The sequence below is a fragment of the Scyliorhinus canicula genome, chromosome 6 (assembly GCF_902713615.1).
Source record: "Scyliorhinus canicula chromosome 6, sScyCan1.1, whole genome shotgun sequence".
Taxonomy (NCBI): domain Eukaryota; kingdom Metazoa; phylum Chordata; class Chondrichthyes; order Carcharhiniformes; family Scyliorhinidae; genus Scyliorhinus; species Scyliorhinus canicula.
The window spans coordinates 90231014-90303102 of NC_052151.1; positions in this window are offsets into that span (position 1 = coordinate 90231014).

Sequence of the window (72089 nt, forward strand, 5' to 3'; positions counted from 1 at the left end):
ACCACCGATTCAGCCCTAGCATCAGCACTTCATCTCTGAAACTGAGAATCCGGCCCAATGTTCTTGAAGAAGGTAATTCTCCTCAAAAGAGACCGCAAAGACTTCACACATTGGAAGGAGGGTCAAAGCATATAATAAGGTTCAGGATTTCTTCTTCCAAAAGATCAGCTGCCTCTGTGGTGGCTTCATTCTCTTGAGCTCTTTCCTGTAGAGCAAATTCAAGTCTAGCATATAATCTTTTGGTGGTCACCATCACATGTTCTGCCTCCTCCAGCCTGTCCCAATGAGAAGTGAAAGATCTGCAATATCCTCCTGTGGTCCTTTGGAGTTGAAGAGAGGACAGTTGCTGTGTCACTTTGTTCAGCCATGAAACTCTGTCAGATAACATCAAGACACCAACCCGTGACTAGCTTGAATTTAGTCAGTTGCCCATTTACATCAATGTTGGCCCCTCTAATACGGGATTTTGATTTTCCTTTATTTCTCCTTCGAAAATGATTTCCTGGTTGTCAAATATTTGAATTTCTTAAACGGAGGTTCCTTTCGCAGATTTCTCCATTTGTCTTGTAACCATAGATTTCTGAGAATGACAGACTCTTTTAAAGTAGCCTAATGTTCCACAGCCACTACACTGCACAATTCAGGCAGGGAATTCCTCCCACATGTAGACTTTCTTCCTGTCGCACCAGGGACATTGGAAAATGACAGGTGATGCCTTTTCAGGCTGTTTCCCTAGTTGCTGCATTGCTATATTTGTGGTTTTGCAACCCACAAATTGACAACGTCATTGGGCTGTTCTGGCAAAATTTCCCTTTTCACATCTCTGACAAAAGCTTTATTCTGCTTCCGCTTTTTGGCCTGTCTGGTCAGTGACACAGCTTTGCTTAAATTTAAATCTTCCTGAGATTGCAAGAAGTCAGAGAAATTCTTACCTAATACACCAATGACTATTCTATCCCTGATCAGATCTATTTGAGTGTTCCATACTCACAATTTTCAGCTTGGTGGTACAATTCATTGATGAATGAGTCTATTCCTTCACCCTGTTTTGGGCCATGCCGATTAAATTTCAAACTCGCAATGACAATAGTTTTACGAAGTCTGAACGATGAGTCAAAGACTCCGATGACACCTTCGTAAGAGGCTGTCTCTTTGTTCACCCACTGTGCAACCAGCACAATGTATCCTATGCTGCAAACAGCGTGCAATAGAATGCTAACTTGATCAAACACGGAGGAAATATGTAAATTCTACATGGACAGTGACCCAGAGCTGGGATCAAATCTGGAACCTTGGCGCCATGAGGCAACAGTGATGCTAACTTGGTCTTTGTTCTTTACTCGCAAGACCCGAGTTATTGCAATATCGAGAAAAACACCTTCACCAATTTTGTCATTGTTCGGCCTGTTTGGGGCCCTCTAGATTTTGAAATGATCCCAGTAGGGCAAATCAGTAGCCAGTTCTCACACTGATGTTAGGTTGTCTTTTCCTGGGCTGCTTGTCTTGGCTTGTCCTTGTTATTTGTCGCCTCCACTGTGGTTGTTGGGTTGGCCTCAAATCCTTCATCTGCTGGGCTGTACTGTTGCTACGCTTCACTTGAAAAAATGAATGAAAATGAAAATCGCTTCTTGTCACAAGTAGGCTTCAATGAACTTATTGTGAAAAGCCCCTAGTCGTCTCATTCCGGCGCCTGTTCGGGGAGGCTGGTACGGGTATTGAACCGTGCTGCTGGCCTGCCTTAGTCTACTTTAAAAGCCAGCGATTTAGCCCAGTGTGCTAAACCAGCCCCTTGAGACTTGAGACTTTTCCGTCCATTTCTTCTGTGGGAGTAGTCACTGCTGCCACTATCTGTTATCATAGTTTTATCTTGGGATTCTTTTGTTTCTTACATTAGAAGAGATCTTGCTGGTGGCAATGGTCTTTAGTTGAAAATACATTTATTTTCAGGCAAACTATTTACCCAAGGTGAGACCAAGGTGGCAGCACGGTGGCATAGTGGTTAGCATTGCTGCTTCACGGCACCGAGGTCCCAGGTTCGATCCCGGCTCTGGGTCACTCTGGGGAGAGTTTGCGCATTCTCCCCATGTTTGTGTGGGTTTCGCCGCCACAACCCAAAGATGTGCAGGTTAGGTGGATTGGCCACGCTAGATTGTCCCTTGATTGGAAAAAATGAATTGGGCACTCTAAATTTATTTTTTAAAAAGTATAGTTGGAGTTACTCTCCAAGATGCCTTTCAATCATCAACATCATAGAATCATGCAATTCCTAAAGTGCAGAAGGAGGTTATTCAGCCCATCAAGTCTGCACCGGCATTCTGGTCCTAGATCCAATCACCCTATCCTCGTAACCCCACCTACGGTCAATTTAGCATAGCCGATGCACCTAAACTGCACAGCTTTGGACTGTGGGAAAAAAACAGAGAATCTGGAGGAAATGCAGGCAGACACGGGAAGAATATGCAAACTCTACACTGTCATCTAAGGTCAGAGGCTGGATTCGCCACTGGCGGGATTCTCTGTTTTGCCAGCAGCCTGGGGATTTCCTGATGGCGTGGGGCTGCCCCACAATGGGAAACCCCATTGGCCATGCAGCGTATTGGGGCATCCCGCCAGCGTGCTGAAACAGAAATGTGCGGGACGCTAGCACTGTGGTTAGCACTGTCACTTCACAGCTCCAGGGTCCCAGGTTTGATTCCCGACTTGGACCACTGTGAGGAGTCTGCACGTTCTCCCCGTGTCTGCGTGGGTTTCCTCCGGGTGCTCCGGTTTCCTCCCACTCTCCAAAGATGAGCAGGTTAGGTGGATTGGCCACGCTAAATTGACCTTAGTGTCCAAAGAGGTTGCGTGGGGTTGCTGGGTTATGGGTATGGAGTGGAGGTGTGAGCTTAAGTGGGGTTCTCTTTCCAAGGACTGGTGCAGACTTGATGGGCCTCATGGCCTTATTCTACACTATAAATTCTATGTCTTTTCTATGTCTCTCCAGCCGCAGAATTGAACCTGGGTCTCTGGTGCTGTGAGGCAGCAGTGCTAACCACTGTGACGCTGTAACATAGCTCCCTACACGCATTCTCAATAGATATCATTAGAGTCAACCCTTTACTCTACACTTCAAAGGATCAATTTGGTTCAGGAACTTTATATTCAAAAATAAATAAATTAACCCAAACTCCCTTTTGGCTTATTAGGTGCAATATATTCAAGTGATTTTGTATTCTGTAAATTACCAACCCTGTCATATAGTCTCTTTATATGACTGAGATATTCACAGTGGATGAAAATCATCAAATACCATGTTATTTGGAAGCTGTTTTCTTCCATGGTCTGTATATAATAAACACACTGATTCACACTGACGCTTCCCAGAAACTGTTTTGAATTGTACTGTAAAAGTGAAGCAGATGGCTTCTTTTCATGATACTACAGATTATAAATGGTTTTCATCCTAGCTCTCAAACCCAAATGTCCATAACATTCACAGTTTGGAATTGCTGGTTTAACATGTGCTTTTATTCAGTATGCAATTAGGCATGGCGTTGACCATAGTACTTCAAGTAGCGCTGGAAATATTCCGCGTATTCATTTGCGATGTATGTATGGCCAGGAGCAAAGTAAAAGTGCTGGTTTTATTTCTCTGCTGGTTCCAGCCGCACTGATGTGGAAGACTAAAAAACAGCTGAGATGCGAGTATTGTTGACCGTCTTTAAATTCCGATCCTTCCACCTGACCCCGCCTGTTTACAGTCATTCCTTCAGCTGCTAGAGATGCCAATCAGTCCAGCCCAGCCTGAGCTATGCCAAAGGCAGTGCACAGTAGGGACCATTGACATATTACTGTAAATCTCTTAAAATTAATGCATTTATCAGCACCAGATGATTCAAATAACTGTGAATACACATGTCAGTGTGTGGTTAGCTGGATTACCAACTTGATTTTATAGCTGTAAATATCCTGGCTGATTCAACACCAGCTATCCAGCAACAAAATACTAACACACATTTTCAAAAGGAACTGTTGCAAATTTAATTTTGTGTTAAAGACTGCAGTTAAGGGCTGCACGGTGGCACAGTGGTTAGCATTGTTTGTTTTTTAATAAATTTACAGTACCCAATTCATTTTTTCCAATTAAAGGGCAATTTAGTGTGTCCAATCTACCTAGCCTGCACATCTTTGGGTTGTGGGGGCGAAACCCACGTAAAAACTCCACACGGACAGTGACCCAGAGCCGGGATCGAACCTGAGACCTCGGCGATGTGAGGCAACAGGGCTAACCCACTGCGCCACTGTGCTGCCTGTAGCCACCTGGGTTGGCCACTTCCCAATTCCAAAATGGATGTCCGCTAAGAATGCAGGGAAATTCAGCCAGGCACAGGGAAACCAGCTGGTGCAAGGTTTCCTGTGTATTAAGACTTGAAAAAACCCAGACAGAACCGAAACCAGCGACCATCTTCATATTAATGAGCGATCCCCAGGAACAATTGGATACATTAAAGTAATCAAGACCAAACCAGACTCCTCGGCGCCAGCAGGAGCCAAGACAAAGGAAGGTCAACATAGAACATAGAACATAGAACATAGAACATAGAACAGTACAGCACAGAACAGGCCCTTCGGCCCTCAATGTTGTGCCGAGCCATGATCACCCTACTCAAACCCACGTATCCACCCTATACCTGTAACCCAACAACCCCCCCTTAACCTTACTTTTTTTTAAATTAGGACACTACGGGCAATTTAGCATGGCCAATCCACCTAACCCGCACATCTTTGGACTGTGGGAGGAAACCGGAGCACCCGGAGGAAACCCACGCACACAGGGGGAGGACGTGCAGACTCCACACAGACAGTGACCCAGCCTGGAATCGAACCTGGGACCCTGGAGCTGTGAAGCATTTATGCTAACCACCATGCTACCATGCTGCCCCTAACGGACACATAGGAACCACCCAGCGATCAGGGAGCAGCTCCAGTATTGGAGAAATCGATCAGAACGATCGGGACTTAGTCCAATCAATCGGTACCAGGTAGGGTCCGCCCAAAAGGGCGCAAAACCCCTGGGGACTATAAAGTAGAGTCCCCAAGTTCAGTTCGATCTTCTTGGCAGGTCTTCTTGGCAGGGTCTCTCAGCAGCTCGAAACAACTCTTGACCGTGACCTGCCTAGCAGCTGCACCAACCACATAAGTCCCCAGTCAACACACGCTACGAGATAGACACTCCTAGCTACTAGTCCATACCAGCTTAAAGTCAGCAGCCTCAGAATCGAACGAAAGGCCATTGTTCCCCTGACCTGGTGGGCCATTTCCAAAGCTAAGTATAGGCATTTTAGTGTTAGAGCTAGTCTAGTAAGTAGAGTTTTATGCATGAGTAGTGATTGACTGTGTATAATAAATGTGTTTTGATTTGAAACTTACTAACTGGTGTATTGAGTTATTGATCAGCACTTGGCTTTGAACATCGTGGTGGTATCAGAAAGATACCTGGTGACTCTAGAGCAAAGGTTATAAAACAGAGCAATTAAGCAAAAGCACAATTAGCAACATGCCCGAGTGGTTAGCATTGCTGCCTCATGGCGCCAAGGTCCTAGGTTCGATCCTGGCTCTGGGTCACTGTCTGTGTGGGGTTTGCACATTCTCCCCGTGCTTGCGTGGGTTTTGCCCCACAACCCAAAGATGTGCAGGGTAGGTGAATTGGCCATGCTAAATTGCCCCTTAATTGGAAAAAATGAATTGGGTACTCTAAATTTATGTACAAAAAGATTGCAATTAAGAGCAACGTGATAAATTGGTAATTTTTTCATCCAATGCCCAAAGTTGCACAAGATTACAATGCCACTCTCTTCCATTGCTGAGCAAAATGCTGATCTTGTCTGTGGGTTACTTAAGCTAAAAAGGTGCAATGTTCAATAAACCTGGCTGTGCGAGATCATCAGATTCATTTTTGGGACGGGAAGAGTGCTAATTATTATTGTTTTTATTTTAAAAGGTGCTCTCTCACTATCTAGAAATTCATAATGTGGAGATGCCGGCATTGGACTGGGGTGAGCACAGTACAAAGTCTTACAACACCAGGTTAAAGTCCAACAGGTTTGCTTCAAACACTAGCTTTCGGAGCACTGCTCCTTCCTCAGATGAATGAAGAGGTTTGTTCCAGAAACATATATATAGACAAAGTCAAAGATGCCAGACAATGTTTAGAATGCTTCCAAGCATTGTCTGACATCTTTGAATTTGTCGATATATATGTTTCTGGAATATACCTCTTCATTCACCTGAGGAAGGAGCAGTGCTCCGAAAGCTAGTGTTTGAAGCAAACCTGTTGGACTTTAACCTGGTGTTGTAAGACTTCGTACTGAATCTAGAAATCCAAACATGACTCCATTTCCTCTCCTCTCCCCTGTAAATGCGCACACTGCCATTGGGTTTCTGCTCCATGGGTGCCTCTTCCAACCAGCCATTTGTCTTGTGGGAGCATTAACACTGAATGCTGGAGAGTGATTTGAAGATGGAGACATCAGAAAGAAGTTGTGATTTTCACCTGATAACCACACATAAACAATTTTCAGGAAAGAGTGGGGGGTTGGTTACTGGATATTAATCATTTTTTTTGTTATAAATTGAGAGTACCCAGTTCTTTTTTTTCCCAATTAAGGGACAATTTAGCATGACCAATCCACCTAACCCGCACATCTTTGGGTTGTGGGGGTGAAACCCACACAAACACAGGGACAATGTGCAAACTCCACATAGACAGTGAGCCAGGGCTAGGATCGATCCCGGATCCTCAACGCCTTGAGGCAGCAGTGCTAACCACTGTGCCACCATGCTGTCCTACCGTGTTGGATATTAATCATGAATGGGAACCCTGATTAATGTTTAAACTTTATGCCAGGAGAGCTGAAGTCCCAACACTACCCTTCTCACCCCCCACCCCTCCCCGCCACCGTTGGCCCATACCCCGTGCCACCTTCCTGCTTAGGATCAGTTAATTTAGCACAGATTTGGAACTGAAGTTAGGATGTTATAAGACAGGAGAGAGCAGTTGTTTTAACTGATCCGATGATAATTGATTTCCCACTGATGAAAAACACAACATTTAGTTATCCACACGACTCAATGCTGCAGATAGTAAACCAGCCTTCTCGCAATTAGGACATTCTGGATAAATTGTAATGAATCTTACTGATCAACAGCAATGTGTTCATGAAGGTCCTCAGTCCCCATATCTGTGTGGGTTCTCCACCCCCCCCCCCCCCCCCCACAACCCAAAGATGTGCTGGTTAGGTGATTGGCCATGCTAAATTGGCCCTTTATTGGAAAAGAAAAATAATTGGCCACTCTAAATTTTAAAAAATGAAGGTCCTCAGGACAAACACAGGATATTCAGGCCCTGACACTGGCAGGCAATCCTGGCCCCGGGTCACTGTCCGTATGGAGTTTGCATATTCTCCCCATGTCTGCTTGGGTCTCAACCCTACAAATCCAAAGATGTGCAGCGTGCAAAGATGGCCATGCTAAATTGCCTCTTAATTGGAAAAAAAGATATTTAAAAAAAAGACACTGGCGGGCATCGATGCAGGTAGGATCGCTGTTAAAAGTCAACAGCTCTCTAAATTTTCCTGTGCCACCCATAATGATGCCCGCTGGTGTCGGGACTGAAAAATGCCACCCAAAGTGCCAAATCGTCAATGTGCAAAATTGTCAATGTGCCTCCCACTTTATTGGGAAATCTTCACGCTGCATATGTTAGTGCAACAAAGTAATATGCATAATGCAAACAGCAAAGCAAAGTCCTATATTTCCGAATTAGGATGACCAAAAACATTCAAACCCAGGAGTGTGAAATAGTAAGATTCACTTATTAACCACCGGCAGAAATAACTCAGTATGTAGTATCATAGTTGAGAATATTGATCAAGCTTATCACAAAACCAGTGCTGATGCAATGTATTCCCACTTTGCACCCTTTGCTATGATTTACAACCACTGAACCCCTACTACATGAGTAGGCTGATATATCAGGATCAATACCTTCAGATGGCATGTTGGTACAGGTTAGCACTCCTATGTTATGGTGCGGAGGACCTGGGTTCGATTCTGGCTGTGGGTCACTGACTGTGTGGAGTTTGAACACACGTGTCGGCATGGGTCTCACCTCCATAACGCAAAGATGTGCAGGATAGGTGGATTGGACACGCTAAATTGCCCCTTAATTGGAATTTCTTTTAAAAAAAAATCAATATCTTCAATGATGCTTATGGATGTCTCCAAAGCATTCAATTATATCGATCACATGATTACCATCTTAAAAGTCCTACAAATGGGTATTGATTCATCTCTTGTTTCTTGGCTAACAATTTATTTAAAATCGCAAACAATAAACAAAATTCAGTGTAGGGTACATGGGCTTTGTATTCCTGGTAGGAGAACTGGTGGGGTACTTGTGCCACTTTTCCAAGGGCGTCCAACGCTACTTAAGTGCAATCAAGCACTTAAGTGGACAGTGTCAAATCTCCCACAGTATTAAGACCTATTTGGTGAAAATACCTCCTTTGAGAGATGCTGGTCAATCAAGGTATGGCAGCTCTATTCTACAGACATCACCATCAGACGTGGTTGCTGATAATTCTCTGAGGTCTTCACCTAGGAACATTGTTGGATCCCTGGAGAGAGGTGAGTATGGGTGGTATGCGGGGAGGGAGTTGCTGAAATAGAGGGGTGAGGTGGGGTGGAAGGGAAGGCGTGTGGTTCTCAGTGACACCCTTCTTCATAATGCTGAGTCATTCAATTGGACCAGAGTGTCTTTGTAAGAGGGACCCTCTGGGAGCCGCTGGCAGACCTAGCAGGGATTTACAGGAAATCTGTTTGAGTTTGGGAGAATACCGATGTCACCATTAAATCTTGGCTCAGGCATAAAGACCTTTAAACGACTCATTAATTAGCCAGCGGGGAGGTTCCCTGGTCAGATCTTCCAAGCTGCTGACTAAGTGGAAGTCAGCCTCCCCATGAGGTTTGCAAGCTCCCCTGCCACCTAGTCCACTCCAGCGGATTCTATTAGTCCCAGCTAATGTGTCAAACACATTGGCAAAGTGGCCGAATGGATGTATGTGCATGTTGTTGTCCCCCAGGCAATGAAGGTGGGACCCATTATATCCTGTGCCATGATCAACAATGCTGGCTGCATAGCACTGCTGTCTCATGGCACCGAGGACCCGGATTCGATCCCGGCTCCGGGTCACTATCCGTGTGGAGTTTGCACATTCTCCCCGTGTTTGCATGGGTCTAACCCCACAACCCAAAGATGTGCAGGGTAGGTAGATTGGCTACGCTAAACTGCCCCTTAATTGGAAAAAAGTAATTGGGTACCCTAGATTTATTAAAAAAGGAAAAAGAAAATGCTGGCTGCAGAGAAGCTGACACTACCATTCATGGTTTTAAATATGTCGACAACCTGACTGTCATCGTAAAGCATAGCATCCACACTGAATCTCATGTGCAAGCTGTACTTGAGCAACTTCATAACTGGTCTGTAAACAACGAAAGGTGTCTTAAGCCCAAAAGGTAGCCATGATTGATGACATCTGCTCGCTCAAAACAAACCAGTTCCTCCAAATATTTCACCAAATCATGTCACAATCCAACATCAGAGCACAGTCAAATTGTTGGGTATATGTTATGTGGGTTTTGTATCCTAGTATTTCTCCCAGGGCGCCCGATGCTACTTAAGTGTAATCAGGCACTTAAGTGGACAATATCAAATCTCCTACAATATTAAGACCCCATTTCTCATTCAAAACAAACCAATTCCTCCCAAATTTTCACCAAATAATGTCACAATCCAACATCAGAGCATGATCAAAGTGCTGGGTATATTTATCCAGGCAGATCTAAACTGGGATGTAGATATGAGTTCTATTGTTACAAGCTGTATAACAATACCACTGTACAGCTGTCTGTACATGCTGGAATCTTAAGTATCATTCCCTCTCAAGTAATGATCACATTGTCCTAATGCTTAGAGTCGGCGGGTATCAAACGATACCACCACAAGTTTCAACCGGCTATCGATAATTTTCACATCTTTTATCGACTCCTTATTGGAATATGTGGCACTTGGTGTGGTCGAGCGGAATCACAAAACAGAAATGTTAAGCCATTGAGAATGGGCCCTAATGACCAGTTACTTAGATTCCTTACACGGCTGCAGTCTGGAGACATTCAAGAGTAGACGCAATCAACTCTGTCATACTTGTGTACGAGATCACTGCCAATCTCCAAACTTCACTGCTTGTTACCTGCAGAAAGATCTTTTAGTAGCTATCAGTCACAGAATTCAAAACAACTAATTGGATTAAGATAGAGAACAGGATTTCAGAATAGTTCAATGCCATATCTCAACTGTACAATAAACAAACTCTAATGACTGCTCAACTTGGAACTCAAGATAACTTAAAGACCTTAATCTGATAATCAGTACATTATTCCCCTCTGTTCTTTCCATCATTTTTTATATTTTATACTTCAAATGGAATGATTGATCATTCAACTTATCTTGGCCATGACGCAGTTGATTTTTAAATAAATAAATCTTTGATAGATTAATGAATCGGCCTTAATTTGAAAATTATGAAATAATGTTAGGAGTAAAATGAACAGAAGGTCAAAACAAACACATTTTAATAAGATTACACCATGCAACCTGCAGTGTATTTTTAAAACAGTAAGATTTCTGTAATTCTGTTAATTCCAATCACCCTGGGAAAATATTTCATAAAAGACAGAACCCCATGGTGTGTCTTATAGGTCTTGTTGCCTTTACTTCTTTTACTCTTTTACTCTGTCCTTTCTGTGGCTCTGTTCCAATTATGGCAATCAGTGAATTTGCCTTCTTTCTATATTGTCTATATCCTAATGCTTAGAATCGGCAGGTATCAAACGATACCACCACAAGTTTCAACCGGCTATCGATCAAAGAGCCAACACACCAGTTAGTTAGTTCAAGGTCAAGGGTACTTTATTTACACACAATTAGTCATGCAACATAAACACTAACTACACCTATCGACTAAGACAACCTGTACTTAACTTCGGGCACCCGGCTTAGATCAGAGAAACAATGGCCGCTGTTCGATTCTGGACCTCCCGAGTCTGAAGGAGTAACTGTTGCTCAGCTAGGCTCATCGGTCTGGTAGCGAGTGTTGAACTTGTACTTGCTGCAATTGGAGATGGACGTGACCGAGGTACCAGGTCCAAGAGAGGATGAACATGTGGCGAACTCTTCTTCTTATACTTGGGGGTTTTCGCGCTCTTTTGGGCAGTCCTTCAGTTTGGGCCCTACTAATTAGGTGATCCCTGATCACTCCATTTGATTCCTAACCAATAAGTGGGCGGGGATCTGGATGGCTGGGCATGTCCCAAGCGCTCACTGACCCCGCTGTTTGCGTTTCCCTTGAACAGGGAGTGGCACCGAAACGTCTGGGACTGTACCTGTTGCTCGAGTACCAGTCCTTTGTTTTGGTGAAGATGGGCCATCAAATGCTAATCGTCCCCATTAAAATGCTAATTGGTCGGAGTTTCGATACCGTCTGGACTTCTTGCTTGCAAATATGCATTTCAGGCTCTGAGCATGCCTGAGTCTTGGCTTGTCCATTTTATGCACTAGGCTTTGCGAGTTTCTGTGTACCTAGTTGAGAGTGGCCATCCCAGATGGCTACAGTCCCACCTATAATAGCACAGCTAGGCAAGAAAACACTCACTAGTTTAGATTACTTGCCTTTAAATTCACCTCTACCCTTTGATATTCAAGCTGTAGCAAACAAAGGTCAACAGATACAGTTAGGCAAAATTATCAAAGTAGGGGTCAGACACAGTGATTACCTGAGAAGTTTTCTATTCAATTTTTAATAACTGTATAACACAATAACACTACAAACATGAATAAAAGTATACTCCCCAGTCAATACATAGTCAATATTAAGATCTAGTCAATATTAAGAACGCTTCTCATTAATAGCACTTGACATCGCTTTTCGACCTTTGGCTAAGGTCAAGCGCGGATCAAATCCAAGATGAGATGCAATGCGTTTTCTTCTCAGCTTGGATCTTGTACGTCTCTCTTGTGGAGACCATGAATTGGCTTCAATTTGAATTGACTTTTGGAGCAAGGAATGAGATGGATTAAGGCTTTGCCCTGATCACTCTGTGTAATGGCTTTGTAACTTTAAAGATGGGGAAAAAAGCTAATGGCACTTGTTAAACAATCTGCTTAAATGGAGTTGATAGGGTGGCATGATAGCACAGTGGTTAGCACTGCTGTCTCACGGCACCAAGGACCCCACTTCGATCCCAGCCCCGGGTCACTGTTCATGTGTAGTTGGCACATTCTCCCTGTGTCTACGTGGGTCTCATCCAACAATCCAAAGATGTGCAGGGTAGGTGGATTGGCCATGCAAATTGCCCCTTTTAATAAAATGGAGTTGATAATTGGAAGTCTAAACTAGTCAGGGATGTGATTTTTACACACATCTGAAAGTCAAAAATAGATTGTGTGGTAAAAGGAGTTTACCATTAATTACTTGCATTGGTATGTGATGTGCACAGGTAAAACAATTTTCAAAAATCAACCTTTTGTTATGTGAAATGCAAGCATCTGCTCATGTGAATGTGAATTGCATTGCAATGAGCAAATCACCAATGGCTTGATTGCAGAAAGGCAAATTCTCCTTCTGAATGATTGTCCTGTGACCACGGCTAAAAAAAATGGACACCATTGATGTTGGTTTAGGACAGAACCTGGTTTAGAAGCAATACCCTTTCTGCCAAATAATCTGTCAACACTTACTTTCTGAGTTGATACAGAGAATAGCCTGAGGGCTACAGGCCCCGTGTAGTGTTCTCAGCATTTACCCGAGAAGGGAGAGAAAGTTTGCAAAATAAATTCAAAGAATATCAGTCACATGTGTAATCTCAATGTACAATTCCCATGAATTCCCTTTGCACAAAGTGTAAAAAGGTACAATATGCACGCCAACATGCCAGGCACCTGTTCCATGTGTTTTATCTTGCACCTTATCCAGGATGATATTTAAAATTGCAACCAATAAATATGCTGATTATGCTTCAGTGTGAGAAGGTACTTACAACAGCTGTTGTCATCAGCATACATGTTTCATGCATCTTTATGCATACTTAATACTGACAGAAAACACAACATAGCTTTGCAGTTGCTATGTTGTCATAACATTTTATTGCACTGACTTTTTAAAAAGCATTGAATTAGGAACTTCGATAAATTGTCATGGTGCCAAAAATCAAGCATTGGACAAGCATTATGATTGAAAGAAACTGCTAACTCTTTGAACAATTACTTCCTCAAATCGAAATGTGCTTAAAGTTAATTTTTAAAAATAAATTTAGAGTACCCAATAATTCTTTTTCCAATTAAGGGGCAATTTAGCATGGCCAATCCACCTAACCTGCACATCTTTCGGTTGTGGGGGGTGAGACCTACGCAGACAAAGGGAGAATGTTCAAACTCCACACGGACAGTGACCTGGGGCCGGGATTGAACCCGGGTCCTCAGCACCGTGAGGCAGCAGTGCTAACCACTGCGTCACCGTGCTGCCCTTTAAAACTCATTGTCGCTTTATAGTCCTTCATCCACGAAACCATTGCTGAATCACACCTCTCTGTGTTAATTTCCATAAAACCTGCATTGATTACAATATTAAAATGGATGGCAAATGAATGTTGCATACTTCGCCTAGTTAAGTCCTAAATTGCAAACAGGATTCTGCGTACGTCGATGACCCTGATTTGTATTTCAATTGGGCCTCCAAATGGCCAACAATCAGATTGGGGAGTGGTTGGGGCAGCCACAGGAATAACAACCATCAAGCGATATGTCATTCTCCAGCATATTAAGGGTGCTACCACCTTGCTTTCACCAGGCAAGAGACCTCAACATCTACCCCATAGTTTTTATTTATAACCTTTTTTTTGGTGGTACCTCAGAAATTACATCACCACGACCTTTAGACCAAGTTACATCAATTTGAAATGTTTGGCAGTGATCAGCTCTCCCCAGCCTCTTCAATGGGACCAGCAGCAGTTGCTTGGCAATGATTTGGTCACTATGCTTCCTCTCTTAACCTGTTAACTGTTTGATGATTACTACTTATTTCTGTTAGTTCTACTGTATAATTCTGAGATGCATTATTTTAGTCAATATTTGCATCAGTAATTAGTAGTTTAATAATATTAGTAATAACAGAGGCATCCTTTGGTATAGTTTTTAGTTCTGCTTGGGAGGCTTTTCTTGGGTATATTGGTGCATCTGTTTCTCAGAGGTAAAAGGCTCAAAGCCTGTGACCATTTGTGAAAGGGGAGGTCCCACTTTAAATTCTTTGGACCTCTTAATGGTATTTTAGGCAAACCAATTGAACTAAATTAACAAATTAAGGGATGGGGCAGCACGGTGGCGCAGTGGGTTAGCCCTGCAGCCTCACGGCGCCGAGGTCCCCAGTTCAATCCCAGCTCTGGGTCACTGTCTGTGTGGAGTTTGCACATTCTACCCGTGTTTGTGTGGGTTTCGCCACCACAATCCAAAGATGTGCAGAGTAGGTGGGTTGGACACGCTAAATTGCCACTTAATTGGAAAAAATTAATTGGGCACACTAAATTTATTGAAAAACAATTAAGGGACAAATAAAAAGGTGACCCCCTTAAAAGGGATATTGCAACAAAAAAAAACAGAATTGCAAAGAAAACTTAAACATCAAATCATAGGGCAGCACGGTGGCGCAGTGGGTTAGCCCTGCAGCCTCACGGTGCTGAGGTCCCAGGTTCGATCCCAGCTCTGGGTCACTGTCCGTGTGGAGTTTGCACATTCTCCCCGTGTCTGCGTGGGTTTCGCCCCCACAACCCAAAGATGTGCAGGGTAGGTGGATTGGCCAGGCTAAATTGCCCCTTAATTGGAAAAAATGAATTGGGTACTCAATTTTATAAAAAAAAACATCAAATCATGTGGTTGAAGCCTCCTGTCTCTGCTGTGCCCGCTGCACACAGAGGCGGGGTATTTTTTTGGTACAAACATTGACAGGCCCTTTAAAAATGTAAATTAGGATTCTATCACCAATTGAGCACCTAATCCTAAAGGAACAGGCACCAGACCTATTTTACACAGCTCCCCTGGCTGCCAAGAAAATGCAAGATTTAGACAAAATGTTCCTGTGGAACCAGGGAAGTACAGAATTTACCCGAAGTCTGCCTGGGTGATGCTTGAAGATGTACTCATACACTGCCAGCAACAGGGCCCAGCGCTGAATCCGGGCGGGCACTATCGATGTGATCACCTTGTCCTCTTTAAAAAGCCCTAGCAATGGCTTGTGGTCTGTCACGATTGGCATCATACACGTACTGATGAAATTTCTTCATTGCGAATACGACGGCTAGTCATTCTTTTTCTAACTGGGGGTAATTACGTTCCGCAGCAGCCAATGTCTTTGACATAAATGCTAATGGCCTCTCTCTCTTGGCAGCCATGCAGTGGGACAATACAGCTGCAACTCCATAAGGCGAGGCACCGCACGTCACCAACAGAGGCTTGGAGGGGTTGTAATGTGTCAATAATCTGAACAATTGGGCAGCACGGTGGCGCAGAGGTTAGCACTGCTGCCTCACGGCAGGAGTGGTCCTAGGTTCGTTCCCAGCTCTGGGTCACTGTCCGTGTGGAATTTGCACATTCTTCCCGTGTCTGCGTGGGTTTTGCCCCCACAACCCAAGGATGTTCAGGGTAGGTGGATTGGCCACGCTAAATTGCCCCTTAATTGGAAAAATGAATTGGGTACCTTAAATTTATTTTAAAAATAATAATCCAAACAACTTTAGCTGCTGCTTCACCTTTGGAAAAGCTTCCTCCTGAGGTGCTCTCCATGCTCATCCTTGATTCTCCTTCTGCAAGGCATGTAATGGGATGAGGATGGTCGCTAGTCCAGGAATAAAATTCCCGTAATAGTTTACAAAACCTAAAAATGACCGTAACTCGGGCAGCACGGTGGCCTAGTGGTTAGCACAACCGCCTCACGGCGCTGAGGTCCCAGGTTCGATCCTGGCTCCGGGTCACTGTCCGTGTGGAGTTTGCACATTCTCCCCGTGTTTGCGTGGGTTTCACCCCCACAACCCAAAAATGTGCAGGGTAGGTGGATTGGCCACGCTAAATTGCCCCTTAATTGGAAAAAATAATTGGATAATCTAAATTTATAAAAAGAAAAAAAAAAGAAAAAAAAAAAATGACCGTAACTCTGTTGCGCTTTCCGGAGTAGGAGCTTGCCTAATCTCTTGCACCTTTTCAACTGGGTGCAGTCCGTCCGATCCACACGATACCCCAAGTATGTAACTTCCTTGGCTAGCTTTGCTGCCTCAAGGCGCCGAGGACCCGGGTTCGATCCGGGCCCCCGGTCACTGTGTGGAGTTTGCACATTCTCCTTGTGTCCATGTGGGTCTCACCTCCACAACCCAAAAATGGGATTTGTGCCGGTCCCGACCCAACAGACTTGGTCCAGAGCCCTTCACTATTATTAACAGCAGCCTGTAAGTTACCGGGTTGTCATTGTGCTCGCTATGTCTAGATCGCACTAGACCATATAGATCGCTAGCTTTGCCTCTGTGTCCGGCAAACTCAGCTGTGCTGAACTGCAGTACTGATTCTGTCGAAGTTCTGCCTCCCGATTACTGAAACTGCAGCCCCCATTTCTTTTTTTTGTTTTTTTTTATAAATTTAGATTACCCAATTATTTTTTCCAATTAAGGGGCAATTTAGCGTGGCCAATCCACCTACTCTGCACATTTTTGGGTTTTGGGGGCGAAACCCAAGCAGACACGGGGAGAATGTGCAAACTCCACACGGACAGTGACCCAGAGCCGGGATCGAACCTGGGGCCTCAGCGCCGTGAGGCGGTTGTGCTAACCACTAGGCCACAACCCCATTTCTAATCCATCTCTACGGGTATCCGTTCACCTGGATGGTAATCCTAATGGGGATAACTCGATTCCTGGCTTGGGTCACTGTCTGTGCGGAGTCTGCATGTTCTCCCCGTGTCTGCGTGGGTTTCCTCGGGTGCTCTAATTTCCTCCCACAAGTCTCGAAAGATGTGCTTGTTAGGTGAATTGGACATTCTGAATTCTCCCTCCGTGTACCCGAACAGGCACCGGAATGTGGCGACTAGGTGATTTTCACAGTAACCTCATTGCAGTGTTAATGTAAGCCTACTTGTGAAGAGTATGCTGGCTGGCCTGCAGTTTCCTGTACCTGGGGTTTTGCCAGCCATAAGTGCCGGACCTCCTGGGATCATCCTCCATTGATTCCAGGTAGGTGTGCTGCTGGCTGTAGTGGCATTTTACCAACGGGCCTGATCCTGACGGTGTTCAGGCCAGGCCGAGATTCTGCTGATCCCATCATAAGGGGTGCAGCGTGCTGGAATGGAGAGGGCATCCTGCGCTGTTCACCTTCATCCCTGTCACCCCCTGGAGTTCCTGGACTGCTTTCTCTGTACTCTCACAGAAGAGGGAGATCTCAACGGCCTTTCTTAGATCCAACAACGGCTCAGCCAGCAATTTCCGCTGGGTAGTCGTATTATTTATTCCACATACATGCCGGTCCCGTAGCATCTTGGGTAGGGATGGTCCATAGGATCAAAACTGTACCAATTTGCGGAATTGCGCCAAAAATCATGTAACGGACTCCCCTGGGGTCCTCCTGTTCGTATAAATTAGTGCCTCTGTGCGATAAATGCCGGCTTGGGGTCGTAATGGTTTGAAAAGAGTGCCACTAACACTTTGAACATCTTGAAGTCTGGGCCGTGGGGTATGTAAGGCTCTTTATGATGCTGTTAGTGAGAGGCCCCACAAACAGTCAGAAGAATTACCATCTGGCGATCATCCCCAACGATAGAGTTTGCCTTAAAAAAGTAGCGCTTACGCTCCGTGTACTGTGCCCAGTCCTCTACACCAGCATTGAATACATTGGGCGTGACTTCATAGAATCATAGAATTTACAGTACCGAAGGAGGCCATTCGGCCCATCGAGTCTGCACCGGCCCTTGAAAAGGGCACCCTACTTAAGTCCACACCTCCACCCTATCGCCGTAACCCAGTAACCCTACCTGACCTTATGAACACTCAGAGGCAATTTAGCATGGCTAATCCACCTAACTTGCACATCTGTGGACTGTAGGAGGAATCTGGAACACCCAGAGGAAACCCACGCAGACAGGGGTAGAAAGTGTAAACTCCACACAGTCACCCAAGGCAGGAATTGAACCTGCGACCCTGGAGTTGTGAGGCAGCAGTGCTAACCACTGTGTCACAATGAAATTAAACAGGGTCCTTTGTTGGGCCTGTTTAGCTGGGTATTTCCCAGTGCTGGCAGTGCCAAGAATTACTCTGCTTAATTTTGGGGCCTCGGCGAGGAATGCCCCACCAAGGGCGCAATTAGTCCCATTTCCTACAATAAAGAGCTCTGCTCACCAATGCAGGAAGTGATTGGGGTGCCATTTCTAAATAGCACCCTGGGCCGGGATTCTCCGAGCTTCCATGCCAAAATCGTGCTCGGCATGGGGGCGGAGAACTGGAAGTGCAGGACCCCGCGATTCACTTACATGAAGGGGGCCAGCAGGGCGCCAGAGTGCCCCGCGCAGCTCCGGCTGCCGATACGGAGCCCTGCACCACCGGCCGCAGGTCTGCACATGCGCATGGCGGCCACCTGGGGCGGGCCCGCGCAACATGGCGGACCCACACAGCAATCCATCCACAGAAAATAGGCCCTCCCCCAGATCGGGCGCATCCGCCGACCGGTGGCCACCGATCGGAACCCTGGCCATCCTGGAGGATCCCCCCGGTGATGGAGCCCCCCGCCCCCACACCAGGGCAGCCGTGGCAGCCGCCACTCTAAGTGCCCGCCGGGTGGAACCATGTTAGAACCATGCCGGTGGGAACTTGGCCAGCTACCGGCAGAGAATTGCCACAGGGATTGCTTCAATAGCCCACGACCTTCGCCACGTCGACCGCATTCGCACGACTGGTGGCGATTCTCCGCTCCGCGGAGAATCGCGAAAAGGCGGCAGACCCGTGATTAGACCTGTGATTAGACATTACGTTTTGGTCCACAAATGGGGTCAGCCAAAAATCTACTCATCTAACTCTGAACCGCTTTAAAGTTGGTTCTGCAGAGTGATGGAAGTGCATTCGAATACTGAACTGGCATGCTTTTATAAGCCCATATATTCCAGAAGAAATGGGTGCCTGCAGGCAGAATTAAAGGCCCCACCAAAAGCCAATGTGCTGTGTTGAATTTGCAACATACTACACACTTGTGCTGAAATTATCCTGTTGTTGATGCCAGATAAACTCTGTGCTGCTTAGGCTGGGTGTTTATTTTAAAAACTTCACTCTGAATTCAGCTCCTTTACAATTTTCCTTTTCCCTGAAAAATCACTTCATACATGACATTCTCTTGCTCTGACTTGCAATAATCTGGACTGCGAACTGATCATGACCCCTGTCAGTGTTGCTGCAACACCAAGATAATGCAATGCACCTCGTGGGGAACAAATCCATTCTTGTACTGAGGTAAAAAGCATTAAAGGTTTGAAATTACACAAGGATGTTATCGTATGAACAGAATGATTTGGCCTTAATTCTTCTTTGCTATTTTAATGGACATATTAACCCATTGCATAGATGGCACTGGCTGCATTTATACAAGTAAATCTAGTACATACTGTTTCAAATCTTAATGAAATGAACAAAGGTGATGCAAAGTATGGGAAACTTACACCACCTCACTGGTATCTCTTATGTGGAGATATGAGGCTGAGATCAGAAATTTCCTCAGGCACCAATTTGCACTGCACTAAGGTTTCATTGCTGTGTGATTTGTATGCTATGGTGAACCAGGGATACATTTTCACGGGGCAACGAAAGGATCATTTTTGCACTGCAGCTGTCTTCTATAGCTGCCACCCTTCTCATTTTGTTGGAATGGGTTCAGTGTTTTTACAGAGGTTGTGTCAATAACAAGGCACAATGGATCAAACTTACGCTCTGTTGGTAGAGCTCCTGACTCAGAGTCGGAAAGTTGTTGGTTTAAGTCCCACTTAAGCACCCAATCTTGGTTGACAGCTCAGTCCAGTATTGAGCGAGTTCTTGACTTTAAAGAGTCTGATTTTTAGATTAGGTCGCGAACAGAAGCCAGATCTGTTTTTTCAAGTGGATGTAAAAGAACCCGCAGTTTTTGTTTAATTTTTCCAATTAAGGGGAAATTTAGCATGGCCAATTCACCTACCTTGCACATCTTTTGGGTTGTGGGGGTGAGACCCATGGGGAGAATGTGCAAACTACACATGGACAGTGACCCGGGGGCGGGATTGAATCTGGGTCCTTGGAGATGTGAGGCAGCAGTGCTAACCATGCCGCCAAGGCCCAGCAGTTTTAATGTTAAGCCAGCTGTCGAAAATATTTAGTTTACACTGATGCCTCATGGCACCGAGTTCGTTCCCAGCTCCGGATCACTGTCCGTGTGGAGTTTGCATATTCTCCCTGTGTCAGCGTGGGTCTCACCCCCACAACCCAAAGATGTGCAGGGTTGGTGGATTGGCCACGCTAAATTGCCCCTTAATTACAAAAAAATATTTTGTTCGTATTTTTTGCATGTGACTTGCTCATCAAGGTGAAGTATAAGGGAGACACACAAGTAATTGTTCTTCTGTATCCTGTGTAAATATTTGGTATTCTTAAGATCAGTTGCATACAGGGTCACATTGTAAGATTCCACCTCCACACCAGTCTACATAATGTAACATTTCCATCCTGCATACCAACCATGCAGGCTTTCCATCCACAAAGAGTAAAAAGGTACTGAACGTGAACTTGCTGAAAATTAAGATGAGTTGCAAATGAATCCAAATCAAAAAACTTTACATCTCCAGTTTGTTCACCGGGGAAGAACAGAAATATCTTTCCATTAGGGTGAACCAGATTTCTTTCAGTCCATGTGCCAGAAAATTAATAGAATCATAACTGGTTTGTGTGTAATTTCTATACAGTATAATTTTACTATCCTGTGCAATTGTAAAAACTCTTACACTGATAGAAACACTGGGGGTGATTTTCCAGCAGTGCTGCACCAGTGCAAGTCCAACTCTGCCTGAAAAATTACAGTGAGCCCTAAAACAGGATTTGCACCCTACGCCAAAGAGTACTCAATGTTCCCCGACTGCCCCAGCAGATGTAATGTGGTTCACACCCTCACTAGCGTGAAACAGATTAACATACTAAAATTCACACTTAAATATTCACAGGGCGGCACGGTGGCACAGTGGTTAGCACTGCTGCCTCAATGTACCAGGGACCCAGGTTCAATTTCGACCTCGGGTGACTGTGTGGAGTTTGCACGTTCTCCCTCCGTGTGTTTCCTTCAGGTGCTCCTGTTTCCTTCAACATCCAAAGATGTGCAAGTTAGGTGGATTGGCCATGCAAAATTGCCCCTCAGTGTCCAAAGATGTGAAGGTTAGGTGGTGTTACCAGGGCGATGATGAGGCGGGGAATGGGCCTAGGCGGGGTGCTCTTTAGGAGGGTCCATGCAGAATTGAAGGGCCGGATGGCCTCCTTCTGCCCTGTTGGAATTTTATGATTCAGAATTAGTTTTAAACTGAATTCTCCCAGTTCCTACCTCATGGAGCAATGAGAAGCCAGCAGGAATCACTACTCCACAGAGATCTGTGATGACCATGCCGGGCTTGAAGGCCTTTTTAGTTCCGGGTGGTCGGGAACATAGCAGCCTGTTACCTTGGCAGTGCCAATCTGGCATGAAAGGGAACAAGTATAAAGGGGCAGGACCTGAAGGAGCAGGGTCTTTATAGTAATAATCTTTATTGTCACAAGTAGGCTTACATTAACGCTGCAATGAAGTTACTGTGAAAAGCCCCTAGTCACCACATTCCGGCACCTGTTCGGGTAGACAGAGGGAGAATTCATAATATCCAATTCACCTAACAGCACATCTTTCGGGACATGTGGGAGGAAGCCGGAGCACCAGGAAGAAACCCACGCAGACATGGGGAGAACATGCAGACTCCACACAGACAGTGACCCAAGCCAGGAATCGAACCGGGGACCCTGGAGCTGTGAAGCAACAGTGCTACCCACTGTGCTACCATGCTGCCCACTTTGTTGGCCCATGGCAGGGTGTTCCTCACATGGGGGTGGGGGCTGGTACCAGCGATTGGGGGAATGGGAACCTGATGTAGGCGATGGGGTGGGGGGGGGGGGGGGAGCCTGATGCCAACGAAAGGGGTGGGGGGACGGATAGCGATATTCTGATCTGTGAGGTTCCAGCTTTGCCAACGCCATTGTGACCTGCACATCTCATCATTAATGCAAATCACCCCAAGCTCAAAAAAATTACTGATCAGGGGCGAAATTCTCCGACCCCCAGCAGGGGAAGTGGCGGCGGCAGGAATCTCGCCACTCCGACTGGCGAGGCCCCTGCGGTGATTCTCCGGCCCGGATGGGCCGAAGTCCCGCCGCTGGGAGGCCTCTCCCGCTGCCGAGGTTTGAACGACCTCTGTAACGGCGGGATCAGCGGCGCGAGCGGGCCCCTGGGGTCCTGGGGGGGGGCGGGGGGCGATCGAACCCCGGGAGGTGCCCCCACGGTGGCCTGGCCCGCGATCGGGGCCCCCCGCTCAGACTCCGGGCCAGTGCCCTGGCGGCACTCTTTCTCCTTCCGCGTCCGCCATGGTGGAAGCGGAAGAGAACCCCACATCGCGCATGCGCCGGCAGTGACGTCAGCGGCCAGCTGCCGCTGACGTCACTGCCGGCGCATGCGCCTACCGGCGAAAGCCTTTCAGCCAGCCCCGCTGCCGGGGGCGCCGGTTTTTTGCGCCAGTCTTCTGGTGCCAACCGCTCCGGCGCGGGGCTGGCCCCCAAAGGTGGGGAGAATTGGATTGGATTGGATTTGTTTATTGTCACGTGTACCGAGGTACAGTGAAAAGTATTTTTCTGCAAGCAGCTCAACAGATCATTCAGTACATTGGAAGAAAGGGAATTGAACAGAATTCAAGAAAGTACATGAGAATACATAATAGGGCTACACAATATATACAATGTAACTACATAAGCATTGGCATCGGATGAAGCAGACAGGGTGTAGTATTAATGAGGACAGTCCATAAAAGGGTCGTTTAGGAGTCTGGTGACAGTGGGGAAGAAGCTGTTTTTGAGTCTGTTCGTCCGTGTTCTCAGACTTCTGAATCTCCTGCCCGATGGAAGAAGTTGGAAAAGTGAGTAAGCCGGGTGGGAGGGATCCTTGATTATGCTGCCTGCTTTCCCCCGGCAGCGGGAGGTGTAGATGGAATCGATGGATGGGAGGCAGGTTCGTGTGATGGACTGGGCGGTATTCACGACTCTCTGAAGTTCCTTGCGGTCCTGGGCCGAGCAGTTGCCATACCAGGCTGTGATGCAGCCCGAGAGGATGCTCTCTATAGTGCATCTGTAAAAGTTGGTAAGGGTTAATGTGAACATGCCAAATTTCCTTAGTTTCCTGAGGAAGTAAAGGCGCTGTTGTGCTTTCTTGGTGATAGCGTCGACATGAGTGGACCAGGATAGATTTTTGGTGATGTGCACCCCTAGGAATTTGAAGCTGCTCACCATCTCTACCTCAGCTCCGTTGATGCTGACAGGGGTGTGTACAGTACTATGCTTCCTGAAGTCGATGACCAGCTCTTTAGTTTTGCTGGCATTAAGGGAGAGATTGTTGTCATTGCACCACTCCACTAGGTTCTCTATCTCCCTCCTGTATTCAGACTCGTCGTTGTTCGAGATCCGGCCCACTATGGTCGTATCGTCAGCAAACTTGTAGATGGAGTTGGAACCAAGTTTTGCCATGCAGTCGTGTGTGTACAGGGAGTAGAGTAGGGGGCTAAGTACGCAGCCTTGCGGGGCACCGGTGTTGAGGACTATTGTGGAGGAGGTGTTGGTTCCCACCTTTGGGGAGGCCTGACCCCTGAGTGGTTGGCGCCACTCCCCTACGCCGGGACCCTCTGTCACGCTGGGTAGGGGAGAATCCCGTCCCCGATTAGCGCCAGAACAGCCAGCACGATTCCCACCAATTTTCACGCCCAAACATTTTTGGGAGAATTCCACCCACTATTTAAATTACCTTTTTCTTCTGAAGATGAAAACTGCACAATTGCTTTTGCATTTAGCGAGGATCAAAGAAAGTCTGTGGAATAAATAATTTAGCATATCAACGTACCCTATTATAAAAGATATTACCTAAGGTTACTACGTATACTATGACTATCATATTTACAAAAGAAAGCATTTTCTTATTCCCACTGTAGATTTAGCCAATGTATTTTTCTATCCAAACCACCCAAAAATAGCGCACCAGAAATGGATGCAGAAGGACACAGTACAGGGCCTTTTCCCACACGGTGGTTTGTCAGTTTTTCTGCCCCACTCATCATGGAAAGTAATGTTGCCAATTGTGGCTGGTGGAAAGTTAGTGGAGAGATACAAGTGTGGGCAGGATAACAGTGTGATGCAATTGTCATGCTGCCTTCTTCGATGCTCAAGTTCAAAGCTTACTGGACGGGCAGTCCAGTCAACTGCGTGTGAATTGAAGTGAAGATGGAGGCAGCTGACAAAGTTAACAGAAAGGGTCCATTTTACTGTACGGTGAGGTAGTTGATGACAGCAAACTGATATCTGAATCTGACAGCTTTTTGCACATCCGAGCTTTTAGCAATGAAGCCTGAAGCTGTAATTGCCGTGAAGAGGGGTTGAAGAGACTTTCAGCTATTTCGGAAAAAAAAATTTCTTTCGGAATGCAAACTGCAGTTCATGATTTTGCATCAGGTCATTCCTCTATACTTCATTGATGAAAGGGGGAGGAGCAAAGAGGCCTGAGGAACATACAACTGCATCACAAAAAAACTGAGAAAAGTTTGGTGTTGCTCAGCCAGCAGACTGTAGAAGCATGAATCTCTTACCTTCAGCTGTCTAAAGGGCAGTGATTGAGTAAACTTAGATTTCAAAAATGTGGACTCCATGTCGGGTCCTGAAACCATCTTCAAAGGAGACTATCACTCTGTGCATGGAGGTAAAGATTTACACGGCAATGACATTAGCCAGAATGTGGCGACTAGGGGCTTTTCACAGTAACTTTATTGCAGTGTTCATGTAAGCCTATTTGTGACAATAAAGATTATTAAAATTAAAAAATTAAGATCTCACCCACAACACAGCACCAGTTAAGATCAATGAAATTAATGCAGATTGGAACTGGATCTTCTGCAAAGTAAATTACCTACTTAATAAACACATTGAACTAAAAAAAAGACTGGACAACATATTGCTGATGATTTTCTGCATTATGTGGAATGAAGTATGGATTAATAGAATACAGTGCCTGTACATTATCCAATGTTTATAATCTCAGGAAATTCTGGGGTCAGATGTGTTCAGGAGTGTGTAAGAATACTTTCAATGGTATAGGTTAAACCATTGTTGTAGAGTTTCTAACAGCTTAACTCAAATTGTCATTATGCTTTGAATAGTAGGGTTGTGGGGTGGCGCAGTGGGTTAGCCCTGTTTCCTCACGGTGCTGAGGTCCCAGGTTCAATCCTGGCTCTGGGTCACTGTCCGTGTGGAGTTTGCACACTCCCCCATGTTTGCGTGGATTTCGCACCACAACCCAAAGATGGTAGGCTTGGTGGATTGGCCATGCTAAATTGTCCCCTAATTGGAAAACAATAATTAGGTACTCTAAATTTATTTTTAAAAAGATGTTTTGAATAGTACTGTTTTAGTCTCAGAGTTATGATGTGCCGATGCTAAGAATTTTCACTATATATCACCCTGCATTGGCGGTGGCTGGCTTAGCTCACTTGGCTAGTCAGCTGGTTTGTGATGCAGAGTAAGGCCAGCACGTGGGCTTAATTCCCGTACTGGCTGAGGTTATTCATGAAGGCCCCACTTTCTCAACCTTGCCCGTCGCCTGAGGTGTGGTGATCCTCAGATTAAATCACCACCAGTCAGCTCTCCCCCTCAAAGAGGAAAGCAGCCTGTGGTCATCTGGGAGTATGGCCACTTTACCTATTGTGTCTATTTGAAATGCAATATTAATCCAATATAACTCTCAGGTTGAAGGACTGTTACTCTTCACAAAACAATGATTCACAAAATGTTGCTGATAGTAACTGTACATTCGGAGGCACAAAAATGTTAATGTCCCTAAAGAACGATGACAAATATAGGTTGGCAGTAGGTCATAATAAATTAGTCTTTTCACAATTAATTACCATTCACATGGACCTAATGCATGTTGCTACATATTGGAATCATAGAATCCCTACAATGACCTACAGAAGGAGGCCATTTGGCCCATCAAGTCTGTACCAACACCGCAAAAGATCACCCTAGCCATGTCCACCATACCTTAACATGCCCATGCCTGGATACTAAGGGGCAATTTTAGAATGGCCAATCCACCTAACCTGCACATCTTTGGTCTGTGGGCGGAAACCAGAACACAGTCAACGTACAAACTCACACAGTCACCCAAGGCCGAGACTAAACCCGGGTCCCTAATGCTGTGAGGCAGCAGTGCTAACCACTATGTCACCGTGCCATGTAAAATCACCCAACATAACATCAACAACCAGATACATGCTCAACAATTGCTGCAATAAGAAATAACAACTGAGTCAATCGACATTAGCTGGCTGGGCAGGCGAGATAAGTCCAGCAAATATCACTTTACAGTTTTTGTTCTGCATATGTGTTGAATCAAATGATGTTCAGAGTGCTCTACTAGGGTGATTAGCAGATATTGAAAGACTCAATTGTGAAAAATTAAATGAAATGAAAATCACTTATTGCCACAAGTAGGTTTCAAATGAAGTTATTGTGAAAAGCCCTTGTCGCCACATTCCAGCGCCTGTTCGGGGAGGCTGGTATGGGAATTGAACCGTGCTGCTGGCCTGCTGTGGTCTGCTTTCAAAGCCAGCGATTTAGCCCTGTGCTAAACCAGCCCACTTTGAGCCTCTCAATCTACCAAACTATCCTCAGACTCCTGCTTTGGTATATTCATTTCTGTGTGAGGCTGGCTAGGTGTTTTCTCAATTAGCAATTGTTATCTGAGCATGATAGATTCCTGCTAGCCAAAGGAATTAAGAGGTGAAGTCACGGTGGGTGAATAGAGTTAGGATGCAGATCTGCATTAAATTGGGGAATGCTAACCTCAAAGGTCTAAATTGTGTACTTGCTTTCCTGTGGTCCTGTGAGTTTCAGTCAATAATTTGGTTAAAATAGGGAGATGTTGAGGTGTGAGAAGGGCCGTCACAACTAAATCCAATCTGGTCATCACCCGGCATTCACATTTTTGCAATTTACAGCTGAGTTCACTGATAACAAGCAGGACTAGAACAATGATACTTTGATTTTCCTCTCCCTAACTCAGCACAGTTGAGGGAATGATAAAATTCTATTTTATCTGGATGAGCTGAACATCAAGGTAGGCATCTGAACCTAATGACTTTTTATAAAATAAATTTAGAGTTCTCAATTATTTTATTTCCAATTGTGGGCAATTTAGCGTGGCCAATTCACCTACCCTGCGCATGTTTGGATTGTGGGGAGAAACCCACGCAAACACGGGCACACACATGCAAACTCCACACGGACGGTGACCTAGAGTCAGGATCGAACACGGGTCCTCAGCACTGTGAGGATGTAATGCTAACCACTGCGCCACTGTGCCTTCCTACCTAAAGATTGTTCAATAAGAAGTTCTGCAACTACTTTGACCTTTATGGAAAAATAAGATGTTACGTTTTCTCTCCTTTACTTATATTAATCTCTCCTGCTAACTATAACATCATCATCCAAAATGATAAAAAAAAGGGAAAGAACTCCTGTTCTTGGTTTCTGCCAATGCTGCCCTTTGTTGTTTTTAAAATAAATTTAGAGTACCCAATTCATTCTTTCCAATTAAGGGACAATTTAGCGTGGCCAATCCACCTAGCCTGCACATCTTTGGGTTTTGGGGCCAAACCCACGCAAACACAGGGAGAATGTGCAAACTCCACACAACCAGTGATCCAGAGCTGGGATCAAACCTGGGACCTCGGCGCCGTGAGGCTGCAGGGCTAATCCACTGCTCAACCGTGCTGCCCCCAATGCTGCTCTTTGAACACCAGTTGTAGAGTCTGAGATAACAGTTTGGGATATCTTTCTTTCTCTCTATCTTTGTAGAGATGTCTGGACAGGCTTTCGCACCTCTGACTGAATATGTTCATGTGAAAATATGAAGCCATGCTCAATCCCTCCCCTGTGCTACAATGGTTTTGTTAATAAGTATTCTCTTTTGTTGGAAATTACATTATCACAAAAACACATTTCAAATTCCAGTAAATTAAGCCTTATAATATTATTCTTTCATTCCTCATTTTAACAGAAAGAAATTATACTTGCACAATAAAATCTAGGACATTGGGGTCATCGTCTTGGAATAAACATTTACGACTGGGAGGAAAAGAAATTTCTTCATTCAAAGCCTTGTGAATCTTTGGAATTATCTACCTTAGAAAACTTTGGGTGCTCAGTCATATTAAAGGGAGAGGTTGATAGATTTTTGGGTGCTAAGGGAATAAAGGGATATAAGGATAGTGCAGGAAGATGGAGTCAAGGTGAAAGGTCAGCCCCAGCTTCTTGAACAGGGAACCATCTCAAAGGGCCAAATGAGCTCCTGCAGCTCCTATTCCTTATGTTTTTAAAATGCTAAACATCTGCTAAAATAACTGGCAGAGAACGAATACAAATATGTTAAGGTTTGATCTATAACATTGCAGTTTGAATTCTAAGTTAATATCATTTAATGAATATCATATTGTTTTAATTTTATATTTTGTTAAACTACTTCTAGAAACTGGTACGTCTGGTGCTGGGGAACATTTTGTGCTGTTACTTCTACAATGACCTTAGCTGGCAGGAATCTCAAGAACTTTGCAGGATGGAATATTCTTGACCAAAAAATAGTAAAGAGGTTGGTGTCAAGGGAGCAGGAGTCAATGCTGATTCTTGAAAGTGAGCAGTAATTATTGTGGGAATGGGAGTGTCTCTTTACATCTATCCAGGCATAAATATTCAGATAGACGACTCATCCTGTTATATCAAGGTGGAATTATAGCATGCAAATCGCCTTTATAAATTTTAGAAACGCATGTGCAAAGGAATCCTGCGAGTATAGAGGTGATCATGCTGAGCCAGAGAATGGTCAAAGCTGAAGGAAAGGAGAAAGCATTGGAAGTAGAGCCGTCATCGCGCTTGATTCTGCAACCTCGTCGTGCCCGACTTGGTGTCAGCATGAGGCCATTGAATCTCGCGAAAGGCCTCTCATGAGATTTGCGACGCTTGAAACTTCTTGTGAGATTTAACGGAATCTCATGAGATGTCACGATCTTGATCTTGCCCTCACTGGGCATGATCCGGATCAGCATATTTAAATGGGAGACCTCGCCAGGGCGCTGTTTAGTACTGGTCCACACAAATGTGCCAAGATGGCATTTTGCCTGTGTAGGGGATCAGGCCCAGGGATGCCCTGCCCTTATGAGTTGGGGTGAATGGGGTGCTTGATGACTCCTCAATAGGTGATTTTGGGCATTAGGGGGGAGGGGCGGGGATCGCATTGTGGAACAAGTGATGGGGGCGCTGTGTAGGAAATAAAGGTAACTTGCCTAGGCCTGAAAAAAAACAGAGTCCCATTTGGGGTGGTGTTCTCAGCGCTTACCCCTCTAAATCCACCCAAAATGGGACTCTTTCTTTTTGTTAAATCGCGCCCTCTGTTGCTGCACCATTTGCCGGTGTTTGACATGAACTTGATAGTCAACTCATTATTTGAATTATTACATTTAAAAGAAAACTGCAGGTCTAAGAAAAAATACTTTTTCCATGCAAGGTATGATGAAATATTGACCTAATTGTTGCCTAACTTTGGACACAGCTTAAGTTAGAGCCAATGCACAGATAAATCTTGCTGCAGAATGATTGAATTCTAAGCCTATGGTTTGTATTTATTTAAAGCACTTTAACTGGGACATATAATTTATTAACAGTACTTTTCTATTAGCAAAATGATCACTACTAGAATCAAAGTAAGTGCATGTGATTACAGTAGAATTAGTGCTTCTACTGTCATCTATGAATGAGGTCACATTGTGCGTGACTATAGGGGACCAACTTTTTCAAGATTTTTATTGAAGTCTTTGGCTCTCTTTGTTAAACTGTCTACAATTTGCATCATTTTCAAGGACATACCATGAATTCCAAGGCTACTTAATAGTGATCATTATTTTCTGGTCAGTTCAGATCACAAAGATTGCTCTTTGAAAACTGACTGCATAAAGACCACAATTGGCCATAAGAACGGAACCACCAGACTGAGAAATTCTGAAGTGGTAAATATTAAAATTCCATTTTAGCTTAAGATGGAAAATGTGCTCAATAATAACTCTGAGACATGATTTTCATCAAAGCCTTTCAATGGAATGAATTACATATGTGTTTGGTTTCAGAGCTCAATCTGGACGATTTTACTGAAAGAAATGTTATTTGTTTGGATGGTCTGATTTAATGTTGAAAAAGCACAAATATTTGCATTTCTGTAGTGCCTTTCATAGCTGCAGAACTCCCTGAAGAGCTCCACAGCCAACTAAGTACTTTGCAAGTGCAGTCAACGTTTCAATATAGGCAATTTGTGCACAGCAAGGTCCAATAAACAACAATATGATAAGGAACAGATAAACTGTTTCAATGATGTTGGCAATGAGAGATGAATATTGGCGGAGTCTGCATGTGGGTGGCACGGTAGCACACGTGGCTAGCACTGTACTTCACAGAACCAGGGTCCCAGGTTCGATTCCCTGCTGGGTCACTGTCTGTGCGGAGTCTGCACGTTCTCCCCGTGCCCGTGTCTGCGTGGGTTTCCTCTGGGTGCTCCGGTTTCCTCCCACAGTCCAAAGACGTGCAGGTTAGGTGGATTGGCCATGATAAATTACCCTTAGTGTTCAAAAAGGTTAGGAGGGGTTGTTGGCTTATGGGGATAGAGTAGAAGTGAGGGCTTAAGTGGGTTGGTGCAGACTTAATGGGCCAAATGGCCTCCTTCTACACTGTATGTTCTATGCGAGGAACCCCCTCAGTTCCAAACTCCTCTCCTTCTTCAAAATAATCCCATTGGAACCTTCATGCTCAACAATAGGCTAAATGATGCCTCAATTTATCATCACATCTAACCTCTTGACAGAGAAGCATTCCCTCTACACATGTCACGGCCCGGAATTCTCTGGCCGTTCGCTGGCAGCGGGACTCTCTGGTACTGCCGGCAGTGCAGCCACATCCGTGGGTTTCCAAGCAGCGTGGGTGACTGTAATAGGAAATCCCATTCACAGCGGTGGGAACAGAGAATCCTGCCACCAATAAACGACGCTGCCGAGAAACACTGGGCTGGGGGAACGGAGAATACAGCCCAAGGTTTGTTGGTATTATCTGCCCAAATGTCGATGGGACTTCAACCCACAATCATCTGAATTAGAAGGGAGAACCTGACTGATACAGGAGAACTCGTGTCTGCCAGGGGCTACCTTAGCAAACAACTTTTTTTATTCAAGACCACTCTTAGGGCAGCACGGTAGCATGGTGGTTAGCATAAATGCTTCACAGCTCCAGGGTCCCAGGTTCGGTTCCCGGCTGGGTCACTGTCTGTGTGGAGTCTGCACGTCCTCCCCGTGTGTGCGTGGGTTTCCTCCGGGTGCTCCGGTTTCCTCCCACAGTCAAAAGATGTGCGGGTTAGGTGGATTGGCCATGCTAAATCGCCGAGACCCACCACAATGAAGCCCATGCAGTGAACAGGAACGTGATTGAGCAGTGCTTCAGTCTGCTGAAGATGCGGTTCAGGTGCCTGGACCGAACTGGAGGGGCCCGCCAGTATGATGCCTCGAAGGTCGTCCACATTGTATCCTCCATGCCATCGTGCAGCAGAGGGGTGATGTGCTGGAGGATGCGGAGGGATGCCAGGCCTCGTATGATGAGGAGGATGCAGGGAATGGCGTGGATGGGTGGTACATTAGACGCAGGCAGGCAGGGGAGGCCGCATGACGTGTGCACCATGACCAACGCGCATGGGACACACTGATTGCTTCCAGGTTCAATGACTGGGAGGTGGGGTGGTGGTGGGGAGGGGGAACAGGCCAATGGCATGGACACCGCATCCCAATCTCACCCCCACACAATTGGATTCCTCCAACTGCGCCTGCAGGTACTGGATCCACAATGACAACGCCTCATGTAGTCCCTGGCTGTGCGACTGCATCTCCACTCTGGGTGGGACTGTTTGTTCCAGACGCTTGAGACATGTATGGACGGCAGTTTGTCACTGGGGTCGGCCTGCCCTCCGATGTCCGCCCCCTCGAATGCTCCAATCGCCACCTGTTGTACCGGGTCAACTGTGTGGTGAGCACCAGATAGTGTCCCAGGAGCCACTTCACTAACATGCCCAACCGAGATGAGTGTCTCTGGGCTGGCGGAGGGTGTTAGAGACAGCTGTGATGGGAGAATCTGTGTCACCCTCTCACCCGAGCTCTGGGGTCTCCTGTCTCGGGTGGAGGGTGGTGTCCAAGCTGTTCTCAACGCTGCTCGACTCACGGGGTAGGGGGCTCCGGCTGTGGCACTGGCTGGGGGCGGGGATGCCTGGTGGAAGCGCCCCATCCCCAGCTGGACCTGTAAGACACAAGACAAGACGCATGATTAGACCAGGGCCGGGGAGGAGTGGGGATGGGTGTGTGGGTGGGGGTGGTGGAGTTGGCGTGAGGGTGGTGTTGGGGGGGGGGTGTTGGCACAACGCAGCAGGGTCTGATTTCCTTGCTCATGGCCGGGCTCGGCCACGGTGAGGGGCGGTAGGTCCGGTAGCCCCCTCCTGTCTTCTCCCGCTCCCGGCAGTTGTGCCCAGCCTTCTCCTGTGGGGTGAGATACAGAAAATGACAAAGACAGTCTGACTCATGCAGTCCAGGGGGTGGGTAGCTGGTGGCCTCAGTAGCCAGGGTACCTCCATGTGGGGCACGGTGGGGGTTCGGGCACCCTTAGGGTTGGGGGTGTAGGCTTATGGATGTGTGGGATGTGGGTTAGTGCCAGTGGTGCCTATTCACTCTGGCTACCCTGAGGAGGTTGTGCAGTTTTTTCCAGCACTGCAGGACGGTCTGGACGGTGTTACTGGTGGCGCTGACCGCCTCTACCACCAAGCACGACGAACGGCAGCAGCTGACAGCCTCCTTCCCAGGCTGGGTACAAGGTCTTCCGTCTCTCCGGAGCATGGAGACTTGGCCCCATTGGCGCTGGCGCGGTCGGTGCGGCGCCGGTCGGGGGACGCTCTATGGCGCCCCCCCCCGGCAATTTTCAGCCCGTGATAGGCCGAGTGGCCATGCTGAAAAAGCTGGGTCCCCCCAGTGCCATCCACACCTGCTCTTTCCCAGCGGGACCTCAGCGTGGATGCGCCTGGGGGCGGCCTGGTTGGGGGGGGGGGGAGGTCGATCCAACCCGGGGGTGACCTTCGCTGTGGCCTGGCCCGCGATCGGGGCCTACTGATCGGCGGGCCGGCTTCTTGGGCTGGGAGCCTTTTGTTCCACGCCGGTCCCTGCATTCCTACACCATGTTGCGTCGGGACTGGCGCAGAGAAGGGAGCCACCGTGCATGAGCGGCAATCGCGCCTGTCTCACTGCGCATCCGGGCATTGGTGCCGGTCCCACTGAGCATGTGCGGACCCCGCGGCACCACTCTGATGCCAGGTTCGGCTGCTGGAGCAGCGTGTGTTGCTCCAGTGCCGTGCTGGCCCCTTGTAGGGGTCAGTATATCAACACTTAGCCTCAGGATCAGAGAATCCCGCCCAGTTTACACACATAGAATTCATAATTTAGTTATAGAGAGTTGGAATGAGGCTGGGAAATGTATATTGTTGTCTTCCTGACTTATTGACCTTGGCATTGATCTTTGAAAGTGAAGGACATGGCAATGATGTTGAGGAGAAAGGTAGACTGGTGAGAATAGGGCTGCCGGATTTTTTTTATTGATAAATGAGCCTTTAGTTATTGAAAGTATCGGATTATCAGTTGTGCCTAGGGTGGCCAGATGACTGGTTTTGTCCCAGATAGTGTGGTTGTTAGCCAATCTGGCCACCGTCCAGTACGATATGGTTTCAAATATGGATGACATCCGGGCAATAGTAAGGGATTACATCGGTGCTATGGAGGATAAGGTTGAATCCATTTGGGTGGAAGTCAGAAATAGTAAGGTGAAAAAGTCACTGATAGGAGTAGACTATCAGCCACCAAATAGTAACGTTATGGTGGGGCAGGCAATCAACAAAGAAATAACTGATGCATGTAGAAATGGTACAGCAGTTATCATGGGGGATTTTAATCTACATGTCGATTGGTTTAACCAGGTCGGTCAAGGCAACCTTGAGGAGGAATTTATAGAATGTATCCACGATAGTTTGCTAGAACAGTATGTAATGGAACCTACGAGGGAACAAGCGGTCCTAGATCTTGTCCTGCGTAATGAGACAGGATTGATTCATGATCTCATGGTTAGGGATCCTCTTGGAAGGAGCGATCACAATATGGTGGAATTTAAAATACAGATGGAGGGTGAGAAGGTAAAATCAAATACTAGTGTTTTGTGTTTAAACAAAGGAGATTACAATGGGATGAGAGAAGAACTAGCTAAGGTAGACTGGGAGCAAAGACTTTATGGTGGAACAGTTGAGGAACAGTGGAGAACCTTCCAAGCAATTTTTCACAGTGCTCAGCAAAGGTTTATACCAACAAAAAGGAAGGACGGTAGAAAGAGGGAAAATTGACCGTGGATATCTAAGGAAATAAGGGAGAGTATCAAATTGAAGGAAAAAGGATATAAAGTGGCAAAGATTGGTGGGAGACTAGAGGACTGGGAAATCTTTAGGGGGCAACAGAAAGCTACTAAAAAAGCTATAAAGAAGAGTAAGATAGAGTATGAGAGTAAACTTGCTCAGAATATAAAAACAGGCAGTAAAAGTTTTTACAAATATATAAAACAAAAAAGAGTGGCTAAGGTAAATATTGGTCCTTTAGAGGATGAGAAGGGAGTTTTAATAATGGGAGATGAGGAAATGGCTGAGGAACTGACAGGTTTTTTGGGTCGGTCTTCACAGTGGAAGACACAAATAACATGCCAGTGACTGATAGAAATGAGGCTATGACAGGTGAGGACCTTGAGAGGATTGTTATCACTAAGGAGGTAGTGATGGGCAAGCTAATGGGGCTAAAGGTAGACAAGTCTCCTGGCCCTGATGGAATGCATCCCAGAGTGCTAAAAGAGATGGCTAGGGAAATTGCAGATGCACTAGTGATGATTTACCAAAATTCACTAGACTCTGGGGTGGTCCTGGTGGATTGGAAATGAACAAACATGACACCACTGTTTAAAAAAGGAGGTAGGCAGAGAGCGGGTAATTATAGGCCAGTGAGCTTAACTTCGGTAGTAGGGAAGATGCTGGAATCTATCAGCAAGGAAGAAATAGCGAGGCATCTGGATAGAAATTGTCCCATTGGGCAGACGCAGCATGGGTTCATAAAGGGCCGGCCGTGCCTAACTAATTTAGTGGAATTTTTTGAGGACATTACCAGTGCAGTAGATAACGGGGATCCAATGGATGTGGTATATCTGATTTCCAGAAAGCCTTTGACAACGTGCCACACAAAAGGTTGCTGCATGAGATAAAGGTGCATGGCATTAAGAGTAAAGTAGTAGCATGGATAAGAGGATTGGTTAATTAATAGAAAGCAAAGAATGGGGATTAATGGGTGTTTCTCTGGTTGGCAATCAGTAGCTAGTGGTGTCCGTCAGGGCTCCGTGTTGGGCCCACAACTTTCTCAATTTACATAGATGATTTGGCGTTGGGGACCAAGGGCAATGTGTCCAAGTTTGCAGATGACATTAAGATGAGTGGTAAAGCGAAAAGTGCAGAGGATACTGGAAGTCTGCAGAAAGATTTGGATAGGTTAAGTGAATGGGCTAGGGTTTGGCAGATGGAATACATTGTTGACAAATGTGAGGTTATCCATTTTGGTAGGAATAACAGCAAACGGGATTATTATTTAAATTATATTATATATCATTAAATCATATATCATATTATATATATAAAAAAATATTAAAGCATGCTACTGTGCAGAGAGACCTGGGTGTGCTAGTGCAGTGCTTCTCAAAGTGTGGTATGCGTACTGGTGCCGGTACTCGAGCCATCGTCTGCCGGTACTTGGAGTGTTTCCAGAAAAGAAAGAGACAGTAATCCTGGATTGGCTTGCCTCGCTTACCGGTCCCTGGCACATTGAAAAAAAAAACTGCTGGTACACCACATCAGATAGTTTGAGATGCACTGTGCTAGTGCATGAGTCACAGAAAGTTGGTTTACAGGTGCAACAGGTGATTAAGAAGGTGAATGGAATTTTGTCCTTCATTGCTAGAGGGATGGAGTTTAAGACTAGGGAGGTTATGCTGCAATTGTATAAGGTGTTAGTGAGACCACACCAGGAGTATTGTGTTCAGTTTTGGTCTCCTTACTTGAGAAAGGACCTACTGGCACTGGAGGGTGTGCAGAGGAGATTCATTAGGTTAATCCCAGAGCTGAAGGGGTTGGATTAAGAGGAGATGTTGAGTAGGCTGGGACTGTACTCGTTGGAATTTAGAAGATCTTATAGAAACATATAAAATTATGAAGGGAATAGATAGGATAGATGCGGGCAGGTTGTTTCCACTGGCGGGTGAAAGCAGAACTAGGGGACATAGCCTCAAAATAAGGGGAAGTAGGTTTAGGACTGAGTTTGGGAGGAACTTCTTCACCCAAAGGGTTGTGAATCTGTGGAATTCCTTGCCCCGTGAAGCAGTTGAGGCTCCTTCATTAAATGTTTTTAAGGTAAAGATAGATAGTTTTTTGAAGAATAAAGGGATTAAGGGTTATGGTGTTCGGGCCGGAAAGTGGAGCTGAGTCCACAAAAGATCAGCCATGATCTCATTGAATGGCGGAGCAGGCTCGAGGGGCCAGATGGCCTACTCCTGCTCCTAGTTCTTATGTTCTTATTTTCTTATGTAAATCAGTATTTTGACCCTTGCTCCGTTTCCCTTAGTAAAGCTCCAGCCCATGCATCGTCTTTTCTCCATTTTGCAGCAGTCTTGATGCAATGGGCAGATGCAAAAAAAGATTTATTTTCATGTTCTTCTCCCCAGCCTCCCTTCATTTGTTGTCTCTTGAATGGCGCTGATGTGATGGTATCATTCTGTATTTTACAGTGTCATCCCACTGGGTTGCTGCTACACCCAGTTTTGGTGGCATCCGCGCTAGCCACTCTAGCTGTGCCCCCCTTTCTCTGAATTCTTAAAAAAAAAATTTAGTGTGTCCAATTAATTTTTTCCAATGAAGGGGCAATTTAATGTGGCCAATCAACCTTCCCTGCACATCTTTGGGCTGTGGGGGCGAAACCCACGCAAACACGGAGAGAATGTGCAAACTCCACACTGACAGTGGCCCAAAGCCGGCATCGAACCTGGGACCTCGGCGCCGTGAGACAACAGGGCGAACCCACTGTGCCACCTTGCTGCCCTCTTTTCTCTGAATTCTGCTGATTCTGCCTGCTTCCTCTCATTCCTGTCCACCCTCCTTATGCTGTGAGAAGGAGGCCCTTACGGAAACCCCTTAACAATAATTGTTTCCAGCTTTTGGAAGTAGCACACCTTTTTCATTGCAACACTGATTCTCTTGTGGTTATTGCTGGAGTGTAATGGATATATCCACATACTAAAACTGAACTTGAGAACTTCGAAAGTTTTCTCTTTGATACTTGTGATGACACAGGTGGCATTGTGTTTGCTGTTCTCCCTTTGTCTACAGGAAGCCTTATCAGGTTTATAAACCATGCAGCGGATCTCAAACTACATTTCCAAAACAGTAGAAAACAAAACACAGGAAGTTGTGCTAAAATTGTGTAGTGCTTTTGCCAAATCACACCACAAATGCTGTCTCTGATTCTGGCCATCAAGACACAAGGGTAATAGTCCCAGGTGTAAAAAGGCTCAACTATGGGGATGGAGTGGAAATGCTTGGGATTCAACTTTAACTTTGCGGAGACTTCGGGCGCGCAATAGGAAATGCGATTATATTGCCTGCGTAACCCCCCGGCATTTTTTCTTCGGGTAGATTTTAGGACATCTTCGAATGAATGCATTACAATAAACAAAATAAACTTCCTCATCTACAACCATCTTGTGATCTTGTGAAGGAGTTGGATCAACTACAGATGCATTCAGAGAATATGGGCCCACAGAATAATCCCACAAGAGAGTTGAGAGTGAAGCAGAAGAGGAGATCAACAAAAAGGCAAGCAAATACAAATAACGCCGCAATCAAGATTTTATTCGATTGAGACAGATTACGGACATACAAGGAGAAACTGCAGTGCCTTAATATCCTTGGAAAGAAAGCCAATAGAAACTTGGGCTTAATTCTCAGATACAAAAGCGTTAAGGAACAAGAAACAAGACAAAGCTCCACAGCTGCCCAGGAGAAGGACATCCACATTGAATGAAGTGAGAGTGCAGAATGCCCTCGACCTCAGAGAAAGATCGGAACAAGATCAAGGAGTTTGGTCAATGCACCTCACAGACTAGCCCTGTAAAGTCTGAGACTTTGCAGAGAGATGTAGGAGGATGTACATAGTTGGGGTAAAGACTTTGGGGAGATGTAAAGTAAAAGATTAGCATCAGAAGCACATGGTGCTGATGTAACTGTGTTGTAGTGACATATTATTAAGTAACAGAGACCTGGGGTGGGATTCTCCATTGCCCAGACACGGAGGGTCTCCCGGCCATATGGGGTGGCCACAATGGAAAATCCCATTGGCAGGTAATGGGAAAGGAGAATTCCGCTGCCGGCAAGGGCCACCACCCAGGAAAACACAACTGGGGGACCGGAGAACCCAGCCCTGGAGGAAAGATGTTCAAGCTTGTGCAGGGTCACGAAGATGCACATAGATCTGTAAATAAACAAGATATTTTTACCAACTCCAGTCCAAAGTAGTTTTCTTTGGGAAGCAGATAAACTACTACGAATCCCATGTAGATCCTGAACTCAAGATGGTATGTCACGCATTTTTCTCACTTATCAGGGCAAGCGATTTAAAAGTAAAGAAATCAGTAATGGATGAGGGTTGGAGATTCATCTGGCAACCCCAACCCTTTCACATTCTTCCTTAAGAAAAGGAAAGCCAGGGGACAATTTACCCCAGATCTATGGGCAGTTATTAAATACATTTAGGCATGCTTGAGGAAATTGGAATGTCTGTCCCCTTGGCTGACCATGGTTCCTGGAGAAAGAGAAAGAGTCATCAGACTCGAAACGTTAGCTCTTTTCTCGCCCTACAGATGCTGCCAGACCTGCTGAGATTTTCCAGCATTTTTTTTCCGTTTCAGATCCCAGCATCCGCAGTAATTTGCTTTTATCCTGGTTCCTGGAGACCCTAACAGGAAGCAAAATAACAACGCATTTAGATTATATGAACTAATTGCAGTAAAATTACTATATTTTTAACTGAAGTGAAACAAGATCGCTCCTTAAAATTATGTATCTTTTAGAAAACCCACGACTTTCCAATGAATAGGTTGGCACACTACTCATTCCACAAACCAGTTTAGTCTCATATTAAAAGCATTACTGTAAAATAAAGAGCAACCTTTACATAGAGCGATCAAGTAAAAAGCCTTTCTGCTTATATGTAAAAACCACCACATGTACTTGGTTTGAGCATGAACATTTGTTATCTGGTCTGGTGAATGGAGTCACTGAAGACTGGAAGTGAGTGAAAAGGAATTAGTAATGTGAGCTGCAAATAAGTGAATACGACATGGTGACTGTGCTTTCAAAACAGAACATTAGAAGCAGATGTCAACCCTATGAGTTTTAATAAGTTTGGCAATAGCTCTTGTGTACACAGGAGACCTTAAACTAGTTCTAAATGGGTTGTCCACCCGTGAAAGATTTAAAAGGCTCATAAAGTCTGTGCTGATGGTCATTTACTCAGACACAGGCATGTAGTACTTGCCACTAAACATACCCGCTCTTCAAATGCTTAAATTCATCAGATGTTTTTAAAGGTTATGGGGCCTAAATTCTGCAGGGATTTCACCTGTCTCCCACTCAATTTTTGGGAAGCCTGGCTTTAACCTCGCCTGCCCTGGAGCATGTAAAATTGGTACTTCGCCCTGTTTTCTCAGAGTGTGTTAGCTCACAGTCAGAGCTGAGGGGAGAATTATGGATCCTTCATGGAATTTCAGCCCTTGCATCTTTACAGTTGTCATTCTGGTGAGTTCATACCATAGGTTTAGTCAGATTCTTTCAGAATGACCACAAATTTGTCCTGAAGATTGGCCGCAATTTAGTGCGGCCAATCCACCTATCCTGCAAATCTTTTGTGTTGTGGGCGTGGGAATCACGCAGACACGGGGAGAATGTGCAAACTCCACACGAACAGTGACCCATGGCCGGGATCAAATCTGCATTCTCGACGCCGTGAGGCAGCAGTGTGCCGTGAGGCAGCAATGCTAACCATTGCGCCACCGTGCTGCTGACCACGGGAGAGATAATCATTCCCACCCCATAGGTCCCGTGCAGGATATTACACACAGTTTAATGACAAAGGTAATGACAAGCATCTCTTAAATACTGGTGGCATTGGGGCAGCCCTATTACTTGGGGTGGGGGTGGGGCTAATTAACAGCCAGAGTGCACACTCATCATCTGATAAGGATTGTGGGTGAGTTTTTAAAGCTGGAAGGCCAATAGGGGACACGCGAGCATGAAGGAGTTTCTATCTGCTGATATAGGTAAAGTGGACCGAAGGTGTCTCTACCTTTAGGTTTTCTCTCAGCACTTTATGTAAACTCAGGAAAAGAAATGGCCGCATTGGGGCAGCTTGTAGCTGCAAATGTAGTCATGTTGGTACAGTGATTGAAGGGGAGTGTGGATCTAAATCCAACCTGGCATGCTGACCCTCCCGTCTGCCACCAGAAGGCCACCTCCAGGCATTTGACATGACTCTGGGCTGTGGGAGACAGGGGCAACTGGAAAATTCCAGTCGGCTGCTGAATCAACTTAACAAACACTCTCTGTTTGTGGCAGGGAGCTATTCCATGCTTGACCCAGCCTGCAGGAGTCAGAACCACACAGGGAACTGGCACAATAGCCAGCATCATGAAACTCTGGCTTGCCAGGCTCCATTCCTTCCCTCCTATCAGCATCAAAATCCAGTTCCTGGTTTGTTCGTCCTAGCCCAGGGTTTCCTCGCTTCCTCAACATAATGGGTACTGAAGATAAACCCTAATCTACCTCTCGACTCTTCCTCCTTATTCTGTAAACTCAGAAGCTTTTGAGGGAGTTGTCATGGGCAGGGGTGTCCCGCCACTTATATCTGAATGTGCTCCACTCTGTAAATTTCTGGGTTAATATTGACAATGTAAAATTAAAAACAAATCTAAAGTTGTGTTCCAATTGTCACATTCAACTCAGATTTACAAAACGTAAATGGAACGATATAAGTAGATTGATAAATAAATAGGTGCAAGATCGGGCATTGACTTTTAAAAAGAAAAATCATTTTGCAAACCTTTTGTTTGGGAAGGGAGAGGAGACAGATACATGATCATCACTTTTATTATAATGCAAGTAAGGTGACACTTTTTGATCCAAATTAAATGATCCAATCATATGCTTAGAATTAATTAAAAGATTGGTTCCCCACATTCGGCTATTGCAGAAAATACGGAGGCTGGGGATTGAGGGTGATTTAGAGATGTGGATCAGAAATTGGCTAGTTGAAAGAAGACAGAGAGTGGTAGTTGATGGGAAATGTTCAGAATGGAGTTCAGTTACGAGTGGCGTACCACAAGGATCTGTTCTGGGGCCGTTGCTGTTTGTCATTTTTATAAATGACCTAGAGGAGGGAGCAGAAGAATGGGTGAGTAAATTTGCAGACGACACTAAAGTCGGTGGAGTTGTAGACAGTGCGGAAGGATGTTGCAGGTTACAGAGGGACATAGATAAGCTGCAGAGCTGGGCTGAGAGGTGGCAAATGGAGTTTAATGTGGAGAAGTGTGAGGTGATTCACTTTGGAAAGAATAACAGGAATGCGGAATATTTGGCTAATGGTAAAATTCTTGGTAGTGTGGATGAGCAGAGGGATCTCGGTGTCCATGTACATAGATCCCTGAAAGTTGCCACCCAGGTTGATAGGGTTGTGAAGAAGGCCTATGGTGTGTTGGCCTTTATTGGTAGAGGGATTGAGTTCCGGAGCCATGAGGTCATGTTGCAGTTGTGCAAAACTCTAGTACGGCCGCATTTGGAGTATTGCGTACAGTTCTGGTCGCCTCATTATAGGAAGGACGTGGAAGCTTTGGAACGGGTGCAGAGGAGATTTACCAGGATGTTGCCTGGTATGGAGGGAAAATCTTATGAGGAAAGGCTGATGGACTTGAGGTTGTTTTCGTTAGAGAGAAGAAGGTTAAGAGGTGACTTAATAGAGGCATACAAAATGATCAGAGGGTTAGATAAGGTGGACAGCGAGAGCCTTCTCCCGCGGATGGGGGTGGCTAGCACGAGGGGACATAGCCTTAAATTGAGGGGTAATAGATATAGGACAGAGGTCAGAGGTGGGTTTTTTACGCAAAGAGTGGTGAGGCCGTGGAATGCCCTACCTGCAACAGTAGTGAACTCGCCAACATTGAGGGCATTTAAAAGTTTATTGGATAAGCATATGGATGATAAGGGCATAGTGTAGGTTAGATGGCCTTTAGTTTTTTTTTTCCATGTCGGTGCAACATCGAGGGCCGAAGGGCCTGTACTGCGCTGTATCGTTCTATGTTCTATGTTCTATGATTGAATGCCTTTTCATGAAGACCCATTGATGATAGTGTTAATTCAGTGACTAAATTAGTGTTTAAATGTTGCTTTGAAACAAACCTAATAAAACTTTCAAGGTCAACTTACTTTACAGCTAGGTCATTAAAGTCAAGGACCAGGAGACAGAAAGAGAGAGGGAGAGAGACATATGTACTGACCCATGATCAGGAATATGTTAGAATCTGTTTGGAATAGGAGAGGAGAACTGCTTTCTTGTAAGCCTTAATTCCATCCAAGAAAGCCCTCCTGACCTTTGAAGGTGCTTTGTTGATTAAGAAATAGTCATAGTACTGATTGATGCAACCCATGTTTATTATTTAATTGTACTAATTATGTAACAATTAATGTTTTTAAAATAAATTTAGAGTACCCAATTATTTTTCCCCCCAATTAAGTGTGGCCATTCCACCTAAGCAGCACATCTTTCGGCTGTCGGGGTGAAATCCTCACAGACACAGGGAGAATGTGCAAACTCCACGTGGACAGTGACCCAGGGCCAGGATTCAAACCCGGGTCTTTAGTGCTGCAGTCCCAGTGCTAGCCACTGTGCCACATGCCGCCCTAGTGTTTTGTTAAATTTAATTCTGCTGATTAATAGCGTTTAATCAACTAGTCACTGATTTTACAGAACCTTCGTAACATTTATGAGAATCATTGAACAGCTTTTATGGCCAATTTAAAGATCCATTTTATTTTTATCTATTTTTACTTTTAGCCCCAAAACTGAGATAATTTGGGTAAAATTAGGTTTTACTTTAATCATCAAAATTCAAGCAAACAACAAAAGGCAAATAGAAAAAACATGATTGGGATAGATGATAAACCCACAATTATTTACACACTCCATTTTTATGGACAACTCAATTAAACACATATTTCATTTATTGCTTAAGGCTTGTTAACTTTAACCTCATTTATACCTAACACTGGTAATGATATGGAGCTGCAGTTTACAGGGAGAAGGTGGGTGGCTCACCCCTGCGGAAGGAAAGCCCACTCCATGCATGCCTGCCCTGCAGCAATAACAGGCTGTGGATGGCTAAATTGGTTCATAATGCAAATTAAGTCTTTCGCTTGTTCCACCATTAGCAGCTCCAACAGTCGCAGCAGTGCTAAGAGCTCAGTAGCAGGCCCTGCCTGGACTGCAACCAGTCCCAAGAAGAAGGCCCAATAGATTGTGGAGTAATAAAAGGAAATTACTGCGGATGCTGGAATCTGAAACAAAAACAGAAAATACTGGATAATCTCAGCAGGTCTGACAGCATCTGTGGAGAGGGAATGGACCCTTTGTCATCCAGACTCGAAATGTTAGCTCCCTTCTCTCTCCACACATGTATGTCAGACCTGCTGAGATTGTGGAGTGAGCTATGTCCAGGGTATCTGATGGGTGGTTTGGGCAGCTTAGTGAGGGGGTAGTTATCGAGTCATAGAAGTTTACAGCAAGGAAACAAGCTCTTCGGCCAACTTGTCCATGCCGTCCAAGTTTTACCACTCAGCTAGTTCCAATTGCATTTAGCCCTTTATACCCATCTTACCCATCTATCTGTCTAAATGCTTTTTAAAAGAATTTTTTTTCCCCCGCCTCCCTGGCAGCTCTTTCCAGACACTCACCACCCTCTGTGTGAAAAAACTGCCCTTCTGGACCCTTTTTTATCTCTCCTCTCTCACCTTAAAGTTTTAGACTCCCCTAACTTTGGGAAAAGATATTGGGCACGATTCTCCGCAAATGCGGAGAGTCGTAAAGGCTGCCGTGAAACTGGCCGTGTTTCACGGCAGCCTCCGCGCCCCCTCCCGGGACCCGATTCTCCCCCCCCGGTCGGGGCTAGCAGCGCGGCCCCGTGAAGAACGGCATTGTGGGCTTAGCAACCGTTGCTAAGCCTGCGCGCCAAGCGTCACGGCAGCTGACGCGCATGATGACGTCAGCCGTGCATGCGCGGGTTGGGCGGCTCCAGCCCGCGCATGCGCGGACGACGTCATCACGCATCTGCATCAAACCCGCGCATGCGTGGGCCGTCATGCCCCTCAGCCGCCTCACGGACTGATCCTGCGGGGCGGCGGAGGAACAAAGAGTGCACAGGTATTGAACCCGCTGCCCGCGATCGGTGGGCACCGATCGCGGGCCCATGCCACCCTCGGCCATGCCAATCGGTGCCATGGTTGTCCGGGAGAGCACTTTGCGGCCGTTTTCACGAACGGTGAGAGCAGGTGTGTTTGCGTTCGTGAAAACGGCCGTAAAGGCCTGGGAACTCGGCCCATCGGCCAGGGGAGAATCGCTGTTCGCCGTGATTGTGTCGTGGGGCGGCCGTTGGGGGGGGGGGGGAGAGAATAGCGGGAGGTCGGGAAAAATGTCGGGAAGGCCCTCCCGCTATTCTCTGACCCATCATGGGCAGCGGAGAATCGCGCCCATTGACTATCTACCATATCATTATTTTGTAAACCTCTATAAATCACCTCTAAGCCTTCTGCGCTCCAAGGAAAAAAGTCCCAGTGGATAGCACTGTGGCTTCACAGCGCCAGGGTCCCAGGTTCAATTCTCCACTGGGTCACTGTCTGTGTGGAGTCTGCACTTTCTCCCTGTGTCTGCGTGGGTTTCTTCCGGGTGCTCCGGTTTCCTCCCACAGTCCAAAGACGTGAGGGTTAGGTGGATTGGCCATGATAAATTGCCCTTAGTGACCAAAAAGGTTAGGAGGGGTTATTGGGTTACAGGGATAGGGTGGAAGTGAGAGCTTAAGTGGGTTGGTGCAGACTCGATGGGCTGGATGGCCTCCTTCTGCACTGTATGTTCTATGTTTATCCAGCTTCTCCTTATAACTCAAACCATCAAGTCTCAACAGCATCCTAGTAAACCTTTTCTGCACTCTTTCTAGTTTAATAATATCCTTTCTATAGTAGGGTGACCAGAACTGTACACAGTATTCCAAGTGTGGCCTTACTAATATCTTGTACAACTTTAACAAGATGTCCCAATTCCTTTATTCAATGTTCTGACCAATGAAAACAAGCATGCTGAATGCCTTCTTCACCTCCCTGTCCACCTGTGACTTCGCTTTCAAGGAACTGTGAACCTGTACTGCTATAACTCTTTGTTCTATAACTCTGGGGCTGGTTTAGCTCACTCGGCTAAATCACTGGCTTTTAAAGCAGACCAAGCAGGCCAGTAGCACGGTTCGATTCCTGTACCAGCCTCCCCGGACAGGCACCGGAATGTGGCGACTAGGGGCTTTTCACAGTAACTTCATTGAAGCCTACTTGTGACAATAAGCCTTTTTCATTTCATTTTCATTTCTCCCCAACACCCCACTATTAACTGAATCTGTCCTGCCCCTATTCGATCTACCAAAATACATCACCTCACATTTATCTAAATGAAACTCCATCTGCCATTCATCGGCCCACTGGCCCAATTGATTGAGATCCTGTTGCAATCCTAGATAACCATCTTCACTGTCCACTTTGCCGCCAATCTTAGTGTCATCTGCAAACTTAATAACCGTGCCTCCTAAATTCCCATCCAAATCGTTAATATAAATAACAAATAGCAATGGATCCAGCACTGATCCCTGAGGCGCACCTCTGGTCACAGGCCTCCAGTTTGAAAAACAATCCTCTACAACCACCCTTTGTCTTCTGTCGCCAAGACAATTTTGTATCTAATTGGCTACCTCACCCTGTGCATCGGTGTTGGAGCGAGTGAATGTTTAAGTTGGTGGATAGAATATCATTCATCCTGGATGGTGTTGAGCTTCTTGAGTGATGTTGGAGCTGCATTCATCCAGGCAAGTGAAGAATATTCCATCACACTCCCGACTTGTGCCTTGTAATTGGGGGATAGGCTTTAGGGAGCCAGGAGGTGAGTTACTTACCTCAGAATTCCCAGCCTGTGCTGTTCATGCAAACTTGGAATGTTATCCCCAATATCTATTACCAAGCTGGGCTAGTACTTGTAAAACTCTGTCGGGAAGATTCAATATCAGTGTGCAACCGTAATCATTTAGCAGTTAAATATTTTACCTAACTCCTTAAGCTACTTTTACAGCAAATCAGCTTGAGGTTCAGGAACTAATTGCCCTGCGTTAAATTTCCTGATTAAAAACTATTCTAAAGTTTAATTGGTTACAATGAAGCTAACAATGTCACAATACGGTTACAAATGTAATAAGGGTCAGAGCTCAGCAAATTGTGCACTTAGTAAAATTAAACATTATGCTTAGACATACTCTGTAATTGAAAAGAAAGAAGTCTGCTTTATTTATCAAGTAGACATTAAGTGTAAAATCACATGTCGGGAGAACTGGGTGGTGCACCTATGGGATCTGGTTCCACTCCAGCTCAGACAGATGGAATGAAGGTTTCTTCTCTCGAGTGATTGCTAAAGGCTCTAATTGGAATGAGTTTGAGCTCATCCCAGTCAGATCCCTGTGGAAATTAATCTAAACTGCAAAACAAGCCCTCACAATTGGCAAACTAAACGCATGAAAAATTTGAAGAAAATAACACATATAATGTTTGCAACAATGTGAAAAGAATATGTTTTACTGTGGTGTGTTCCAAATCAATAATTTATAAAGATCTGGCTACATCTTTAATGACAAAACCAGTTTGTTATATGAAATTTTCTCTCCAGTCTAAACCATGCTTAGCTATTAACATTTTGCCAAAGGCTACCAACAAAAACTGTAATTATATTATCTGAGCACCATGAGACATTTTATTATATTAAAGGAACTATATAAAAAAGCAAGTTTCCATCCATCCACACCACTGAGCCTCCTTCCTGAACCTCACTTTCTTTCTGTCTCCCTTTTTAATGTCCCTGAAGAGCCTCTCACTATTTCTTCTTTTACTTCCTTTCTCCTTTTTTTTCACCCACTTCATTTTTCCTTCCATCTTCTCATTTACTTTTTAAAATTTCTCTGCCCCTTCACTTCCCTTTACCTTTCTCTTTCTGTTTTATTTCCTTTTTAAATTCTTTTTTCCAATTAAGGGGCAATTTAGCGTGGCCAATCCACCTACCCTGCACATCTTTTCGGGTTGTGGGAGTGACACACAGGCAAAGGGAGAATGTGCAAACTCCACATGGACAGTGACCTTGATCTGGGATCGAACCCGGGTCCTTGGCACCGTAAGGCAGCAGTGCTTACACTGCACCACTGTGCCGCCATAACCATGCTAGTATTAACAGCTTTCATTGAAGTCATGCTGGTATTTAGCACACAAAAGCTTCCCAACATTGATACTAATATTGGATTTGTGCAGGGCACAGTGGTTAGCATTGCTGCCTACAGCGCTGAGGACCTGGGTTCGAATACCGGCCCTGGGTCACTGTCCGTTTGTAGTTTGCACATTTTCCCCGTGTCTGCGTGGGTTTCACCCCCACAACCCAAAGATGTGCAGGGTAGGCGGATTGGCCATGCTAAATTGCCCCTTAATTGGAAAAAATAATTGGGTACTCTAAATTTAAAAAAAATATTGGATATGTGCTTGTCCAATGAAGAAATGTTTGTGAAGCCATATGCCTCAATTTACCGCTAATCATTCTTCAATTAATGTCAATGCTATACTTAAAAAAAAATTAGAGTAGCCAAATCATTTTTCCAATTAAGGGGCAATTTAGCACGACCAGTCTACCTACCCTGAACATCTTTGGGTTGTGGGGGCAAAACCCACGCAAACACGGGGAGAATATGCAAACTCCACATGCACGGTGACCCAGAGCCGGGATCGAACTTGGGACCTCGGTGTCGTGAGGCAGCAATGCTAACCACTGCACTACCGTGCTGCCCAACTAAGTTCTTTGTTATGAATCTTTTATTCTATTTTGTACTCAAACTGAAGCCAGAACTCAATGAGTAAATAAGGCTCTCATTTCAAAAGAGACACTTGGGAACAACCATAATCATTATCATATTGCACAATTTTCAAATTCATTTTTACAATGCAATTCTGTTTGAATCCATTAAGAGTTCACATATTACGCGTGTCTTTCAGAAAAAGTGAACGCTTGTGGAATAGATGGGACAATAGCTAACCAGGTTTAATATTAGTATAGGAACAGAAAGCAAAAAGTGATGATTGTTGAACCACCTCTGGAGGACCAACAAATAACACTGTTCTACTGGGTCCATTTTGGGTCCCCTGGCTATGATGCTAAATAGAAACTGAACCGATCGTCCTTTTTGTAATATTCAAAAATTAATTGATGATACCAATTTTTACGGCGAAGTTTGCAAGAAATATAAAAAGAGACTCCAAGAGCTTCTACAAGTATATAAAGAGAGAATACTGAAGTGAATGCTGGTCCCTTAGATGATGATACTGAATTAACTAGGGAAGCAAGGAAATGGCAGAAGCGTTGAAATGTTTGTATCTCTCTTTACTGCTGAAGACACAAGTGTCCAGTTATAAAAGTCGAAAGTCTAGGGGTGAAAGGGAGGGTGAAGTTAAAATATCACGATCACTACAGAAAAAACTATGAGGAAAACTAATGGCTGAAATGTCCCCTAAATGGGATAGCCTGCATCCAAGGGTCTGAAATGAAGTGCAGAGATTATGGATGCATTGGCTGTAATCTTCCAAAATTCCCTCAATTCTGGAAAGGTCCCAATGGATTTTTAGGCTGACTTGGACAGACCTAATGCAAAAATTTTCAAAAAGTGATTGCTGATACCCTATCACAGCTGTGCCATGGGAACAGACTACAATGGACTATATTTATGTGATATTTGCTTGTTTTTTTTATTGGAAAGACACTATGTGTAATGTATCAAATAAAAAATGTATGTAATCTGAAGAAATGTGTAGAGTTGAAGAGAGTTCAGAAAATGAAGCCATCTAGGAATTGATGGTTCATTTCTCTTTAGGAAGGAAGGTGTCACAATAGGGAGATTTTCGAAATACGGGATCAGAAATGAGGTCCAAAAGAAAATGATGCAGACAATTTAAACGTTGAAGCAGAATGGAAAACTGCTAGCAGCAGAGGCATAGGGATACGCTCACACCTAGCTGAGTCACAGGCTCCCTTTCAAACCTAACCTCGTTAGGGAATGCATAATGTGATTCAGCAAATGGGGCAGCACGATGGCACAATGGATGGCACTGCTGCCTCACAGCGCCAGGGACCCGGATTCAATTCCCATCTTGGGTGACTGTGTGTGGAGTCTGCACTTTCTCCCCGTGTCTGCGTAGGTTTCCTCTGGGTGCTCCAATTTCCTCCCGCAGCCCAAAGATGTGCAGGTTAGATGGAGTTGCGGATATAGGGAAGGATGTGGGCCACGGGGTGGGGTGGTGCTCTTTCGGAGGGTTGGTGCAGACTGGATGGGCTGAATGGCCTCCTTCTGCACTGTAGGGATTCTACGATTGGACAACTGCCACTTTACGGGCTGGATTCCCTGACCCCCCCCCCGTGCCGGGCCGAAAAATCGGCATGCGGCGCCGTGAATCCCGTGCTGCCGTCCCGACGCCGGCTGCCGGATTCTTCGGCGCCAATTTTTTGGCGGGTGTGGGAATAGCGCAGTGCCCCCCCCCCCGGCGCTTCTCAGGTCCGCGATGGGCTAAGTGGCCGCCCGTTTTCGGCCAGTCCCACCCGCGTAAATCAAACAAGGTCCTTACCGGCGGGACCTGGCTGTGTGGGCGGCCTGCGTAGTCCTCGGGAGGCATAAGATGATCTGGTACAGTGGCCTGGCCCACAATCAGGGCCCACCGATCTGCGGGCGGGCCTGTGCCGTGGGGGCACTCTTTCCCTCCATGCCGGCTGCTGTAATGGTCCACCATGGCCGGCGCGGAGAAGAAACCCCCTGCGCATGCGCTGGGATCACGCCAGAACACGCTGTTGCTCCCGTACATGTGCCAACTCACGGCGGCCGGCGGAGGCGCCAACCCCACCGGCACCGGCTAGCACGGCGCCAACCCCACCGGCGCCAACCTAGCCCCTGATGGTGCGGAGGATTACGCACCTTCCAGGCGGCACAACGCTGGAGTGGTTCACACCACTCCTTGGCGCCGGTACGTCCCGCCCCGCCGGATAGCGGATAATCCTGGCTTTCATCTTTCACATTTTGGGTGGAATTTTACTTTGTTTTTGGCAAAGTATCATTCTGAGTGGGAAAAGCATTGGCGAGTTTTCCCACTGCATTTATAAAGCCTTGCTGAAAAAATGAAAGGGTTCAGGTCCCACGACAACATGTAGAGCCCACCCTGCCAGCAACTTGGGTCTTTAAAAGTTCTGGGCCCCGTTTTTAAAGGGCACCCCAATGTAAAAGAAATTCAAAGAACCACCCCCCCCCCCCCCCCCCCCCCCCCATCACCACAGAATTCCCTCCCCCACCATGGAACCCCTCCAACTCTAGAACTCTCCCCCTACTCCCTCACCAACCACGCACAGACACCTTGCCCCCCTCTCCACCCCATCACTTCCCTCACGGAACTACAACCCCATCATCACCCCAAGGAAATGGAATTCCCCCCCCCCCACCATGGAACACCCTCCCCATTTGTCCACGGATCTCGCCCCTGGCACTGCCCCCTAGCACTGCCCATGGCAGGTTTCTCCACCCTCCCCAAAACCGAAGCGGAAAATCCCCCCATTAGTATGAAAACTGAAGTACCATTTAAACCAACCAGGAAGTGGATTTTACTGAAATAAACCACTTGCCAATTTTGTTCATTAATGTTTATTCATATTTCAAATATGTAATAAATCACAACTGCAGTTTATTTTAATACCAGTGTACACAATCTGACTAATTTCAACAATGTTCGCTCTAACAGATTCATGTGTTTTAACAGCAGAAAGAAATCAGAGGAAGGCGAGTGATGGAGGAGGATTGCCCTATCTAGAGAGCATGTAGGCTAAGAATGAACTACTTAATTGGCATTATTTGAACAACTGTGTCTGCCTTCATTCATTGTAACAGATGCATGTTTTAAGTTAAATTTTGACTGAAATCCTCATTGTTAGCCACTGTGTCACTCGGAGCAATAAATAAAGGCCGGAATGCTCAGTTTGGGAGACTTAGGGTGCAGTAAATCCGCTTTTCACAGAATCACAGAATAATACAGTGCAGAAGAGGCCCTTCGGCCCATGAGTTTGCATCGATGCATGTAAGATCCTGACCTGTCCACCTAATCCCACTTGGCCCATAGCCTTGAATGTTATGGCATGCCAAGTACTCATTCAGGTACTTTTAACAGCTCCCAGGCGGTGCATTCCAGACCATCACCACTCTCTGGGTTAAAAAGTTTTTCCTCAAAACCCTCTTAAACCTCCGACCCCTCACTTTGAACTTATGTCCCCTCTGTGGTGAACCACTGTACACCTGTATTAGGGGATGTAAGGTAGGACCTGTACTACAGGTTCGCCGGTAGCCCCTGCCGGCTGGCTCTGCCCAGTAGGAGCTGTATAAATATGCGTGTCCTCCATTGATCTGCCATTTCGCCAGCTGCAGCCACACATCTGACTGTAATAAAGCCACAGTTGTACCCAATCTGAGTCTTTGTGCAATTGATCGTGCATCACCCTCGTAACTGACCCTTTAACTAAGGAGAATAGCTGCTCCCTCTCCATCCTGTTCATGCCCCTCATAATCTTGTACACCTCAATCAGGTCACGCCTCAGTCTTCGTTGCTCCAGAGAAAACAACCCAAGCTTATCCAATGTCTCTTTAGAATTTAAATGTTCCATCCCAGGCAACATTCTGGTGAATCTTCTCTGCACCCCCTCCAGTGCAATTGCATAATTCGCATAATGTAGCGACCAGAATTGCACACAGTACTCCAGCTGTGGCCTCATCAAAGTTCAATACAGCTCCATTATGACTTCTCTGCTTTAGTAATCTATGCCCCAATTGATAAAAGCGAGTATCCCATATGCCTTTATCCCACCCTATTAACCTGCCCTTCTGCCTTCAGAGACCTATAGACAAACACGCCAAAGTCCTTTTGTTCTTTGGAACTTCCCAGTGTCAGACCTTTCACATTATACTTCCTTGTTAATTTACTCCTTCCAAAGAAACCACCTCACACTTTTCAGGATTAAATTGCATCTGCCACTTATCCGCCCATTTGACCATCCCATTGTGGTGATATGCATCACTGCAAATGCACAAAGGGTTAATATAAATACACGTAGACTAGATAGATACTAGAGGGAGCACCAGAGACATGACACACAGACACTCAACCAATATGTCAGTAAGATAGGACACGACGAATAGGCATTCACAACACACACAGAGGTGACACTACCACAGGAGGGCATTACACCAACCCATATAAAAGGATACAGCACACATGATCTTCCTCTTTCCAGTGGAGACACTTCGTGAATACACAGGGTTGATTTGAAACACATCACACCCAGCACGTGGATTGTAGCAGACTGGTTCATCACTCTGAGTAGCTATCGCAGGATTAACAGGAGAGTCAAATCCAAGTAGGAGAATTGTTAACAGTTTAATAAATGTGTTAAAGCTATCTCCAAGTCTGAACATTCCTTTGTCAGAGTGCACATCAAGGAAGCAGCTTATGCTATGTCAAGAGCATAACAAAACACCCATCTTCCTGTAACCCAAGACACTCAACCTCACTGTTAACCACCCGGCCAATCTTTATGTCATCTGCAAACTTACCGATCCTACCCCCAACATAATAATCTATGTCATTTATAAAAATGACAAACAATAGGGGGTCCGGCACGGATCCCTGTGGTGCACCACTGGTCACTGGCTTCCAGACACTAAGCAGTCATCTATCATCACCCTGTGTCTCCTACCACTAAGCCAATTATGAATCCACCTTATCAAATCACCCTGTATCCCATGTGCATTTGCCTTCTCAATAAGTCTCCCATGTGGCAGCTTGTCAAAGGTTTTGTTGAAATCCGTGTAAACTACATCAACTACACTTCCCTCATCTATACACTTGGTTATGTGCTTAAAAACGCCAATCAAATTTGTTAGGCATGACTTCCCTCTGACAAAGCCATGCTGACTATTCTTGATCAAACCTTGCCTCTCCAAGTGGAGATAGATTCTCTCCTTCAGAATCTTCTCCAGTAGTTTCCCAGCCACTGACGTGAGACTCATTGGTTGTTGATCCTTGGCTTTCTTAAATAGTGGGACCACATTAGCTATTTTCCAGTACTCTGATACCTCCCTGGTGGCCAGAGAGGAATTAAAAAATTCTGTCCGAGCTCCGGCAATCTCCTCCCTCACCTCCCACAGCAACCTAGGTCACAATTCATCCAGACCTGGTTATTTGTCCACTTTTAAGCCCGCCAATACCTTGTCACTCCCGATGAGAATTTGCTCAAGAACCTCACAATCTTGCTGCCTGAGTTCCATAACTACCTGCTCATTCTCTTGGTGAAGACAGATGTGAAATATTCTGTTTCAACACCCTACCAATGTCCTCTGGCTCGACCCACAGATTTCTCCCTTGGTCCTGAATGGACCCTACTCTTCATCTGGTTATCCTCTTCCCATTGAAATACTTGCCGAATATCGTGGGATTTGACTTCTACTTTTACCAGCCAGAGTTTTCTCATTTCCCCTCTTTGCTCTTCTAATTGATTTCTTAAGCTCCATCTTACACTTTCTACTCCACTAATACCTCTGCAAACTTGCTCCCCTTATATTTGTTAAAAGCCTCTCTTTTCCTCATCATTGTATCCTGAATGTCTCTGGTCATCCATAGTTCTCTGGGTTTGTTGCACCTTCCTATTACCCTGCAGGGAACATATTGGGCCTGTATCCTCCCCATTTCATCTTTGAATGCCGCCCACTGCTCTTCTGTAAGTTTCGCAACAAGTAACTCTTTCCAGTCTACCTTGGCCAGATACCTGTCTTATTTTGTTAAAATCAATTCTTCCCCAACACAAAACTTTTTTTTAATAAACATTTTATTGAGGTATTTATGGTTTTATAACAATAACAGAAGAAACAGTGCACATATAAATATAAACATTGTGCAAAGGCCGTCTTCCTCCCTCACAGGTCCCACCTTTTCTAACACCCCACTCTAAACTAAACAAACCCCCCCCCCCCCCCCCCCAGCCCCTTCCTTTCTGCTGACAGTTAATTGTTCCCAAAGTAGTTGACGAACGGCTGCCAGCTCCGGACGAATCCTAACATTGACCCTCTCAGGGCGAACTTGATTTTCTCCAAGCAGAGAAAGCTTGCCATGTCAGTTAGCCAGGTCTCCGACTTCGGGGGCTTTGAGTCCCTCCATGCTAATAGTATCCATCTCCGGGCTACCAGGGAGGCAAAGGCCAGAACGTCAGCCTCTTTCTCCTCCTGGATTCCCGGGTCTTCCGACACTCCGAAAATTGCCACCTCTGGACTCGGTGCCACCCTGCCAGAATCCCCTTTGCTTCGGACATGTCCAGAACATGTGGACATGGTTTGCTGGCCATTCCGCACATCTTGCGCACCTATCTTCTACCCCAAAGAACTTGCTCATCCGGGCCACTGTCATGTGAGCCTGGTGAACGACCTTAAATTGTATCAGGCTGAGCCTGGCACATGTTGTGGACGCATTGACTCTACTCAACGTGTCTGCCCAGAGACCATCCTCTATCTCTCCTCCTAAATCCTCTTCCCATTTGTGTATCAGCTCCTCAGTCTGCATTTCCTCTGACCCCATGAGTTCCTTGTAAATGTCCAAAACCCTCCCTTCTCCCACCCACATTCTGGAAACTACCCTGTTCTGTGTCCCCCTTGGTGGTAGGAGCGAGAAGGTTAAGACCTGCCTGCGTAGGAAGTCCCGCGCCTGTAGGTACCTACACTCATTCCCTCTCGTCAATTCACATTTCTCCTCCATCTCTCGCAGGCTGGGAAATCTCCCCTCTATAAACAGATCTCCCATCTCTTTCGATCCCTGCTCTCTGTCATCTCCGCAACCCTTGATCCAGCCTCCCCAGGGCAAACCGGTGATTATTGCAGAATGGAGATCAGACTGATGCTCCCTCTGCTCCCACATGTTTCCTCCATTGCCCCCAGACTCTCAGGGCCACTACCACCATGGGGTTGGTGGAGTACCATGCCGGCAGGAACGGCAGAGGCGCTGTTACCAATGCCCCCAAACTAGTGCCCTTGCATGATGCTGCCTCTACTCGCTCCCACATCGAACCCACCCGCCCCACACCCACATCCTAATCATGGCTATATTTGCCGCCTAATAATAATGACTAAAGTTCGGCAACACTATCCAACTCTCCCCCCGGCTGCGCTCCAGCATTCCCTTATTTACTTGCGGGGTCTTGCCCTCGCATACAAAGCCCACTAATTACCTTATTGACCCATTTAAAGATGGACTGTGGAATAAAGATGGGGAGACACTGAAACATAAACAGGAATCTTTCAGCCAGTGATAAGCACATCCCACCTTCGGAAATATTCTTTCATTTGGTCTACTAGTCGGGCCAGATTTAACTTGTGTAGCCGTTCCCATTCCCGCGCCTGGATGCCTAAGTACCTAATGCTTCCCCCTACCACTCTAAACGGCAGCTCCCCCAATTGCCTCTCCTGCCCCCTTGCCTGGATCACGAACATCTCACTTTTCCCCATGTTCAATTTGTAACCCGAAAACCGGCCAAATTCCCCCAAAATCCTCATAATTTCTTCCATCCCTTCTAGTGGATCCGAAACATACAGGAGCAGGTCGTCTGCGTATCGCACGACTGTGTTCCACCCCTCTCCGGACAACACCCTTCCAGCCCCTTGAGGCTCTCAATGCAATTGCCAGTGGTTCTAAGGCCAACGCAAACAACATCGGGGAGAGGGGGCATCCCTGCCTCGTCCCCCAATGCATCCTGAAATATCCCGATGTCAGCCTGTTAATCCGTACACTCGCCACGGGAGCCTGGTGCAGCAACCTGACCCAGTCGATGAAACCCTGTCCTAATCCAAACTGCCCCAGTACCTCCCACAGAAAGGCCCATTCCACCTGATCAAATGCCTTCTCTGCGACCACTACCGCAACGTCCCTACCCTCTGGGGGCATCATAATCACATTCAGCAGCCTTCTAACGTTGGCCGCCAACTGCCTACCCTTAACGAATCCCGTCTGGTCCTCCCCAATCACATCCGGAACGCAGTCTTCAATTCTAGATGGCAAGATTTTGGCCAACAGTTTGGGGTCTACATTTAGTAGGGAGATCGGTCTGTAGGACCCACATAGCTCCGGGTCCTTATCCCACTTCAGGATCAGTGAGATTGTGGCCTGTGCCATCGTCGGGGGAAGATCCCCTCTCTCCCTTGCCACATTAAATGTCCTCATCAACAGTGACCCCAGTTTCCCAGAGAACGTTTTGTAAAACTCCACTGGGTATCCGTCCGGTCCCGGGGCTTCACCCGATTGCATGGCCTTCAGCCCTTCTGCTATCTCTTCCAATCCGATTGGGGCCCCCAGCCCTTCTACCAACCCTTTGTCCACCTTCGGGAACCTCAGCCCACCTAAGAATTGCCTCATCCCCTCCGGCCCAGCTGGGGGGGGGGTTCCGACTCATACAGCCTGCTGTAAAACTCCTGAAATGCCTTATTAACCCCTGTTGAATCTCCGACCAGGTTCCCATTCCAGTCCCTTACTTTCCCGATGTCCCTGGCTGCCTCCCTCTTTCTGAGCTGCTGCGCAAGCATTGTGCTGGCCTTCTCTCCATATTCATAAATCACATCCCCTCGCCTTCCTCAGCTGCTCCACTGCCTTTCCTGTAGTTAATAAGCCAAACTCCAGCTGTAGCTTCCGTCATTCCCTTAAAAGCCCTGCCTCTGGGGTCTCCGCATAACTCCTGTTGACCTGAAGTATTTCCCTTATCAGCGAGTCCATCTCTGCTCTGTCTGCCTTCTCCCTGTGGGCCCATATCGAGATCAGCTCCCCTCTAACCACCGCCTTCAGCGCCTCCCAGACCATTGCAGCCGAGACTTCCCCCGTATCATTAACTTCCAGATAGTTCTGGATACATTTCCTCACCCGCCCACACACCTCCTCATCAGCTAAAAGTCCAACATCCAATCTCCAGTGTGGGCGTTGGCCACTCTCCTTGCTCACCTGTAGGTCAACCTAGTGCAGTGCATGATCTGAGACTGTAACCGCTGAATACTCAGTGTCCGCTACCCCTGTCAGTAAAGCCCTGTTCAGGATTAAAAAAATTAATCCGGGAGTACACTTTATGCACGTGTGGGTAGAAGGAGAACTCCTTCACTCTCGGCCGCCCAAATCTCCATGGGTCCACCCCCCCAATCTGCTCCATGAACCCCTTTGCCATTGCTGGCACCCTGCCTGTCCTTGAGCTCGACCGGTCTAGCCCTGGGTCCAGACCGGTCGATGACTGTGTTGAAGTTCCGCCCCCCCCCTCCAAATGACGAACTTATGTGAATCCAGGTCCAGGATCTTCCCCAACATTCTCCTTATGAACTCCATATCATCTCAATTTAGCGCGTACATATTCACGAGCACCATGGGCAGCCCTTCCAGCTTCCCACTAACCATGATGTAATGGCCTCCCACATCCGCAACTATTCTTCCCGCCTCGAATGACACTCGCTTATTAATCAGGATCACGACCCCTCTAGTCTTAGAGTCCATCCCAGAGTGAAAAACCTGTCCGACCCATCCCTTACTTAATTTGACCTGGTCAGTTACTCTAAGGTGCATCTCCTGCAACATTGCCACGTCCACCTTCAGTCCCCTCAAAAGCACGATCAGCATGCCCTCTTAACCGGCCCATTTACCCAATCCAAAACTTTTGGCCACATTAGCCCATCAGACCATAAGATATCGGAGCAGAATTAGGCAGTTCGGCCCATAGAGTCTGCTCCGCCATTCAATCATGGCTGAAATGTTTCTCATTCCCATTCTCCTGCCTTCTCCCCTTATTAGTCAAGAACCTATCTATCTCTGTCTGAAAGACTCTCAGTGAATTAGTCTCCACAGCCTTCTGCAGCAATGATTTCCACAGGTTCACCATCTTCTCACTGAAGAAATTCCTCCTCATCTCAGTTTTAAAGGATCATCCCTTTAGTCTGAGTCTGTGCCCTAGGGTTCTAGTATCTTTTACGAGTGGAAGTCTCCACATCCACTCTCCCTCGGTCTCAGTATTCTTTAAGTTTCAATAAGATGCCCCCTCATCCTTCTAAACTCCATCGAGTACAGATGCAGAGACCTCAACCGCTCCTCAAATGGCAAGTTTTCATTGCGGGGTTCATTCTTGTGAACCTCCTCTGGAGCTCTCCAAAGACCCTAACCCTAATCCTTTCTGAGATAATCGGCCAAAACCGGTTCATAATATTTAAAATGGGGTCTGACCAGAGCCTTCTACAGCCTCAGAAGTACATCCCTGGTCTTGTATTCTAGTCCTCGCAAAATGAATACTTACTTTGGATTTTCCTTCCTAACTGCCAACTGGGCCTGCATGTTAACCGTAAAAGAATCCTGATCTATGACTCCTAAGTCCCTTGTGCTTCTGATTTCCAAAGCTTTTTCCCAAATTGAAAACATCCTATGCCTCTATACTTCTCACCAAAGTGCATAACTTCACCTTCTCTGCATTGTATTCCATCTGCCACTTCTTTGTCCACTCTCCCAGCCTGTCCAAATCATTCTGCGACCTCCTTGCTTCCTCAACACTACCTGTCCCTCGACAGATCTTTGTATCACCTGCAAACTTAACAACAATGCCCTCGGTTCCTTCTTCCAGATCATTAATGCATGCAGTGAATAGTTGTGATCCCAGCACTGACCCCTGAGGCACACCACTAGTTACCTGCTGCCATCCTGAACAAACCCTTTAACCCCACTCTCTGCCTCCTGACAGTCAGCCAATCCTCTATCCATGCCATGCCTCTGATACCATGGGTTCAGCCTTGTGTACGGCACCTTGTTGATGGTCTTCTGGAAATCCAAATAGATCCCGTCCACTGGTACTCCTTTGTCTAACTTCATCATTACCTCCTCAAAGAAGTCTAATAGATTTGTCAGACATGACCTCCCCTGAAGCCGTGCTGACTCAGTCCTATTTTATCATGCACTTCCAAGTACTCCACAATCTCATTCTTAATAATAGACTCTGAAACCTTACCAACAACTGAAGTCAGCCTAACCAGCCTATACTTTCCCACCTTCTGCCTCCCTCACCTCTTTTTTTTTCTTTTTCTTCTTATTCTCGTTTCTTTTATAAATTTAAAGTACCCAATTCATTTTTTCCAATTAAGGGGCAATTTAGTGTGGCCAATCCATCTACCCTGCACATCTTTTTGGGTTGTGGGGGTGAAACCCACACAAACACAGGGAGAATGTGCAAACTCCACACGGACAGTGACCCAGAGCCAGGATCGAACCTGGGACCTCGGCACCGTGAAGCAACAGCGCTAACCCACTGCGCCACCATGCTGCCCTAACTCCCTCCCCTCTTAAACAGCGGTGTTACATTAGCCATTTTCCAGTCCTCTGGGACTCTCCCTCCCTCCAGCGATTCCTGAAAGATCACCGCCAATGCCTCCACAATATTCTCAGCTATCTCATTCAGAGCCCAGGGGTGTAATCCATCTGGTCCAGGTTATTAATCCTCCTTCAGACTTTTGGTGGGTTGTTTCATGATGGCTACAGGGCCGACAATAACCCTGCTACTCAACAGCCATTTGTTTTTGGATCGGGGTGTTTCTCGCCATTGAGGCCATTCTTAGATTTGGATTTGGATTTGTTTATTGTAACGCGTACCGAGGTATAGTGAAAAGTATTTTTCTGCAAGCAGCTCAACAGATCATTAAGTACATGGGAAGAATAGGGAATAAAAGAAAATACATAATAGGGCAACACAAGGTATACAATGTAACCACATCAGCACCGGCATTGGATGAAGCATACAGGGTGTAGTGTTAATGAGGTCAGTCCATAAGAGGGTCATTTAGGAGTCTGGTAACAGCGGGGAAGAAGCTGTTTTTGAGTTTGTTTGTGCGTGTTCTCAGACTTCTGTATCTCTTGCCCGATGGAAGAAGTTGGAAGGGTAAGTAAGCGGGGTGGGAAGGGTCTTTGATTATGCTGTCTGCTTTCCCCAGGCAGCGGGAGGTGTAGATGGAGCCAATGGATGTGAGGCAGGTTCATTGATGGACTGGGCGGTGTTCACAACTCTCTGTTGTTTCTTGCGGTCCTGGGACGAGCAGTTGCCATACCAGGCTGTGATGCAGCCCGATAGGATGCTTTCTATGGTGCATCTGTAAAAGTTGGTAAGAGTTAATGTGGACATGCCGAATTTCCTTAATTTCCTGAAGAGGTATAGGCCCTGTTGTGCTTTCTTGGTGCTAGCGTCACCGTAGGTGGACCAGGATAGATTTTTGGAGATGTGCACACCGAGGAATTTGAAACTGCTCACCATCTCCACCTCGGCTACGTTGATGCTGACAGGGGTGCGTACAGTACTTTGCTTCCTGAAGCCAATGACTAGCTCTTTAGTTTTGCTGGCATTCAGGGAGAGATTGTTGTCGCTGCACCACTCCATTAGGTTCTCTATCTCCCGCCTGTATTTTGACTCGTCGTTATTCGAGATCCGGCCCACTATGGTTGTATCATCGGCAAACTTGTAGAATAGGTTGGCACCAAATTTTGCCACGCAGTCGTGTGTGTACAGGGATTAGAGCAGGGGGCTACGTACGCAGCCTTGCGGGGCACCGGTATTGAGGACTATTGTGGAGGAGGTGTTGGTGTTCATCCTTACTGAGTGTGGTCTGTTGGTCAGAAAATCGAGGATCTAGTTGCTGAGTAGGGAGCCAAGTCCTAGGGGCGCAATTCTCCGCACTCACGACGGTGCGGAGAATAGCAGGCGTCGTAAATTTTTACAGCCACGCTGGTCTGACGCCCTCCCGCTATTCTCCCCCCCCCCCACGCCCGCCTCCCGACACGAATCGCTGCCCGCCGTTTTTTTACGGCGAGCAGCGATTCTCAGCTGGCCGATGGGCCGAATTCCAAGGCCTTTACGACCGTTTTATGAACGTCAAACACACCTGGTCTGACCGTTCGTCAAAAAACGGCCGTAAAGTCCCGATCTGGTGAACCATGGCAACGATTGGCACGGCCGTGGTGCCATGGGCCCGCGATCGGTGCCCACTGATCGCGGGCAGCGGGTAACTTACCCGGCGCACTCTTTATCCTTCTGCAGCCCCGCTGTATCCATTCGCGGGGCGGCTGAGGGGCATACCGGCCCGCGCATGCATGGGTTTTCACGCAAATGCGTGATGACGTCATCTGCGCATACGCGGGTTGGAGTCGTCCAATCCGCGCATGCGCGGCTGACGTCATGTGACGCGCCAGCCGTCGCAAACTCTGGCTAGCGGGCTTAACGAAATTCGTTAAGTCCGCGATGCCGGAGTTCACGGCCGCGGGATGCTAGCCCGACCGGGGACCAGAATCGTTTCCCGGTCGGGGGGGGGGGGGGGGGGGGCGGAGGCTGGCGTCAAACCCGCCCGTTTTTGACGCCAGCCTCACGATTTCTCCCGGGTGCGGAGAATCACGTTTTGGAGCCTTGATATGAGCTTGGCTGGGATTATGGTGTTGAACTTAGGCAGCCGTCCTGCACTGATGAGCAGAACCGGCTCCTCGCAGATCGGGGTGCCATTTTGGAAGGCTCATCCCATCCCTCGACCACCCCTTGCAGCCCCCTCCCCCACCTTTCAAGACCCCCCAGTTCACCACCCAAACTTTTCTGGGGCCCTCGACCATCCCCTTCTCACCCATGCTCATATGAGAAAGTTTCACCCCCCCCCCCCCCCCTCCCGGCCTGAACCTTGGCACAGCCAACGTTGTATCCAGGCAACTTGGCATTGTGGCACTGCCCCGGCCGCTGCCAATGTTTTAGGCAGTGTCTGGGTAATGTTAAGTAATGGGTTAAGAGACATTGCAATTAGTTGTCTCATTTATGTTAAGTGTTCAATGATTGTTTCATTTATGTTAAGTGTTCAATGATTGACACTGATATGTAAAGGGGCTTCAGGTGGACTCTGGATCTTGTGATGATTGAGTTTAGTGCAGAGTCTGTTAAAGTGAAATAAAGGTGTTTGTGAAAAGGAGCTGGACTTTTGTCTCTTCATACCACAGCATCCATTTGTTTAACTGTTGACAGAGGGAGTGCCGGGGCACCATCCTGCCTTGTCCACGAACACTGGGGAATGTCTGAGCAACTTTAGTGAAAACCAGTACAAAATGGCACCCTGCTGAGGTCCCGCAGGTGTGGCATTGACTCCCTGGCGCCGGGTGAAAGCACTCCAAGCCCATCCTCCTGAACAGAGCCTGGGTGGTGGTGGCAGAGGCAGCCAGTGCTGGTGGACACAGCTGGTGATCCTGATGTGCCTGGTGACGCCTCTGCCCTGAGTGGGGCAGAGAACCGAGGAGGGTTCCAAGAGCACCTTTGGTTGGGTAGAGCTCTGCTAATCATCTGCTTCCTCTGTAGTGGGGCAGCACTTAGTGGACCTCTGATTGAGCTTGGCCACTACCAGACCCCTTGATGAAATAGCTGGGGTATGACGGTATCCAGAGGAGCGGGCTGGGTGAGCTCCAAGATGACCAGAGATGAGGGAATGGAGCATTTCATTGGAATCGGCGTTGGGCGCAAAATGGATTTTTTTCATTTTGTGCAACCGTCGCTTCCGGCATCACAAAGCGGAGAATTCAGCCCGTAATTTTAGACATGAATTTCTTTGTTTGGAAGTTACTCCTTTCCTTTCTTGAAAGTGAAACTCATACAAGGACAAGGTTTTTTAGACATCAACAGCACGCTCCACCTTTCCAGGTGGCCATGTTTACAGTGTGAGTGAGTAGCCACTACGCATTAGAAGACCGGAGCATTGGCGCCATTGGCGCCGGCGCAGATGGCCCCCTGTTGGCGATTCTCCATGCGCGTTGGACCGAGTGGCCGCCGAGATAGGCCGGGTCCCACCAGCGGCGTTCACGTGTGGTCCTACCCGGCGGGACCTCGACGTTCATCCTGCGGGGGGAGGCCTGGTGGGGGGGGGGGAGTAGGGATCCGACCCCGGGCGGGCCTCCACCGTGGCCTGGCCCGCGATCAGGGCCTACCAATTGGTGGGCCGACTTCTCTTGGTGGGGGCCTATTTTACTCTGCACTGGGCCCCTGTAGCTCTCCGCCGTGTTGTGTCGGGGCTGGCGCGGAGAAGGCAACTAACGCAAATTCTCACCGGCTGCAGCGCACATGCGCAGACCGGTGGCGCCTGACACCGGGTTCGGCAGCTGGAGCTGTGTGAGTCGCTCCAGTGCCGTGCTGGCCCCTGTGAGGTGCAGGATCACTGATCCTGGGGGCTGGTTGACGCCATCGTAAAATGGAACGGCATTTACGACGGCGTCAACACTTAGCCTCAGGATCAGAGAATCCTGCCCACTGTTTCAGTTTAAGGGGTCAATCATTTTAGACTGAGATGAGGAGAAATTAATTCATTCAAAAAGTTGTGAGTTTTTGTAATTCCCTACCTCTGAGACTTGTGGATGTTCTATCATTGAATGTATCGATGGGCGGCATGGTAGCACAGTGGTTAGCACTGTTGCTTCACAGCATCAGGGGCCTGGGTTCGATTCCCGGCTTGGGTCACTGTCTGTGTGGAGTTTGCCTGTTCTCCCATGTCTGCGTGGGTTTCATCTGGGTGCTCTAGTTTCCTCCCACGAGTCCCGAATGACGTGCTTGTTACGAGAATTGGGCACCTGAACAAGCGCCTGAGTGTGGCGATTAGGGGATTTTCACTATAACTTCATTGCAAAGTTAATGTAAGCCTACTTGTGACACTGATAAAGATTATTATTAAGGCTGGGGTCGACAGATTTTTTTGGTCTCTCGGGAAATTAAGGAATATGGGGAGCAGGCAGGAAAATGGAGTTAAGGTCCTAGATCACCCATGATTATATTGAATGGTGGAGCAGGCTCGACAGGTCATATGGTTTTCTCTTGTTTATTTGTAGTGCAAATTCATTGGTATAATGGTGTTGATTGGCAGCATCGTTAATGTTTCAAATTGAATTTGATGCTTCTTCTGAACTGAAATGTTAACTCTGTGTCTCCCTCCGCAGATGCAGCTGGTCGACTGAATATTCCCAACAATTTGGGTTGGATTTGACAGGGTTCTGTATTCCCTGAACTCCCTGACTGAAACATCAGTCATCGACCAGCCCAGCCGTTCCTGCTGCCCTGCAGCTGTTTTATGCTGGGAGCATACTTAATCATTTCAGGGCGAGACTGTCCCCTCCGTAGGGAGGAAGTCCCACCCTAGAGAGCTTCCAGCAATCTGATTGGCCAGCAGCTCTGTAATCTCAGCAGCTCGAGGATTGGTGGGACTACATATAATCCAATAGAGAAATGATAGAGGCTGGGGTTCAAGGTAAATCTGGGGTTTTGAATGGGTCTAGCTGGCAGATCACAGCAAGGTGTTGGGGGGGGTTGTTGGGGCTGAGTTTGCAAGGCTGGGAGTGGGGTGGGGACGGGACAAGGTTAAAGGTGGAAACCCCAGAATGATACTACCTCCCTTCTTGCCTGGTTGTAACTCGTGCAGTGAAAGCTGCCAGGCTATCCGCCTGGCCTCCGCCTTCCATGTAAGTTCCTCAATAGGCCCAAGGGCAGGTGCCGTTTGCCGCACTCTATTATGTGATTCGGAATGGGGTTGGGCAGAAGGTGGTGAGAAAGCCCTCCCTTTCTTCAGATATGCTTGCAGGGGGTGTAAAATTGACCATTTGTTTTTACAATCAGAGCCTACCTCTTTAAATTACAGAAGTGCCAAGTAGTGAGAAAGAGCTGGCAATTGGAGAGTCATTGCATAATCCACAAAGGCAGACAGCTCCATAGAACTGACCACAGAAGCCAGTTGCTCTTACCCAATGAGTAAACATCTAAGAGGAGCTCAAACTAATGAAGCAGAAGACAGTATCTCAAACTTGCAGGACTACTAAAGGAAAAACTGGGGTTAAAAAGTAAGGGAGAAGAAGTTTGCACGCTCTTCCCATTCTGCGCGACAACCCAAAATTTGTCGGTAGGTGTATTGGCCATGCAAAGTTGCCCTTTAATGATTGGATGTTCTAAATTTAAAAAAATGTAAGGGATAAGTTTTTTAAAATAAATTTAGATTGCCCAATTCATTTTTTCCAATTAAGAGGCAATTTAGCATGTGGCCAATCCACCTACCCTGCACATCTTTGGGTTGTGGGGGCGAAACCCACGCAAACACGGAGAATGTGCAAACTCCACACGGACAGTGACCCAGAGCTGGGATCGAACCTGGGACCTTGGCGCCGTGAGGCAGCAGTGCTAATCACTGCGCCACCGTGCTGCCCAAAGTCAGGGATAAGTTTTTTTTATTACTTTATTAGAGTTACAAAGACAGGGCTCAGAGTGTAGACAGGGGCAACCCCCTAATCCAGGTCCTTGCCTGCTCCAAAAACCAATTCAAATTGAATCCAATTCATGGTCCCCACAAGAGAGACATACCAGATCTCAGCCAAAAGGCTCAATCTTCACTCAATCTTAGCCAAAAGGCCGAGAAGTGATAAGTCAGGTATAAGTTGAACATATTTTGCCATAAACAGGATCTGAACTAGACAGGAACTACCTCAAAATTTACATTGTCATCCTCATTGCACTATCTACGTTTGCCACCATCTTGTGGTATGGTGTTAAGAAGGATGGCCCAGCCACCTTCCCTGTGAATTATAGTCTGAAAAACAAACATTGTTTTTCCATTGACTCAAATCTTGTCCATGGATGAGTGGTCAAAAGTTCCCAATACAAATAGAAAAGAAGTGGATAAATACTTGAAACAAAGGAATGCATGTAGGACTACAGTGACGGAATAGGCTTAGTTGTAAATTGCTGTCGTAAAAGGTTGCCACAGCAAAGAGCTGCTCTTGATGCTTAACTTGCTTGGACAACTGACTTACAACCCTGACCTAATGACCAAGTATTAAATAGTCTAGGGGAACTTCCAGAACATGATCCTTCAACAATAACTCACCCATATCAAAAGCTGTTACATTCTTTCACCCAGCCATAAATTACCATACACCTTTCTTTTCTATTGCCAGTTTTTTGTCGCTACGGCGAACAGTTTACTTAACCTTTTAAATTTGCATATGTCCCTTCTGATGTGAGATCAAAGGCAATAAGGATTGCTCATACATAAAAAGTTGCACTAAACATTGCATCTAATGTAGCACGGTAGCATTGTGGATAGCACAATGGCTTCACAGCTCCAGGGTCCCAGGTTCGATTCTGGCTTGGGTCAATGTCTGTGTGGAGTCTGCACATCCTCCCCGTGTGTGCGTGGGTTTCCTCCGGGTGCTCCGGTTTCCTCCCACAGTCCACAGATGTGCAGGTTAGGTGGATTGGCCATGATAAATTGCCCTTAGTGTCCAAAATTGCCCTTAGTGTTGGGTGGGGTTACTGGTTTATGGGGATAGGGTGGAGGTGTTGACCTTGGGTAGGGTGCTCTTTCCAAGAACCGGTGCAGACTTGATGGGCCGAATGGCCTCCTTCTGCACTGTAAATTCTATGATCTAATCGGGCAGCACGGTGGCTTAGTGATTAGCATTGCTGCCTACGGCGCTGAGGACCCGGGTTCGAATCCCAGCCCTGGGTCACTGTCCGTGTGGAATTTGCACATTCTCCCGTGTCTGCGTGGGTTTCACCCCCACAACCCAAAGATGTGCAGGATAGGTAGATTGGCCACTCTAAATTGCCCCTTAATTGGAAAAAAAATATAATTGGGTACTCTAAATTTATTTAAAAAAAAACATTGCATCTAATCAAGAAAATGCAAGAAGTACCTTATCACTAAATGGTTCCAACCCATCTGCTCCTCACTATCTATGATAGTGAACTAACAAATGGCATTGAGAACCATGTAATCCTCTTCATTAGGATTTAGGATAGGGTTGGACTTAATAAAGTTCCTTTGTACAGAACTTTGAGCTGAATCTTCCTCAATGGTCTCACGGTAGCACTGTTGCTTCACAGCTCCCAGGTTCGATTCCTGGCTTGGGTCACTGTCTGTGCGGAGTCTGCACATTCTCCCCGTGTCTGCGTGGGTTTCCTCCGAGTGCTCCTGTTTCCTCCCACAAGTCCCAAAAGACATGCTGTTAGGTGAATTGGACATTCTGAATTCTCCCACTGTGTACCCAAACAGGCTCTGGAATGTGGCGACTAGGGGCTTTTCACAGTAAATTCATTTGCAGTGTTAATGTAAGCCTACTTGTGACAATAAAGATTATTATTATAATATTTGACTTCTCAATCAATTTGAGAACACATTAAAGCTGTTTCTCCTTTCCATCAATTTTGGTCTTATTTTACTGATTTTGATTCTCCAATGTCAAATGCATTTTAACTTCAAGTTGGTGTCAGGGTTTCCTTGACCATTGACAAACTGGCTTCACATTTGGGGCCATATTCTCTAACCAATTATTTTTGCTAATATAGTTTAAATTGCTTAAATCGCCTGTTGGGTGTACGGATATCTGTCTCACCTTAGTTACCAACAGATGCTGGAGTTGTGGAATTCTCTCACAGTCACACTTAGATTACTGTTTCCATGAACACCTGAATCCTTTACGAACTGAAACCGCGGACTTGACTTTATTTTCTGCCTGTGCTGGTTCGCATGTCTGGATTTAATAATGTGGCGTACCAGCTCCTATTGCTTCTTCAGGAATTGGGTGGAGCAGCCAGGTCAAATTGATGAGCAGAGGTTTTGCTCCAGTGCGATTCTGAGCATATTAAGTCACTGATGAAATTATTACCCAACAACAGAAAACCCTTTTTCTATACCTGTGACACCTACTAGTGATTGACAACTTTATTCCTGATTTCAAGAAGTACTTGCATTATGACTTAAATTATCAGAATTAAAAGAAAAGATAACTTTGTAGTGATGGGGATGGCTAATGGTTGGTAAAAATTGGGAGCTTTCATCACAAGACCATCTACCTCCAATCAGCCTGCCCTCACACACTTGCTATTGATCACTCAAAATTGGGGCAGCACAGTAGCACAGTAGTAGCAATGTTGCTTCACAGCACCAGGGTCCCAGGTTCAATTCTCAGCTTGGGTCACTGTGCACAGTCTGCATGTTCTCCTCGTAACTGCGTGGGTTTCCTCTCGGTGCTCCAGTTTCTGTCTTAAAAGACGTGCGTTAGGTGAATTGGACATTCTGAATTCTCCCTCTGTGTACCTGAACAGGTGCCGGAATTTAACGACTAGGGGCTTTTCACAGTAACTTCATTGCAGAGTTAATGTAAGCCTACTTGTGACAATAAAGATTATTATATGTTTATATTCACAGTGTATTGCTTTGCCATAATCAAGAAGTGCTTTGATTGTTCATTGTCTGATTAGATGCTTTTTGACTATCAAATAGCCTTTTTCCCATCTCAGTTACTTTAGAATTATAAATATCCAAAGCCATCAATTTTTTAAAAACCCATCCACAATGTTTTTTTTCCTGATTTTGCTTACAAGAGAAAGCCTTTAATTTCTGGAGGGGTGATAACCATTGTGAGGCCTTGTAACATGGATAGGCTTCATGTGCAGAGGGTGCATATTGGAAAATTGTAGGGGCAGCACGGTGGCGCAGTGAATAGCACTGATGGCTCACGGCGCTGAGGTCCCAGGTTCGATCCTGGCTCTGGGTCACTGTCCTTGTGGAGTTTGCACATTCTCCCTGTGTTTTTGTGTGTTTCACCCCACAACCCAAAAGGTGTGCAGGGTAGGTGGATTGGCCACGCAAAATTGCCCCGTAATTGGAAAAAATTAATTGTGTACTCTAAATTTTTTTTTTAATTGGAAAATTGTAGAAGCCTTCCTGCAATATTCTGTTAAAATAACAAAGACCACTTGTGTGGTCTCACTATATTTAAAGAGCCAAGCAAAGCTTATCCTAATATTTATCACAGTCACACATCTCCAGACCTGAGGCCAGTGATTATGGAGACAGATAACTTAGGATCAACGTTCCAGCTAATAAGCATAAGTGATTTTTTTTTTAGCTTTTACTTAAGAATCAAAACACAATTTCAGAAAGTTCTGGGCTAATTTATCTATTAACTAATGGAATGATCCATTAGGTTTTAGTCAGAACTAGAGAATAGAGAACTAATTAAAACATAAGGCAAGAGGCAAACACTTTAATTAACCTCAGATCCTGTACTTCAGCATAAATCTTCCATTATAAATATAAGTCCCTGGTCGGGGTTTTGTGTACACATAATGTCTATTATATATTTTTTCTTTGACTGATGATTGGAGTACTTCTTCCTGTTAACAGCAGTGTTAAAGTTACTCTTACTGTGATACATTTTTGTTTTGTGATCAAAAGACCACAATCAGGATTTAATGACTGCTGCTCAACCAGTCACAAATTTTACTTAACATTGTTAAGGTAGCCAAGATAGTGAGATAGTCAAAGCAACAGGCATTTCCTATTAATTTTCAGTTCTGAACATTATAACACAATTGGAGTGATGAAGGGTAGTTTTACATAATTTTACGAATGCAGAGTATTCACTGACCTGGAAATCATAGTGCAATTACATTTTAATGTGTTGAAATGCATCTCTAGTACTCAGTGCATTTATGTATATAAAATAGTATTTTCTCCCTTTTTTTGTAGGATTTTAACATATTTGCTGTAAAATTGCAAATGGGTGCATTCATAACATTTATAAAAATGTTAACAAGCTAAAACTCTGAGAATGACAGAGTATAAAAATAGGGGTTCTGACATTAGTGAATAATTTCTACCACAAATTAGATCTTTAAAATAATGAAAGTGTGGATAAGATGGGGGACAATTTGTTTTGGGATTGGGAGCACTAACATAAAATTCATGAAAATCTTGGATAGGGACTGTGTAATATAGATTCCTACATACCGGCAAATGGAACCTGGGTTCAGAGTATTAAGAAGGGGATTTCAGTTACACAGACCATTGCTTGTCTTTTACTGGGACAGTTACAAAAAGAACTTAATAGGTAATAAATTGCTTTGTGGATGAGCAATCCAGAGGTCATGAGCTCAAATCCCAACAGGGCAAATTGTGAAATGGAATTCAATAAATATTGTAATTGGTCAGCTAGCTGGCGATCATGAAGTCTTCTGAATTGTTGTAAAAACTCGACTGGTTCACCAATGGGCTGCAAGGTAGCACTGTGGTTAGCACTGTTGTTTCACAGCGCCAGGGTCCCAGATTCGATTCCCGGATTGGGTCACTCTCTGTGCGGAGTCTGCATGTTCTCCCTGTGTCTGCATGGGTTTCCTCCCAGAAGTCCGAAAGACATTCTGAATTCTCCCTCTGTCTACCCGAACAGTGGCCGGAATGTGGCGACATGGGGCTTTGCACAGTAACTTCATTGCAGTGTTAATGTAAGCCTACTTGTGACAATAAAGATTATTAGTATTATGTCATCCAGAGAGATTCCTGCCAGCACTATCCAGTCTTCGAAACATGACTCCAGTCCCAGTTGCAAATTGGAAGCAGGATGCTACACCCACAATTGATAATCATGGGGCTGGATTCTCCGATTCTGAGACTAAGTGCTGACTCCGGCGTGAGAACGGTGGCCTTTTACGACCAAAAAAAAGCACAAAATGGCCACCAATCCCCCGTCTGGTGGGGGGCTAGCAGGCACACAGCATGGAACACCCAGCTCTTGCTGCCAAAATCGGCCGGAGAATTGCCGGGTCCATGCAGCATGGCGCTGGCCATGCATGGATCCAGCATGCCAAATACTGCCACCCCTTGGCCAGGCTTGCCACCCCCAGACCTCAACCCACCAGTGCCCCCAGCCGCTGCCAAAGCCCCGCTTCCCGTGGATCGGCTCTCTCTCATCTGGCGGCACTGGACACCAGTCCGCAGCTGCCACATCGAGTTACCGACAAAAAATAGCATGAGAGACCCACGCTGTCAGGAATTTGGTCCGTCGGGAGAGAAATATTGGGGGGAGGGCCTCAGGTAATGTCCTGAGGCCGTCCATATGGCAT